The sequence below is a fragment of the Anastrepha ludens genome, chromosome 3, assembly GCF_028408465.1.
Source record: "Anastrepha ludens isolate Willacy chromosome 3, idAnaLude1.1, whole genome shotgun sequence".
NCBI lineage: Eukaryota > Metazoa > Arthropoda > Insecta > Diptera > Tephritidae > Anastrepha > Anastrepha ludens.
In genome coordinates this window covers 83,582,979-83,655,067 of record NC_071499.1, presented here as the reverse complement: position 1 = coordinate 83,655,067, position 72,089 = coordinate 83,582,979, and the positions used below count along the sequence as shown (strand labels likewise).

The following is a 72,089-nucleotide window of genomic DNA, read 5'->3' as shown; positions in this document are numbered from 1 at the left end:
TACCAAATTCTGAATGATTATTTTGCGATTGAAATACTACCCATAGAACTATAAGTATGCTTGTGTGTGTGTGTGCGTATATGCATATTTATAAGTGGCTACATTGTTGATGTACTTATGTAGATATGCCTACACCTTGAGCCCGACCAATAGATGACACGTCAAAAATTCTAGTAATTACAAGTTTTATTGTAAACACATTACCAAATACAATACAAAATATCGTTCGTTGACCGTCCTTCGCTGCCATCGTGTAACAACCTTCATACCGACAAATGTCTGTGTAAATTTCATAGTTCCTGTAATACTTGTACCTTACTTAGATAGAGCATGGCCCCTCGCCTAAGGGCATTAAATAATTGTTTTCAAATTAGACATGTCGTTATTTTGTGTGTGTGTGCTCATGCCGTTAGATCACTACCGAGATCGTTGCTCTGTAAAAGTGTTGGTTTGAGTTTAAAGAAAACTTTTGTGGAAATCTACATACATGCATACATATATATGTAGTCATGTACATAAATTAATATTTATTTATTTTCATACTTTGTCATAGCCTTCATTGCTCAATTGTGGCAGCTTTGACATGAAGTGTCGGAAATTGTTTACTTACAGATCACTGATTTAATTAGTTAGCTCAGTTGATTATGTCCAATAGTATTAGAGATTAGTATTTCATTTGTAGACATATGAGTACATGATTATGCATAAATATATTGCGCGTAATAAATCGAATTGGTTTAAAACTAGCGCGGAACTAGCGGAGGCTGTAGTGCTAATAATCTCGATTTGCGTCGACATGAGCCACGATGAAGGTTTGAAAGTTGCATTTGTAGTTACCTTTTCAGCTGACGAAGCCTAATTTGTAACAGTGTAATGACAGCTGTCATCTTCAGTCAGCAAAAAAGTAAGTAGTAACCCTGTGAAGGGTGCTTGATCACGGCGTGTACAAAAGCAACAAGGTCGTCGGCGATAGAGGTGTAAATTTTCGAGATTTTACTGAATACTGAATTTTCGGGACTGCTCTGAAATTATGAGGGTTTTAATTTTTTAAAGTTTATTCTTCAGAAGTGCATATTCTCAGTATATTATAGTATTTTGAATCAAAAGGCAATCAATTAATCTTATCAAAGAACAATTAGGGGGCCGCCAGAGCCGAAAGAGTTGGTGCGTGACTACCATTTGGAATACAGAGAGAACGTAGGTTCGAATCTCGGTGAAAGACCAAAATGACGAAAATGTTTTCTCTAATAGCGGTCGCCCCTCGGCAGGCAATGACAAACCTCCGAGTGTATTTCTGCCATGAAAAGGCTCCTCATAAAAAAAATATCTGCCGTTCGGAGTCGGCTTGAAACTGTAGGTCCCTCCATTTGTGGAGCAACATCAAGACGTACGCCATACATAGGAGGCGGAGCTGGTCAAACACCCAAAAAGGGTACAAGTACAAATATCCTGCTTTTGTACAGCAGCAATTGCTTATATGAAATGGTTTAAAATAACTGGTTGACATCTATATTATTATTAAATATCTTCTCTAATTCTAAGGATGGTTCATGAGATTAGCCCAAGTATCCTCTGGGTAGCTTTCGAACACTCGTTCGGGAGCGTGCCAACGTGGGAAGGCAAATCATCCCGGATATCTGGTTGTGCGCTGGGTTTAGGACTCGCCACGTAAAAATCCACCCAATGAAAATCCAAACAAAGCCTCAGATGAGAACTTCCTGCACTAATGATGACCCCTGCAAACGAACGAAATGTCCGGTCCCTTAATGGGTATTCCTAATAAGTGGTCGTTTACTCAAACAAGATTAACTTTGTTATAAAAACTAATTTCATTTATGTTGTACTGCTCCAGGGCCAAGCTCTGCTTTATGCTAATCCATAAAGATTTCAGTGTATTTGAGACCTAGTTCGATGGCACAAATCTTTGGGTCTTCTGTGGTATTACGACAGCAAGCCTCCTAAGTAACTTAACGATCGGTGCGCAAGAATCAGAAGACATATCTAGCACCTCGACGAAAAGTCATTCCATTGTCCCAAAGATTTCAGCGTGCAGAGAGATTTTCAAGTCTTAATGCTAAAGGAATATTTCTCGAGGATTGCTATTCATATTTCTGGCTAGGAGCACTTCTAGTGTTCTGACATTTTCGTTGGAATGTTTGACTTATTTTACCATAAACCCACACAGAACGTTTTGATGTGTGAGCCATATTAGTGTTGCGCTCGTAATTGGTCTGATCACTGCAGTACATATCCTTACGGCTACCACAAAACTTTGGAGTTCAAGTCAACCCATTTTTCCACTAGTTCGGATAAACAAAAGTAGATCTTTAAGAAGTGATCCTCACTTTTTACTGCAGGATCCGTACATTTTTTATCTGTTTACTGCATTTGCAAGTGTTGCTTGGTAAACATGACGACGAGCAGTTTTCGAACAAACAACAAGCGAATTTTGCGTAGCGAAGTTCAGAAAAATTCACATAGGTTGATAGTCATTTGCGAAGCTCTTATATCGAAGGTAATGAGTTGAATTCTGATTCGACGTAGAATAAAATCTGACAGGTGATCTGATCATGTGACTACTCGTACATACATATTTATAAATGCATGTCTAAATCTTCCTCCTTTCTATGGTGCGGGTGCAAATACTAGTTATAAGATCAATAATAAAGAGTATCAACTTACATTTGTAATTAATTAGTCTGGAAATTTATTTGTCTCTTTTGTAGACAGAAACTAATCGCTTTGTGGGTATTTTTAGATGAGTAAGCACAATTGCAGTGATTCCTTGCTTGTCGCTTGAGACAATAAAGCCGTCGCACGCTTCTTGATTTCGAGCTGTTCATATGTAAATAAAAATTTCAGAAATTAATTGGTCATTGTGTACTTCTAAAATACATACACTAGCGAGTATAACTGGAAAAAGGGTGATTTCGATACATTTTTTTTTTGAGTTAACATTTTTTGTAACTATGCTTGAACTGAAACCATAGAAATTAAACTTTCGAACTTTTTGCAAAGTTTAGAAAATTTCAACAAACTTTCATCTTATTATAAATATTTTAATATAAAATTTCAGGCAACGAAAAATCGAACCGATTTTTAATATGTTTTTTTTTTGTAAAAAAAGTAAGTTACAATTTTTTGAAAACTGAAGTTGATTTTTGTAATTGTTTTACAAAGGGAATTGCGAATTTTGTACCTCAAAAAATTCAGTTGTATTTGAAATTTCCCGCTTTGTTCCTCTACGAAGTTGGAAATCTCTTAAGAACCCCCCCTGGCTTAACTCGAGGGTTTGCCATCTGAAAAATTTAAAAAATAAAGCATACAAGAAATTAAAAAGAACCAATAGCATAATCGATCGAGACAACTTACTCCGATTGAAAGGGAAATTCAATTGTCTTCATAACTACTTGTTTAAACATTATATATTTAGAATTCAAATCCCTCTAGCTTTTGGCGTTATATCAACAATAAACGGAAGACCAACGGTTTCCCCACTTGTTTAAATTATGATGGCATTGTTTCGGATAATGAACAAGACTCGTGCGACCTCTTTGCAAAATTTTTCCAAAAAGTTTATAAAAAATTTGACAAATTAGACACTTTTAACTTTAATGTATCCTCTTCTGTATCTTATGATGACTTTACTGTTTCAACCGATCTCAATTCTCTTCAATAAATGTCGAAACAATTCGATTTTCTTAGATGCTTGGAAAATATGCTCAATCACGCCAATTTATAAGTCAGGAAGCCGAAATGACGATTGCAACTATCGCCCAATAGTTAAACAAAGCACCATTTCGAAATTATTTGATTCTATTCTCAAAGTTAAAATGTTAAGTCGTATTAGTGATCTTATCTGCGAGTACCAGCATGACCTTGTCCCCTTAAAATCCACTTGTACTAATTTGGCACTAGTCACAAACAATATTATTAACGCTTTTGTAAATCGCGCACAACTAGGTGTAGTTTACACGGATTTCTCAAAGGCATTCGATAAAGTCGACCATTCTATCCTCATTAAGAAGCTGAGTGCATGCGGTATTAAGGGAACACGTTTAAAATTCTTTTTAAGCTACCTTACGGGAAGGAAATTATTTGTTAAAATAGCATCGTCTAAATTTACATTATTAATTAGTACTTGGTCTGGAATACCCCAAGGGACTCACTGTGGGCCAATTCTATTCTTAATATTCATAAACGACTTACCTAAAATATTTCAATACTAGCAAATCCGGCCCCCTTCGCTGGGCACACTAAAATAGAATAGATATGGTTTAGAACAGAAAATATATGATTTTCATATTATTTATTTCTTTATTCTTTATTCAAGCGCTTTGGCATAAAAAATATTTTTTTGTTTTTCTATTTGTTTTTGAGTAAATATAAAATATAAATTGAAAATCAGGAAAAAAGAAGATTGTTTTTAAATTTCAAATCAACGCATATGAATAAACAATCGTCTTCTTTCCTGATCATCCATGAATTTTTCGTTTCAATTTAAATGTTTTATTAAGCATTGGAGCTTTTTTAACCATTATCCATTTATATTTTTCAAAAAAAAAAAAAACGAAAAAAAATCTTTTTCCCACGAACACATAATTTCATTCGGATTTCACATTAAATTCTCAAATTTCGTAAGAAATTATTCACTGTTACAAAATCCACTCCAAAAAAATTCACAAACAATTTTTACATGTTGCACTTACGTTTTTTCCTTATGGCATCCAAATCAGAAAGAAATATTGACACATTGTAACTCACACTGTCAATTTGACAGTTCAGTTCCGCCCCAAGCGTTAAAAACGTAAGCGACATTATGGCTGGTTCAAAAGAACGCTGTACCAGTGCTCCGAATTACAACCAAACTTTACGAAACCCATTTTCAATACTTACTTAACAATGTGCGTAAGTTTGATTTAATTCGGTGCAAAGACACAGCGGGTCCACGTTTTGGCATATATTTCGAGACCCTAGTCATCAATAGGTATGAAAATTACCCCGTATTAAAGCACTTATCAACAGCTTTCATTTGATACCCATATTGTACATACACAACCAAAGGTTACCCGGGTCCACGTTTTGACCTATATCTCGAGACCCCAGTCACGGAGCGGCATGAAAAATACTCTGTACTAAAGCATTCACCAACAGCTTCAATTTGATATCCATATTGTACAAACACATTCTAGGGCCCACGTTTTGGTCTCTATCTCGAGACCCTAGTCACGGAGCGGATGGAAATACTCTGAACTAAAGCATTCACCAACAGCTTCCATTTGATACCCATATTGTACATACACATCCGAAGGTTACCCGGGCCCACGTTTTGACCTATATCTCGAGACCCTATCTACCAATAGGTATCCAAACTATACGGAAACCATCTTCAATACCTCCTTAACAATGTGTGTAAGTTTGGTTTAATTCGGTGCAAAGACACGGCGGGTCCACGTTTTGGCATATATTTCCAGACCCTAGTCATCAATAGGTATGAAAATTATCCCGTATTAAAGCACTTATCAACAGCTTTCATTTGATACCCATATTGTACATACACAACCAAAGGTTACCCGGGTCCACGTTTTGACCTATATCTCGAGCCCTATTTCCAAAATAAAATATAATCCATGTTACTCGTGGATGATGTAGCTTTCGAATGGTGAAAGAATTTTTAAAATCGGTCCAGTAGTTTTTGAGCCTATTCATTACAAACAAACAAAGTCTTCCTCTTTATAATATTAGTATAGATGTAAAATGCTTAATGTGTGCAGATGGTGTTAAGTTATTTTTACAATTGAGCTGTATTGAAGATTGTTCCAATCTTCAAAAGGATCTCAAACATTTTCAAAATTGGTGTACCATGAACCACCTATACTTGAATACCGACAAATGCTGCGTGGTATCATACAGGAAGAAACCTAATCAATTCATCTATAACTACTTTTTGAACAATATTACACTTAGTAGCAAAGAGGAAATCAAAGACTTGGGCATAATCTTCAATTCAGGACTTACGTTCTCGAAACATATTGATTATATTATCTCTAAAACTTTTTCTATGATTGGATTTTTACGTCGTAATACGGAAGACTTTTCAGATCCCTTTACTTTGAAAGCACTCTACGTCTCCTTAATTCGAAGCCGACTAGATTAGTGTTCTCAAATATGGAACCCATTCTACCATTGTCATATAAATAAGATTGAAGGAGTCCAAAAAGTTTTAATCAAATATGCGTTGTGTAAGCTGCGCTGGCCTAAAGGCCTCCCTAGTTATATAGGCCTCCCTAGTTGATTGGACTGCAAAGCCTTGAGGACAGACGAATCTACTTTTCGATTCTCTTCGAGTATAATCTTTTAAATTTCAATATAAATTGCTGTGAGTTACAAAGTTTAATTACATATCAAACAAAGCACCATGATTTAAGGCAGGTTAGCTTATTTGTAGACCAACGGTATAGAACTAACTATGCCCTCAATGAACCAATGGTGAGATGCATTCGATTCTGCAACAATTATCCTAGCCTCGACTTTAGACTAAGTTTATATAATTTTAGGCAACAATTGTTTATAATCTTTAACTAATAATTAAAAATTGTCTAATATAGTCTGTAAGAATTATTTGTAGACTGAATAAACGAAATAATTGAAAAAAATAATAATAATAATTGAATAAAGTGCAAAAAGGCCGGGTGCAAAAAAAATGTAAGTCAACTCGATTCCTAGTATCTTAAAACTTGTACGTATGATAGTTTACTAAAATTCAAAGCGCCATGTTTCTGCCTATCCCAAAATTTCTATAATAAAAATTCTGATTCAGAATTTTAAAATTTGTATAAAATTTTTTAGAATTTTTCAAAATATTTTATTTATGTAATTTGAAATTATATAGTTTTAGTTAAAACATGCACATTATTAAAAAAAAAAAAAAAAAAATTTACTTATAAATTTTGTAAATATTAAAAAGGAAAAATCTCCCTGTATCTACTTATGCTCGTTAGTATACATACTAAATTTTTAAACTTTATAGAAATAATGTTGTTTTAATAATCGTTGAATACTTATTTTAATATAAGCATCTAGTTTCGGCACAGCGCAATTTACTGCAGCGAAGTATTGCATCATCTCCAAAAATAAAATAGGGTGGGCAAAAATCATGTTGTCAGTGTGTCATTGGTTGGTTTCTTTGCAAAAATGTTAAGAAGAAATTATTTAATATTTTTTAATAGTTTGAACTTTTCTTAGACCGATTAATTGTGGTAGCTTCAACTGACCCTCAGTGTCAAATTCTGTCAATAGTAGGATCACTATTGTCGTGAGAAACCCCCTTGCACTCTTCCAAATATTGAAGGCCACATTGTTTTTTATAGGTATAATATAATCGAATAATCTAAAGAATAGTAGCTGCACTGAAGCGCTTATTAAGTTTTCTGCTGATATCAGGCTTTACATTGACAACAATCTCGTAACCTTTTTAATGCTTCCGGAGCATTCGAAAGCGTTCGACACTGTTGATCACGGAGTACTTGGCTTGAAACTTAAAAAATTATTGAAATTTTCAGCCCCAGAATAGAGTTTAATAAAATCATACCTCAGTGATCGCACACAAGCTGTTTGTGGCAGTCATAGCTTATCCCGCTATTTGCATATAACTAAGGGGTTCCCCAAGGTTCGATTCTTTGCCCACTTTTGTTTGTGTTATACGTCTGCGATAATTGGTTGCTCTTAAATCCAAAAAAATCGCAGTGCATCGTTATTTACAAAAAGACATTTAAACTTGACGACTGCAATGAAGTGAAACCGAACAATTCAATTATAAAATTTATGGGCACTGCAGAGAGCCGAGGAATAACTTTTAATAGAAATCTGACTTGGAACAACCACATCTATAGTACAGGGTGGGCCATGTAAAATTTGCTTTTTGAATCGGCTATAAAAAAACACTAATCCATATTTTTCCAAACTTTACAGTAGGCAATTCGATCAATCCAATTTTTAAGCACATTTTCGATTGTTTGGGCTCCAATTTCATGAAAGGCAACTTCGATTTCTGGTTTTAAAGCATCAATCGTCTCTGGATGGTTCGCATAGCATTTGTCCTTAACGGCTCCCCACAAAAAATAGTCCAACGGGCTTAAATCACAGCTCCGAGGCGGCCAATTGATATCGGAATTTCGGCTGATTATTCGGTTTTCAAAAACGGTAGCCAAAAGTTCGAGTGTAATTTTGGCAGTGTGACAAGTTGCACCGTCCTGATGAAATCTAATGTCGTCCATGTCATCCTCTTCAATTTTTGGAAACAACTCGTTGAGCATGTCACGGCTCCTCGCTCATTTTCGACAAAAAAATGGCCCGATGATGCCGCCAGACCAAAAAGCGCACCAAACACTGACTCGTTGTGGATGCATTTCCTTTTCTACAGTAACGTGTGGATTTTCTGAGCCCCAAATCCGACAATTTTGCTTATTGACGTAGCCACCGATGTGAAAATCAGAAAAGACGAAGAAGACTCACCACTTTAGAAATAGGTTTTCAATATTTCCCAATTTTGTTCAAGCGTATAGCGTCCCATTTCGTAAATGTCAAACCTTTAAGTAAATTATGAACACATTTGACATGTCATTTGTGTTACCATTCTCAAAAAAATAGGTGGTTCAAAAAGCAAACGCCATATGGCCCACCCTGTACAATAGGCAAAGTCTATGGTATGCCACGATCATTATGGACAACTCAGTACTTTACCCAAGTGAAAATTCGACTGTTTTTAGCAAAAACGTTCTTAATACCAACGTTACTTTATGGTTGTGAACTGTATGCCGATTGTGACAGTCTATGTTGTAGCAAGCTTAACCTCCTTTACAATAATATTGCGAAATACGTTCATTGTTCAAAACGCCACGAGCACATATCCGTTTTTTCTAAGCTTTACTTTTCAATACGATTTAAAGACTTGCTAAAGTTAAAATGGTAAACACTTCCTTACAAATTCATGTCTTCTCAGGAGCCCAAATACCTTATGGACCGATTTCAATTTACAAAATCAACTTGATTTCTTATTTTACTTAGTATTACTGTTGCCTAGTAACAGAATATCAGTTCTTTGTAATCGCTGTCCATTTTTGGAACCCCTTACCACAAAAAATCAAAATATTGAGAATCACAACAGAATGAGAAGTGAGCTGTTACATTGCTTTGTTGCCAGTAGATGCTAATATGTACGTATATTTTTCTTTTCCCCTTTTCTCTTCTCTGCTATTTCTATAGCTTCACAAATTCCTACTGAGTCCCTCTGCTACCTAACCTATGTTATTATTAAGAATATTACTCTTAAGTTATTTTTAATGTACATTTGTTTCGTCGCCAAATTCACGTTTTAAACGAAAAAGGAGATTTTTAGTTATGACAAATACATTATACTTAAATATATAGCGGCCGCCCTAGTCATTCGGAAGTTCACAGGCCTGCATCTCCGTTAAAGGGTGTAAGCGCCAATTATATTTGCCTATATAAATAAATTCTGCGTAAAAAGTACCGGAATTTATCATTTGAAAGATGCGTATAACATACCTATATCGTCGCTTTTCATTTTCCCATTTTTCTGCAAGTTTGTGCCACTTTTACAAGTTACCATACGTAACTTGACCGCGATATATCACTCAGGGTTTTGACAGCAGCTGTTGTTGGTTATCATACTTTTGAATGCCCTACGATTTTTACAATGGAAAAGTTAGTTGCACACAGTTTGTCTTAAATTTTGCGTTTCCAACTGAATTTTTTCGTGCCAATTCAATGAAAATGTTGAGGAAGACCGACGGTAAATCGTGCATGTCCGAAAAACAGGCATATAAATGACATAAAGCTTTCGAAGAGGGACCGAGAAGTGGTAGTTGATTTGCCTCGCTCTGGTGTGCCTTTAACGCCCACGAACTACGTACATATCGATAAAATCAAAAAGGAATTGATTCAAAAGCTTAACAAGTCTATTAATTCCATTTATAATATTATGACTGTTATTTTGGACATGAAACGCGTCGCCGCACTAAATTTTGTCCAAACACTTCGTCGGAAGCAAGTAACTGAAGACTGGCAATTCATACCTTTTCTCATCACCCCACTATGATAAAACGAGTCTAACTGTCCATAACAGACAGCTGTACGAGTAGAATGATACGAATATGCAATCAAGCCAACAGTTTTCGAAGCCCTCTCTTTCTCTTAATTGGCGCGATAACCGCTTACGCGATTTTGGCCGAGCTTAACAAAGCGCGCCAGTCGTTTCTTTCTCGAGCTAACCGGCGCCAATTGGACACAGCAAGTGAAGCCAAGTCCTTCTCCACCTGATCTTTCCAACGCAGAGGAGGCCTTCCTCTTCCTCTGCTACCACCAGCTGGTACCGCATCGAATACTTTCAAAGCCGGAGCGTTTGTATCCATTCGGACGACATGACCCAGCCAACGAAGCCGCTGGATCTTTATTCGCTGCGCTATGTCTATGTCGTCGTAAAGCTCATACAGCTCATCGTTCCATCGCCTGCGATATTCGCCGTTGCCAACGTGCAAAGGTCCAAAAATCTTACGCAGAATCTTTCTCTCGAACACCGGAGCCGGAAAAAGGAAATTCCTAGAACGAACTAAAGTACATATCTCTATTAGCCCACGAGCAACGTATGAAGGATTTGGTCAAGTGTTGGCATAATTGCGTTGAAGGCGGCAAAATAAATGTTGATGGTTATATTAATATTTTGCGTTTTATTAACAATTCCGGGTACTTTTTACACGGAATGTATGCAGGAATCGAAATTTTAGCTATGTGATATGTCGAAAAAGGTGGCATCTATTCAATTTATCCTCAGCTAAAATCATCAAAAAAAAAATAAATAAATCAGTGACCGAAATTTCGAGAGATCGGGAACCCGACTGCTGGGGTCTGTTTTGCTGGGTAGACAAAAAAACAATCTATTCCCAGGTATTTCCCCTTTAAGCTCACGGTGTTGCCTTTTAACAGAGTCGCCTTTACACATTACGTATGATGATCTGTAATTCGATATATTCATCAAAAATTTTCATATTGTTTAGCATAAACTTACCTGTAACTTTCCGACCGATTATTTATAACGATTTTTGACATGGATATTGAGTGCAGTGATCAACTTTTTTCGATCTTTGGCCTTAAATCACCACACATATCCATTATGAAATGCTGGGACGAGATTTCAACGAAGCAGTCGATCCTTGCAGAATTCATTTCGTAAAGGATGTCCAAAGCGTTTGTCGTGGCAGGAACTATCGACGCTGTGCGTGAATTGATAATGTAAGATCGTCATGTGAAATATCGTGAAATAGAGCATCTTTGGGCATTAGTGGAACCACGAACCAGCATACATTCAATATTCCATACAATGTGGTCATCAAGAAGATTTATTCTCCTTAGATATAGCTTAATTTGTTTGCCGAAATGTTCAAAAAATTCAACCCCAGTGGTTTAAAGCACATATTTGACATTGTAAATGGTGACAGATCTATGCATATGTGCCGGAAACAAAACCAATCGACAGTGTGGGGGTACGAAGGCGACAAAAGTTATTCGCGGAAGAAACATCGAAAAGCAGATGGTCGCCTGTTTTTTCTAGACATTAGGAAAATAGGATCATGTCACAACTGTAACAACTTAAAACAGTCAATTCTGAGTGGCATACAGCCATTTGTTTTCGGAGAATTATGTAAAACCAACCGGCGAAGATGAATAAGTTCCTATGCAAAGGAGTTTCTGAGTACTGAAAGTATCGGTCCAGATTTGGCACCGTATTTGTCACCTAATGATTTCTTTGTTCCTGGACATTCATGCGAGGTCAACGTATTTTAGCCCCTGAAGAAGCTGTAGAAACCTTTAAACAGCTCGTTTGCTGATATCCGCTTCTGAGTGGTAAAAGAGTATTGAAAATTGGTTCAAGCGAATGTAGAAGTGTATTGACTTCGATGGATATTTTGGGAAACAATAGAGCCAATTTCCATATTATTTTTCTATGTTTTCATTATTGGTCGCAAAACGTTGGGTATGGGGATAAGTTTCCGTTCTCTCTTAGCCAAAGTTGCGAATTATTTCAACAATTAAATAGTACATGACATTGTGTGAAGTATGCGCCATTGGAAGCTACAACTTTATTCCATTTTTCAGGCAGCATACGGATTCCTCTGACGAAAAATTCGAGTTTTTTTGACTTGATCCATTCAGTGAGCCAGTTTGCGATGCTGTCATAAGAAGTAAACCGCTCTCCAATAAGGGCTGACTGCATTGATCGGAACAGATGGTAATCCGAAGGTGCAATGTCTGGGGAATACGGCGCGTGGGGCAAAATTTCCCAATTCAGCCCCTTTAAATATTTCTGGACCGATTTGGTGTTGTCATGCAGCAAAATCAATTTGTCATGTCTACCGTAAAACTCTGGCCGCTTTTCTTTGAGAGCTCGATTCAAACGCATTACCTGCAGTCGGTAGATAGTTTAGGAAGTTCATAATAGAGGACATTCTTCTGATCCCACCAGACGCACAACATAACCTTTGAAGCATGCTTTTTTTTTTTTTCGCTGGCGACGGACTGGCAGGCTCCAACATTTTCGACGCTTAGGGTTTTCATAATCCAATGGATTATCTTCATCCAATAATTGTTGTAGTTGAGCATCTTCGAGTTTTCTCGGTGCCCCTTCGCGATCTTTATCACTCACCTCGAAATTGCCACTTTGGAATCGTCGAAACCACTCTTTCCAAGTTGTGTTCGATGGAGCGTGATTACCGTCAATATTGATCAATATATGACACGTTTCAGCTGCTTTTTTCTTTAAAAGGTAATAATGAAGCATGACTTCCCGCAAATAATGTTTTTGAGGGACTAATGTAGACATTTTTGAAGTCAGATAAAAAAGGACCTTAACGCTTCAAACGAAGGTCAACTACTGCGATCGATACCTCACATATACACATATACATCTTCAAATTACCAGAATACAAACACAAAAATAGTATCCTTTTTTACGAAGGTGGAAACTTATTCCAATATGTGAATATACAATAGTATTTCGGTCGCCGTATCCGAGTGGGTTGGTGCGTGACTACCATTCGGAATTCAGAGAGAACGTAGATTCAAATCTCGGTGGAAGATCAAAATAAAGAAACATTTTTTTCTAATAGCGGTTGCCGCTCGGCATGCAATCTCAAACCTCAGAGTGTATTTGTGCCATGAAAAAGCTCCTCATAAAAAATATCTGCCGTTTGGAGTCGGCTTGAAACTGTAGGTCCCTCCATCTGTAGAACAACATCAAAACGCACGCCACAAATAGGAGGAGGAGCTCGGAAAAACACCCAAAAAGGGTGTATGCGCCAATAATATATATAAATAAATAGTATTTCATTATAAAAATATGAGAATTTGAGAAAGTTGAAAAACGGGCAGACAATTTTTTAAAGGCTCATAACTAGTCAAAAATGAACCGATTTTAATAATTTTGGGTTCAAAATGATTGTCATTACTTACACGAGCGACTTCATGTAGAAACAATTGCAAAAAAGTAGTTGAAAATTTTTTATTTTGCAAAAAACAAAAAGTGCGAAACAGGTTTTTTACTCAAAAATTCATTACTCAAAAACAACTCATTTTAGATACTGGGCACTCAGCTCAATTAAAGTTTGAGATGTCCTTTTGATTTGGAAAAAGTTAAAAAAAAATACGCTTTTTGAAATATTGAATTTCGAAAAAATTTCAATTTGCAAAATAAAAAATGTTTAACTACTTGTTTGCAATTGTGTCTACATGAAGTCATTCGTATAAGTAATGACAATCATTTTGAACCCAGAATTATTAAAATCGGTTCATTTTTGACTAACATATTTGAGTTACATCGAAATCGAAGAACATGACCCGAATAGCCCGGTTGAATTGAAATGTAGTAGTAGAAATTAGATTTATTAATAAGCGAATGCGTATAAACTAATTTTTCTCTTTGCTAAAATATTTTTTTAAAAATCGTATGTTATTTCTCAACTTTTATTTTTGGTATTGATGTAAAATATTTTACTCGCCAATCCACTCACAAAATGTAAGTTTTCTTTACCAAGTGCGATTTCGCAATTTTTCTTATATTTGATGAATCATATAAAAACGCCTCCTCTACGCACATAGCCTTTTTATCAACTTCTGGTAGGATAAATTGAAACACTCCAATTACAGCAATCAAATAGTTTGTGATACAAGCAAATGAGTCGGGTATAATAAATTGCTTACTACTAGTTGCCAAGTTCAGGGCCAATAATGCCAGTGCTTGATTACACACATACAATTATAGCCTACAAATGAAATACAGGGTGTTGTTTATATACCATCTGTCACATTAATTATCGATTTGTTGGACTTTGACAGGTAAAATGAATTCGTGATGTACCAAAAATTTAGTTGATTTAGTTTAGGCCAGTACAAAATGGGTTGTTTTCTTTTGAACGACATCGGATCTTATCACATAGAAGCTACGATTTGACTCCATAGACTATTTTCGGTGCGGCGCCGTTAAACATAAAAGTGACGTTACTCATACAAAATTATTCAAGAGTTAGCACATCAAATCGAAGTTGCCGTTGGTGGAATAATTGTCGAAACTCGCGAAAAAGTACTGAAAAATTAGGTTCACCGAATGAACTACTGGAAGTCATTTGAATGAAATTCTGTTTGGCAAAGGTTAACTATTTAACATAAAGACAAAAAAATCATCAAAACATATTTGTGCGTTTTGTATTTATAGCCAAAGCAAATTCCAAACACTAAGCTGACCACCCTGTACAACAGAAAGTAAGTCGGTGGAGTCAGTAAGCAGCATGTGCGCAACTTCCTTTGCGACGTGTCGAAAGAAGGGCTGAAAGGGATGTTGGCGATATCACCTGACTGCTGCATACATACATACTTACATATGCACTTCGCTTATTAATTCTTTTTTCAACGGCATACTCATACTTATCGCGCTGATTTCGCGTCTTCGAATGCTGTAGACTTTTCTAGCTTTAGCGTTTCACTCAGTACGAGCATATAACGAGATCTAAATTAATTCCAGAACAATATATTCACTAGTGTGGCAGGCTGTGGCAGCATGCATGCCATAAAAAGGTTTTGTTGTACCAGGGAGACGGAATGCTAGAAGCGAGTGCACGCAGATGCAATGACCCTAGAGGAGTATTGTCCAGTACTCCTGCATTCAACAGCGGAGTCCGAGCACACAGGATTTCTTATGAAAAGTTCAAACGAGTTCACATCCACTGGGCATACACACATATATTTAACAATATACACATACATACATGCACACATATGAATGATACATACTTGTGTATGTGGATTCGGACGCTGGTCCGCAGTTAAGAATAAAAAAAAGAAATAAATAAATTAAAAGATCAAACAAGTTGACAGCAATAACAGCAAATTCAGGACCCACAATTGTTGGATTGCGTTTAATTTGATAGCTAATCGAGAGGTAGGGGGTTCGAAATTTAGAGTACAGTGAAGCAAAACTGTACGAAAGTATTAAAAAAATGTAAAACCAAACCACAGAGGATGTGAAAATGCTTACACAGTTCATTCGGATAAATGAAGTGACGCCAAGTTCTTCTCCATCTCTTCTTTCAAACCCAGAAAGAAACCTTCCTTTACTTGGTAATGCATCTTCATAGCCGGAGCGTTTGTATCATTCGGACGATATGTCCTGCCCATCAGAGCCACTGGATCTTTATCAACTACACTATGTTTATGTCGTCGTAAAGCTCATGCAGTTCATTGTTCCATCTTCCACATAATCTTTCTCTCAAACACTTCAAGGGACGCCACATCGGAAGTTGTCATCGCTTAAGTTTCTGTGCCATACAACAGGACGGGTATGATGATAGCCTTATAAAGTGTTAACTTTGTTCTTGGAGAGATAACTTTACTGATGAGAGAGAGAACTTACTGATACGTACGGTTCTTACTTACGGTGCTAAAATCTGTACACTGAAAGCTAATGATATAAACCAGCTATTGGGATTTGAAATATCCATAATGAGAAAAATCCTAAAGTCCTATTCGGCTTGAAAATGGCACGTATCGCATCGGATTAGATGGATTGGCCACATCATAAGAATGCCTAACGAAAGAATCCAAAAAAGGGTGTTTACTTTGCGTCTAATTGGAGGAAGAAAGAGAGGCCGACCAAGAAAAAGATGGCTTGATGACGTGGAAGCAGACTTAAAAGCGATGAACGTTCGTAATTGGAGAAATGAGGCAAGGGAGAGACTGAATTGGAGGAGGATTATTGATGAAACTATGGTCCACCACAGACTGCGAAGCTAAGGGGGGGAGAGAGAGAGAACTTTACTACCCAATTGACGAATTAGTGGTAAGTCTAAAGCACTTCTTCGCAAGAGAGCTAATCCGTTGAATTCTTTTACAACTTCAAAGTCATAACTGTCTACAGTGTCGTACGAACAGATACGTGGGAGCACCTACAGCTTGTTAGATAACTGGAGGCACGGTACTTCGTATTCTTCTCGCGCACCACCCAACTGACTCGTTTTGCTTCTTTATCCAGCTTATAAAACTCAGAAATAATAGTGCGGTTGCTAAGCCTATGAAAGAAAATGTTGCGTCTGCGCCAAAAGTCAAAACAATGATGATTTTTGAAGTTGAAGATGAAGTTTCATTTTATGGTGGGCCATCACCAAATTACCGAAGCCCAAATTATTAATCAGCCTTATAATCTTCATACACTAGCTGAGCTCTACGAAGGAATGAATGCAAGGACAAATTATAAGTTCTCCACCAAAGTCTTTGTTTTTATCCAATTGTTATCCATTGTTAGACTACTGTCTGCGTTTAGACTACTGTCTATTTCCTCGACGGAAATGTGTTTAAAAAGCATACGATTTTAGTCCGTGTTAGGCAGCCTAATGAATTTGACAGCAGAATACTTTGAGTACTGATCCAAATAATCAAAGATTCGTATGGAGCGCTGTTGGGATATATCTCTGAAAGTAATAATAAGTAAGTAAAGCAGCAATCGACTGTATAAGAGTTCCTAGATGAGCTTAGTCCAACAAAAGTTTTTCGCAAAAAAAGCATCTTAAAGCATATGGTCGCTTGTTTTTTCGGGAAATTTGGAGAATGTGATCATGCCGCAACTGCACCACTAGAGATATTTAAAACATTCAATTCTGAGTCAATTCTCCATTTGTTAGCGGAGAATAAAGGAAAACCAACCACCCAAGACAAATTATCCATCATCCTAGAACTGGGGTTTGAACGGCAACATTTTCTTTGTCTAGGTTAGGTAGGTGTATGAGTATAGGAATTTGATGGTCTTCCCAGATCGGTCTTCGAAGTTGCGTTTTTAAAAAAGCTTTTAGATACAAGTTAGCGCCCGGGAATGAAACTATTGTAATTCTATAGTTTTAGTGTTAGAACGGACTGTGCACCGTAGCCGAATGGGTTGGTGCGTGACTACATACCATTCGGAATTCAGAGAGAGCGTAGGTTCGTATCTCGGGGAAAGACCAAAATGAAGAAAAAGTTTTTTCTAATAGCGGTCGCCCTTCGGCAGGGGCAATGGCAATCCTTCAAGTGCATTTCTACCATGAAAAAGCTCCTTATAAAAATATCTGCGGCTCGGAGTCGGCTGTAGGTCCCTTCACTTGTGGAACAACATCAAGATGCACGCCACAAATAGGAGGAGGAGTTCGGCCAAAGACCTAAAAAGAGGGTACGAGCCATATATATATTATATATATATATATATATTTATTTTTTTTAAGTTAGTTAACATTAATAAATTATGAAGAACGAACTGAAGAACTGAGCAAGTTTCAAAATTTATAATTGCCAAATGCTTCCCACTGTTGCAAAAAGTTTTAGTTTATATGCAGCAACACGCAACAAAATCACACAAAAAATAGTATAGAAAAAAAATTGATTTAGAATACCTGCTGAGTTCAGTTTTTATGTGTCTATAGTCGTTCTTGAGACTGGCCAACGACGCTAGTGAACTGTTTAGCGAGACATCCTCTGCAGGCACAAACGTCCTGCCTGTCTACCCAAATAAGTATAGCCGTACATTCCTTCTAACCACACACGCTCATGCCTCGCAAAGTCAATGACTTTCTGCTCAACTAACCTATGTTGCATCGCTACACACACACACACACACCGCCAATCGTCCGTTGTCCAGTTGCTATATACAAGTTACTGGTAGCTGTCTAAATAGTCGAGCGGCTGTGCCGTGCGACTTATCACATTAAAGCGGTCGTTGGGATTTTAGCTTTAACTGCGGTTGCACGGGATCATTGAACGTTCTTGAAATATGTCAAGTTCAATAGCCCCACACTGATGCGCGCGTGTGCGCAAAAGAGTGCAGAGTTTAGCAGCAACAGCAGCAGTTGTGACTAAATATTTATGTCGGTTATATGGCTGGCGCGTCACCGCCCTTGCGTGGCCGATTATTGCTGTTGCCAAGTAGCCAACACAAAGGACATGGACCTGCAGCTAATAGGACGGGTTATTGCATCTGTTAGCTGTCAATGTACTTTACTTCAACTTCTACCCGATAAAGTTCAATGCATCTTGCTTACGTTTTTTCTCGGAACTTCACTTAATGGTGGATTATTTTTATCAGCATAAAATCAATTTTATTTTTATCACGACGTTAATATTAAATTAATACTTTATTAATAAGTTTCCAGCCTCTTGAAGCCACTGCATTTTTGTACGATGACAAATTGTTGTATGCATTTGTATGTGTATATGTACCTATGTATGTATGAGCCTACTCTTATAATTTGCGGTCAACAAACTTAAGCATTTCCATACAATTGCGCGTGCATACGAAGTCATACACAAACTCAACAGGATATGTGCGCATGCGTACAGAATACCTGAAGTATGTAGATAGTAGAAATTGACTTACAGCTGGGGAAAATAGTTTATAAATATTTAGAGTGAGAGCACTTTATGGCATCTACTAAATATGATTTATGTTAAGATCACGTGCGTTTCTAATCCACTAGGTTGGCTATTGTTGTTTTTTGATTACTCCAGTTGGGTTCCGTCGAGGATAGAAAAAGAATGAGCGCTCAAAAACTGAACGCTCTGTTGAGAATATTCCTGCTGTAGCGTAAAGTGCTGCTGAACAACCTTTAACATCGATAGCTCGACGTCGTCAACAATCGGACAATCATGAATCGTCTCTTTGACGAATTTAACCTGTAGAGGTCCTCATGGTGGACGCGGAGATTAAGTGATTGATTAAGAGATTGTTTTAAATTAAAATAGTGAAAACGGAAAGAATCTAAATTTTTACATGTTTTACTTTAAAACAAGATGAAGACTGTCTTTTGAAAAACCATTTTACAGCAACTTTAAAAATAAAAATATGGTTTTTTTTCGAATTTTCTAATGGAGCTTATCTAAAGCAAGAAGATTTATAATTCTTTCAATCGGCGAATTGACGTACTTGATACTTGTGAATTAGACAGCTGCAGCATACAAGCATAGCAGTGCGTAAAGATCAAAATAACGATTTCTATCACTCAAAAGCATTTTATTTATTGAGTAAAAAACTTCTTCAAAAACAAATTTGGATGATTAATTTTGCGCCACCTTGTATGTAAAAATTATTGTTTGTTTATCTATTTGTCTCTATGGTATGCAATTCTAATCTTATATAAATTTTGGTGTCATGTTGTAGGTATGCCAGGAATGGTTCATAAGTAGTGTATTTGGGAGTTTGAGATATTTGTGAAGATCATTTTGTGATCTCACTTCGTACGAGAGCACAATGAATGGATCAAGTCAACAGAACTCGAATTTTTCGTCAGAGGAATCCGTATGCTGCCTGAAAGATGGAGTAAAGTTGCAACTTCCAATGGCACATACTTCACTAATATCATGTATTATTTAAATGTTGAAATAATTCGCAACTTTGGTTAAGAGGGAACGGAAACTTATTTCCATACCCAATATTTATGTTTTTTAATTTCTACATTTCTACAAAAAATAAAGACGCGCTGGAGTCAATATTTATCAAATTTAAATTAAGAAATATTGGTTTTTTTAGGAAATGAGCCAGTGTTTCGGTGTTTGGCCGAGCTAGTCCTCGTGTTTGGTGCTCAACACCAGCAGCGCCATCAGAATTGGGAAGGACCTCTCCGAACCGTTTGATACCAAACGAGGTTTCAGACAGTTTGACTCGCTGTCATGAGGCTTCTTTAACCTGATGTTGGAGAGCATCGTGCGAGCCGCAGAACTTAATCGCTCAGGCACAATATTTTATAAGAGCGTACAATTGTTAACAACCGCGCTGATAGTTTTGCATTCTTCAAACTGGATAAAGAGGCAAAGCGAATGGGTTTGGTGGTGAACGAGGATGAAACGAAGTACCTCCTGTCTTCAAACAAATAGTCGGCGCACTCACGTATTGTCACCCACGTCACTGTTGACAGTTATAATTTCGAGATTGTAAAAAACTTCGTTTATTTAAGAACCAGCATTACCACCGATAACAATGTTAGCCTTGAAGGCCAACGTAAAATCTCTCTCCCCAACAAGTGCTACTTTGGACTAAGTAGGCAACTGAGCAGTAAAGTCCTCTCCCGACGAACAAAAGTAACACTCTACAATGCTCTCATCATTTCCGTCTTAACGTATGGCGCAGAAGCTTGGACGATGACAACATCCGATGAAGCGACGCTTGGAGTGTTTGAGAGAAAGATTCTGTGTAGGACTTTTTGGACCTTTGCGCGTTGGCAACGGCGAATATCGCAGGCGATGGAACAATGAGCTGTATGAGCTTTACGACGACATAGACATAGCGCAGCGAATAAAGATCCAGCGGCTACGTTGGCTGGGTCATGTCGTCTGAATGGAAGGCCTCCTTTGAGTTAGAAAGATCAGGTGGAGAAGTACTTGACTTCACTTGGTGTCCAACTGGCGAGAAAGTGACGACTGCCGCGCCAATTAAGAGAAGAAGTCCTCCTGTTTGGGGTCTGCGACTTGTTGCTACGTGCAACTGGTGGGACTAACAATACCGTCTTCGAACGGCAAATGGTTTTTTATAAGGGGCTTTTTTATGGCAGAAATGCATTCGAAGGTTTGCCACTACTAGAAAAACTTTCAATCAATTGGTGTTTCGTGTCGGCCATACAAATTTTTTATTTTCGTATTAAGGTAAATGGAACTATGTACATTACTTATTGTGCATAAAATAGTCACATTTATTCAATGTATTTAAAACTATTTCTCTAAAGCATTTCTTTCCTTTATGAAAGATTTGCATGATAGAACATTTTTCTTTGATCGTAAGTTATTTCTCTCCTACTCTCGAGTGGGGAAAAAAGCGTATGCCAATTTTTTGCTAGTATATTAACTATACTCGTATAATATTTGGGTAGTTGTAGAATGTTTCCTTAATAAAACTGTTGTTTATAAAATTGCGCAGTTTACTAATTAGCCTTTCTCAAATTGGTCATACTTGAACAAAAGCAAGCAGTTTTTTGATATTTCAGGCTCGTTATAGGTAGAAGGATCAGGCCGAAGGTAGGTAGTGGGCTCAAATCATGCACTGGAACTACTCAAGCGATATTACGGTTATGTTATACATAAAGTAACCTTGTCAACAATACCTTAATTTCTATATTATACTCCACATAAAATTTAGTCCGAGACAGAAAATGTGCTCAAATCGGTATTTACCTATATGAAATGCTGACAGTCAAGTAAGTGAAAATACAAATAGGTGGTAAGCGAAAAGCCAACAAAGAAATACGTACACAAATAAAAATAATAACAAATATTCTTATATATTAGGTATATGTATGTATGTGTGTTCTATACATAAAATATTCGACTATTATACAAAATCACTTAATTCGAAAAAAAATGTTTGGCGTAAAACTTGAAATCTGAAGACATTTTCATGACTTGCAATGATGTACCGAAATTTAAATCTTCAAATTTTTCATAAAGAATATTTTGTAACGTATGAGAGTTGAAATTGAATTCAGTAGACAATTTTTTCTCTTTCCTGAAAAATTACAAATTTACATTTATGTACTTTTTTGAAATACGTAAAATAATGTAATGCATATGCAAATGAAGCCAAAAAATTTAAAACTATGAAAAACGTGCCGAGTGAAAACTGATCTGTGCGTTTATTTTGAGGGAATGCTGATGCAACAAATTTGTCCACAAATGGTTTGACTTTTTGAAAATTTATTCCGGCATGTATTATTGGTGGTTTAGATCTGTGCATGTGTGTACATAGATATAAATACAGTGGTATACCGAAAGAAGGGCAGAGACATTTTTGTAGGATTTTGATGGATATTTTTTTTCTTTTGGATTTATTAAATTTTTTTAACTAAATTTGTATTATATTTTCGATTGCTTTAATAAAAGTTAATTCCATATAACTAAACTCTGTAAATATAAACAGCAAAAATACGAGTAGTATGAGCTACTAGATGCAGAGCTCCTTCGTATTAAGGGGAGTGTACAAAAGGAAACTAAAAAAATCAATTTCCTAAAAAGTGCAAATTCTTATTGTGAGCATTTGCAGAACTATTGAAAAAAATGTTATTTGGGTGAAAAAGATCCAGAACAAGTCGAAAAGCGCGACAACGTAAGCTTCTGACATATATTTTGCTCCGATCGAACTAAAATGTCTACATCTTTTTTTGCACATATGTCCTTATAACTTGAACTACGGTCCCAATTAAAAACAATTTGCGGTCAAAAAAAGTTCAAAATTCCATATTCGCGGCCACCTCCCATTCGGTATATCCGCGTCGAAACCCCGGACACGAAACATCAAATTATAGAAAAAGTTTATTATAATAAATAGCGATGGTCTGCGGTGGGTCATGGCAAACCTTTAAATGTATTTTTGCCATGAAAAAGCTCCTCATAAGAAACCATTTGCCGTTCGGAGGTGTCATAAAATTTGTGGAACAACATCTAGACGGACATCACAAATAAGAGCAGGAGCGCAGCCAAACACCCAAAAAGAGTGTAAGCGTCAAGTCAACCATTTTTTAATATGGATAACTTCAGGCAGCTATACTAACTGTACGGAAAAATTGGTTTTTGCCTTTTGTTTATTAGAAGTTGTGTAAAAATTCAATGTAAAGAAATAATCAATAAAATAAATTCTGAAAAAAATTCGTTCAAAAAAAAGTGAAAACTTTATTACTAATCAGAGCAAAAATAGAAATTTTTCCTAAATACTTAATACAATTTTGTAATGTAAGCAGGTTAAAATTGAATTATTTTTTCGTAAATATCTGAAAACTATGTTTACTAACAATTCGCGCCTTTTTGATTGTACAATATGAAAGTCCAAGCTCGTTGTATTTATTACCAAAGTTCCTTGTCACAAAAGTTGTAATTTCAAAATTCAAACTGCCAGAATTTTACTAACCTATTCAGATTCGTTGATAGTGTGAATCCCCCGCAATCCTAATATAATCTCCTCTTTTAATTCCATTCATATAAAACTATGCTTGAGTTACAAAAAGGCTCTGCGCAAAGGAAGATCGTTTTGTAGAGTGGATCAAATTGCGAGATCGTTGGACAACTTCTGAAAGCGTGAAGAAGGAAATCATAGATAGAAAACTCGGGCACCAAAAATTCTTTAGGTATTCAGAATGCTGCTCCAAACAAGTGAATAAACAGTTACCAAATTCACACAAAAGTTCTACACAAAATGATTGAAATGATCTGTAGCTACTTTTTTAAATACTCTATGTATAAATATATTACAATATATGCTGATGTCTTCAAAGTGTTCATGATTGATTGAAGTAACTTAGATTCTATTAAGTTCCAGTTGGTTGTTAATAATGTTGCTATCTGGGGTAATAAAAATAAATCACAATGACAAAAATATAAAAAAGTGTTTTCATGTATTTTCAATAAATCTCGTTCCCTTTTCTCTACTCCGTATTACAATGGGTAAAATTTCCGATCTGGGTGTGGTTTTAACTCACCCTAAATTCCAATTTCAAAGGCATTTCAACTGTATTGTCGATTCAGCTCGAGTTTTAATGATTCTTACACCATGCAATTATTATTTACTTTACTGTCTCTCTCTAAATTAAAATCCGCGTTTTCGTTTGGGGACCATAGTTTGACTGTTATATAAATATACTTAAACGATTAAAAAAACGTTAGTTCGTATTGCCTAACGCTCTTCATATTTCACAATTATTCCTTATAGTGTTTGATGTCTGCTTGTTGTTAATGTTATTTGTGGTTCTGTTGATTGTGCCGAAGTTCTTGAACAGTTTGGCTTTAATGTTCCTTACGAAACTTTACGGTTTTACTATCCAATTAATCTCATAACTAAAAATCAATCAAACTACTATTAGTTTTCCCCTATTACGAGGGCGCTTACTAAGTTAAAAAATATCTACAGAATACTTGACCCAGACTTTGCTATGCTAGGATTTCTTTTCTATTCGAGAATTGCGCCCTACCATTCATAATAACTCTTTATTGTTCTAACGTTTAAGAATTACTTTTAAGTAAATATATTTATCTAGTCTATAAGGTTCTTGTAATCATAGACTTAAATAAAATTAAATGTAATGAAATTAATCGTTTGAATACTACGAATACTCATATATAAGAGGTAGGAAATCAAAGATTTTAGCTGATTTCGATTGAATCCTAAGTTTCTTGATGTCGTCCTCTAGTTCGTCGGTCCATCTTGTTCTCGGCCTTCCTCGTGCTCTAGTGTTGAACGCTCTGGCTTCTACGATTTTCTTCTGCGCCCTCGTACCGTCCATTTTTGTAATGTGACCCAGCCCTCTTAACCGCTGCGCTTTTATGAAACGTTTAACATTTTCGCCCTTTATCAGTTGATCTAGCTCGTCGTTTCATCTTATCCGCCACTCGCCGTGATCTTTGATTGCTCCGAAAATTCTTCTGATAGGTCATGTTACTGAGTCATTTATGTCAAATCTCCATAAAGGGAAAGCTACACGATTAGCTTTAAATGACTGCATGGCTATGGCGACATCTAGTCGACTTGCCGTGAATTGCTTTGCTGTGATTTTCCTTAGTACGAGGTTTGAACGCACAGTAAAATAATACTAAAAGTGGTTTTATTGAGTTGTGAGGCGGATCGATATTTTTAGTATTCAAAAACTCCTTTGTGTGTGCCGATACGCGAGTGCTCGTATTGTCTATGTGAAGAATGACTCTTCTTCGGCGGTTGGTTTTCCTTAATTCTCCAGATAATTCTGGCAAATAAATGGTTGTGTACTCGTAACACTCAGTATTGACTTTATTAAGTTTCTGTAGTGATACAGTTGCCACATCACCAGATTTTCTGAAAAAACACGCGACCATTATTTTCGAGATGCTCTTTCCGTCACATACTGTCGATTGCTGTATAGTTTCCATCTCATATGCATAGATCCGAGATTTTCTCTCTGTTACGCTGTCATAGACGTGCTTGGAACCATCACGACTGAATTCCTTCAACATTTCACTACACCAATCGACATTAGTCCTTTTTTTTTTGTGGCGTTTCCAAGACAGTCGGTCCTACGTTGCCGAAACGACCCGGATTTATATCCGGCCATGGACTGTCACTCCAGCAGCATTCACCGTATGTAAGTATGGGGAATGTTTATGTTGCTACAACAATAGTCCTTTTTTGGACAATTGTCAAATTATGCAGAGTCCAATGAGAAGAAATCTTCTTGACAACCAAATTTTCGTACTACATATATTGAATGCATGCTGGTCCCACTAATGCTGAAATGCTAAAAAATACGGAACAGAATTTTTTGATAAAAATATTAAGTGTAATATAAACGGCAACCCTCGTAATTACTAAGCCTGCTTATTGCCAGAAAACAATCGACTGAAAAAGTAGTAAAGTTCTTAATTGTTTAGACATTTGGACTTCAATGTCCGCAACTGTATATAAATATATATACATTCAATTGATACCAGTACCCAATGCGTATGTGCCTTTTTGCATGTCTGATAAATTCTTAGTTACATCCATACATACATACATACATACAAAAATATGTAAATATACTTAAAGGCAATTCATTCAATTATTTTCTTTTGTACTTTTGATACCTGCATACATTTATTTTTTTATTTTTTTTTGGACCAAGTTCCTTAAGAAATTTACATTACTCTTGCGGATATGGGCTTGAAATTTAGTACGAACTCGGATTCGATTTCAGTTATTCCTTAACATTGGCACTGAACGTACGAAACGAAATTGTTCTACTTTCCAACAAATATATTTAATACCGAGGTTTAGTTCTAACAAAATTTTACTTAAACGCGATTCTAGTTAACATTTATGTGAAAAGCACCGAAATATAAAAAAAAAAAAATTATATTGCTTTTATTTGTGATATTTGAAGTGAAAAGATCTTATTTAGTCAAATATGCTTACATATGTGAGTACCTATTGTAAATATTTTTTATAAAAACCATATATAATTTTTTGTTAAATTTTTGTAATCAACGACAGCCCGTTAACGGCGGAATTATTACTAAGCTGGTACATGAACGATGCGAAGTTGGAAGCATGCATGCTTTCTGTTAGGAACTCGCACTCAATCTGAAATTTAGGTTTCGGGATGAGTGTAGTGCATTTACAGCCTTAAAATATGAATAAACATTCTGATAGCTAGTTGTGAAGGTCTCAGGTGCAATGTGAACAAAATTAGTTGGGAAATGCCTGAGTTATCTTTCAATTCCTTCTAAATAGTAACTCTTTACAGTGACATTATGGGGAACTGCTAGAAGAATTACCTAGGAAAGACTTTCTCAAGGTAGTATCTCCGAATAAAAACTACTCGTGTCAGTTTAGCAAGTGCTTGACGAGAATTAGTATGCGTAAAGTAATACGTTTCTTCTAGCAATGATGCGAATTCAGCGATCGAGTAGGCTTCGTAAGGTAAATAAAGGATAGGAGTCCAAGCGATGGTACTCAGTAATACTTTAGATCCTTATGATGCCATATCTGCTTTGAAGGCGTTGAGTTGAAAATCATCTCATTTCCTCTCAGCTTCCCTTCTTTCGAGTAGTTAAGATTCAAGCACAACGGCTCTTCTCGTATCAACACTGCTGATGATGTATGTAAGCCACTTGCAGAACTTTTTTGTGAGCTAATGAGGGTTTTCTTATAAATTTTAATGTTAAACTTTTTCTTTCTGTGTCTGCTTCCCTATCGCTACAGAAATTTAATGAAAAACTAAAGCAGAAAGTTTATGAGAGAACTGAGATTAGCTTCTATATTTATTTATATATTTGAATGCAATGCCTCAGTGAGAATGTATTATATTATTGTGAAGAAAACTCCGCCTGTTCCGCTGCACGGAGAAATTACCTCAAGAATGCCTTGCCTCGCCATGTTCCGCAGCATAGCGAACTATGCAGATGTGACTGGAAGAAAGTAAGTTATTTTCCGACTGACTAACTCTTTGAATGACCATCAGAATAAAATGGGCAAGTAAGTAAATGAAATCTAATATTAATAAAAATATAATAGAAAAAATTTAAACTTTTGTTAGAAACAGAAAAGCGATGCCAGAATAATTCATGAGTAGACAATATTTGAAGAACAAAGTTTTAGTGCATATATTCTGAACTTTCTTCACATTAGTCCAAAATTTTTAAACTTTGGATATAGCAATCTTTATAATTATTACTTGGCAAAAGGATTGTAAGCCAAGCTCAGATATGAAAATTATTTTAGATGCTTTAGCATAGAGTTTCGTGAAACTTTTCCCCCTAGCTTCGTTCAACTCAGTTCCAAAAAGATTTTTGATACTCGCGATGAAATAATAAAGAATAATGTGTCGCATTGATAATGAACCAATCATGCAGAAACATGAAGGCTCTCATTAATAAATCTCTTGAAAACCGTTACAACGTTGCATTCTTGCAATTCTGATACCTTAAAAACACCCAAGTATTTCCTGAAAAGGACCGATAGGTGCGTGGTAGCAAAATTCTTTCTCAATCAGAGAAGGAGACGAAATATGGGAAATACGGGACGAAATATAGTCACCTTAAGTATCGTCAACGAGCCACTATTTACATCTTGTTAAACATACATACATACACCACTGGATGTACAGCTAAGATTAATAAAAGAGTCTGGCAAGTTTGCTGAGGAGACCTCGTTCATCCCTATCCTTTAAGTCCTATCTCTTGGCTTTAAGTGCAATGGACAATACTGCCTGAGTGCTCGGACAAAAATTGCGGCCGTACAAAATTCCAGCCAATTCCACTCCGGTATCCTCGTGAAAAAGTGTTACTCTCGATTCTGAACTTTTTTACGGCTTCCAAAAATGAGATTCCAAATAATCCCAGGTACTGCTTATGTATTCAAATGAATTCAGAGATAAATAAACTGATTAAATTTATTTCTGAAAGCGAAATCTTTTTTCCAAGCCTGATTGATTCGTAAGAGATTTTACATGTAAATTTCAGGCAAATTTGAAAGAATAAATAAATTTTTAATTTACGCCTAAAGCAAGTCTGTCAGAGTGTATGGGTGTTCATTAGGGCGCACCCAAAAAAGTTCGCCTGGATCTGGCGTAATTTCGAAAAATATATTGTGTGTTTTTGTTTTCAGACCGTACATGGAAGCCACTTTTTCACATTTTTCACTTGAATCTTAGAGCTTAACTTTTTGCTTTGCTGGAACTTAAAACCAGTCTAATTTAGGAATAGAACTAAGTTAGTTTAGACTTTCTTCTCTCAAAGAATATTTTCCAAAAACTTCATATATTAAAAGTGTTCCGATATTTCATTTCCTTCAAGGAAGACAGCGCAAATGATGCTTGTGATGCACATTTAGTTGTTTAACGCTCAAACAATATCCAGGAATCCCACAAATTATCTACAATATTACTTGTTCAATGAAAACGGTACTAACTAGGCGCCCTTTTAAAAATAGGGACACCATCTTTAGTTCACCTGCCACCCCAATTAGCGATGCCGATTTGACAGCATACACCGGTGTCACTCGATGCATCGCTATCAGTAATTTGTCTAACAAAAAACCAAAACTCCAAGCCACATCGAACAGACAAAAAAAAAAAAACAAGTTTGTTTGCTTTTGAACTGTTACCTCTAACTATACAGGCTGCACAGGCGGTTACGCGCCCACTAAACCTTCTTCGAGTTGTATGTACTTACCCCTCCTCTTATTTCTTGAGCGATTATGATGAATATTAACGATTTAATATAAATTACAATAGCTTAATAGTATGTCGGAAGTGAAGGGTCTTTCAGAAGATGTTGTGTTTAACTAAAACATGTACAACTTTCGATTCCTTTAGGTTTCACCATTTTTACTCAAACTACGGCCCTTAATGAAAATATATATAAAATGTCCACAGTCCTTCTTTCACCCAAAAAAGAAATCTCGAATTTTGTGACACGTTGTTCTTAAAGATCGATCATCTTCTTAATGCGTTTCAATCATTTTAACGCGTTGTTCTATTGTGCAAAATTTTATATCTGCCCACTTGACAAGTGTCAAAGATGACTTTAAAAAAGGTGCCGTCTAGGAAATATTCATTACTGATATCTAGGCGTCACGTTTGAAAGACCATCTAGAAGGTTAAAGGGATGAATCCTATAGAGAAATATTAATATTTCTTATGCACAAATGTAATATGATGTTCTTTGCTAGTTTTCTTTTTTTATTTCCTACTGTTACATAACCTCAATTACCTCGAAAACTAAACGTAATTGGTATGCTTTAAGTTCAGATTCGCATTAAGTATGTTAAAATCGTCGGGAAAGAGTAGTATGGATCTTAGTTCAAAATTTGTACTGGTATGTTAGTTCAAAAGATAAACTATATAAAGAATAGATGCTGAAATAAAAAAAATATAAATAAATTAATAGGTTTTTATATTTATGACTTTGAAAGAGCAATTTTTAGAGAGATATGTGTATACAGGGTTTGATTGAAAAGTAATGAGGCTTATTTTTTTTGGGCAGTTTTATTAAACCGTTTGGCTTATACAACTAATATTCTTCAAAATAGGACCCTTGAGCGTCAATACACCGCTGGTAGCGGTGCTTCCACTGCAGGAAAGATTTTTTAAACTCATCCACCGGAATCACGTTCAATTCGGCTGTCACAGTTTTTTGGATCGCCTCTATGGAGTCGAAACGCCTCCCCTTCAGCTTTCTTTTCAGGCGCGGGAACAAGAAGAAGTCCGGAGGGGACAGGTCTGGGCTCTAGGGAGGGTGGGGAAGCACCGGAACCCCCCTTTTGGCCAATGCAGAGGTGCAGAGGAAGGCGGTGTGGTGATGAAGGGCCCAAATGTGGTACTTTTCAGCCGAAGGAGCACTTCTTTGTAAAATGCCGCGTTTACAGTGCTTTCTTGAGGTACAAACTGTTTAGCTTTACGCAAAATTTGATCGAGTTACGTTGCTCCAACGATCGTTGCATTTTCGCCACTGCAAAATCCTAACACACTTTTAAAACAGCTTTCACGCGCAGAGCGTGCACTGCTGTTGCCAGCGAACTGGGACCGGTTTCTAGTGGAAGGGGAAGGTCCAGCGATTATTTTCCCCCACCAGCTGATTCGGTTGATCGCTTGGCAGACGCTCCGTGCGGGAAGGCTCATTACTTTTCAGTCAAACCCTGTAGTCATTCGTCGCTTGAAATTTCTAAATTTACTATATGAATATGTGTTTTTTTAGTTAGTCTAACACAACACCCACAGGATATATTTCAGTATTAAATACTAATGATATTACGATATAATGCATAAAAAATTAAGAATTGATACAATTTGAACTCAACATCTGAAGAGTATTAAATTAAAATTAAATTATATTATTCTCTAAAATTTAAGATGTGAAGGAAAAGAAAGAATAATACAAGCTTATAAAATAATATATAGCGAAAGGATAATACAAGAATTTAGCGTAGTAGAGTAGTGTGGAATCAAAATTCAAGCCAAATTAACTTACCTTAAGAATCTATCCCAGAAAATATTCCATTTTACATAAAATGCCACATGCACTGCATTATAAGTTATAGCGCAGGGACTCATAATAATTGCTTGGCGATATGTTTCTCATTTAATTTTAGTATGGAATCTCCTTTTCTCAAAAGAATGAAACTCATAATTGAAGACTGAAAATTGATCCCAAATCACCAATTCGGTTTCAGGAAAACACACGGTACCATCGAACAGGTACACAGACTCGTAAATCATGGTTACTCTGCAAAATAAGGCCCACTCTACCCATTAATTATTATACTTTTATCAAGTCCTAGCTCAAAGACCGACACTAACCAAAACGAAGAACAGTCTGAGCTCTATGAATGTTTAGCTATCCGACCCCAAGGTAATAAAGCGTTTTTCAATAGATGCGCTTCAACTTTTTTCCGATAGGGAGGGCGAACGACGCAATATTTTTTATTTTTCGCTTGTCATTTGTAAACTTCATTAGTATACATTTCATCATGGAACGCTACACACTTGAGCAACGATTGCAAATCGTGCAATTTTTTTATGAAAATAATCGTTCTGTTGCTGCTACTTTAAGAGCATTACGACCATTTTACGGTCTTCAGTGATGAAGTTCACTTTTGGCTCAATGGCTTTGTCAACAAGTAAAATATGCGTTACTGGGAGAAAGCAATCCACACGTGATTCATGAGGCACCGTTGCATCCCGAAAATATCACTGTTTGGTGCGGTTTACATGCCGGCGGCGTAATTGGCCCATATTTTTTCGTTGACGAGAACGATCGCCACGTTACTGTGAATGGAAATCGATACCGCGACATGATAAACGATTATTTTTGGCCACAATTGAATGGTATGTACTTAGACGACATGTGGTTTCAACAGGACGGGGCCACAAGCCACACAGCACACGCTACAATTGATTTGTTGAAGAGTAAGTTCGATGAGCGCATTATTTCCAGAAATGGACCGGTCGAATGGCCGCCGCGCTCGTGTGATTTGACGCCTCTAGACTATTTTCTTTGGGGTTGTGTGAAGTCATTGGTCTACAGTAACAAGCCGGCGACGATTTGTGAGCTCAGAGCCAATATTGAACCCGAAATTGCTGGAATTTCGGCCGATTTATGCAAAAGAGTGGTCGAAAATTGGGTTCAACGATTGGAGTTCGTAAAACGTGCACGCGGTGGTCATGCAAAAGAAATCGAATTTCATACTTAAATGTATATGTTTAAACTCGATAATAAAAAAAAAATTTGTTAAAAAAGTCAAACCGTTTGTGTTTTATTAAAAAAAAAAGTTGAAGCGCTCTTACTGAAAAACGCTTTATAATGATTGGGCCCATTACTTACTTTGCTTTGCACAAAAGATCTACCACTCACAGGAGAAATTATCGTCGGAGCTTTTGCAGGTGACACCGCCCTACTCGCTATAGATTCTCACCCCAAGGTGACTCCAGAAAGGTCTTGATAAATTAGCTCAATGGCTGAAAGACTGGAAAATAAAAGCTAACGAGATCACATCTGCTCAAGTTACCTTTACATTCAAACGAAACACTTGCCCGTCCGTAATGTTACAAAATATCTTTGCATACACCTTAACAGCAAACTTACATGAACAACGCACATTTTCACCAAACGCAAAGCACTTGGAATTAAACTTAGAAACTTATACTGGTTGATTAACTGAAATTCTCATGTTTCTCTCAAAAGTAAATGCTCACCCAGTTATTTTAAAACCAATATGGGCATACAACTCTGGGCACTGCAGGCAACTCTAACATCGAAATGCTCCAAAGATCCCAGTCAAAAACTAAGAATGATTACAAACGCACTATACTACATCACAAATGCCCAAATACATCGTGATCTCAAATTTTTCCCAACAGCTGAAGCTAAAAAAGCTTGGCACGTGTCCTAATAAAAGATTTCAATCACACATAAATCCTTTAATCACAGAAATTTAAAGAATTTCAGAAGAACTCAACAATGGACTTATTATGTCTATAAGTAAACTGTCAACAATATTCAGTTCATTGTTTGTTACGTTTCATACAACAATGCATTTTTGTCGCTCTTAAAAATGTCGAATTTCGTGGCTTCAAACTGCGATTAGTGGAGATCGTTGATTTTCTGTTATCAATTGAAGAAAAACGCTTCTCAAGCTCATCCAATCCTTATAGAAGCTTATGGTGGACATGCTCTAAGTAGAGCACAGTGCTTCCGGTGGTTTGAAAAAATCCGAAGTGGTGATTTTAGCGTGGAGAACGAGGACCGTGGCTGGCCACCGAAAAAGTTTGAGGACGCCGAATTGCAAGCATTGTTGGATGAAGATGATGGTCAAACGCAAGAAATGATGGCAGAGTAGTTTGAAAGACATGGGCATGATTTCAAAGGTCGGAAGATGAGTGCCGCATGAACTGACAATGTGACAATACACCGTCACATCGAACAAGAGCGACCCGGGAATTGGTGGAGACGTACGATTGGGAACCGCTCCTGCATGCGGCTTACTCACCAGATTTGGCGCCTTTCGATTATCATTTGTTTGCATCGATGGGCCACGCACTTTCCGAGCAGCGCTTCAATTCTCACGAAGAAGCCAAAAAATGGCTCGATGATTGGTTTGCGGCCAAAGACGGCCAATTTTTTTGGTGCGGCATCCACAAACGCCTGAGAGATGGGAAAAATGGCTTTTATTTTTAAGATTAAATTTGTAACCATTTTTTGTTAATAAACGTTTGAAATTGAAAAAAAGTCATTTCATAGGTATACACACATGTATACCTGTAGAAATGGCTGCACCACTGGGTGCTCCCATACATGCTTAATAAATTGTTTTAGTTTTAAGTACAGATATAACTGAATAAATGGATTAAAAAAAAATGTTGTATATGTTTTATGAATATGTAGTTCATTCATAAAAGTTTTTAACCCATTGATTTTTGATCAACTACAGCGCAATAAGAAGTTATTTTGCTCTCCTGCAACTTCTTCAAAAACAAATGACTATCGAGGTCGTGTAAGCTACATATCTACAGGACGCTAATAAGATCAGTAGCAACACATGGCTGCGAAGCATGGAAACTGACATCTAAGGTAAAGAACTACTTTCATCGCTTTGAGCATAAGATCCTAGGAAGGATAGTTGGACGAGTTAGGGAAGCTTTTTGACCTTACAAAATCAGATACAATGAAGAGATCGAACAGCTGGTATCAGATCAAGACATTGTGCGTCAATGTTCGGGACTGGCTATATGGCGAAAATGCATAAAACTGCTGGCAAAACAAAGTAGTTAAAATTCAATGGGTTATAAAACTGCATATCTGAAATTTTGCTAAAGATTTTGGTTAAAAAGTCTGAAATTTTGATGCATTTTTGTTGTATTTTTTCTAATTTGCGCAAAGTTCGAAACTTCGATTCATATAATTAAAAAAAAAAATGAACCATATTTTCATTAAAAAATTATTAACATGAAGTTAAAAATAAGTAAATTTTGAAAACTTTTCAATAAACCCCTTTTCTATAGTTATTTAACGCAGCGCATTTACTAGAGGTGGTGATTTTAAGATCACTTCAAAAGAGTCTAAAATTTGTATATGAGCTTTCAAATAGTCGCGAATTTCTGATATCCCTTGTTAAGCGCTTGCGTTAGCTGTTACTCCAGTTTGCGGCATTCAACTTGACGTGGATGGCTCCTACTAATAACTGCTATTTATGACAAGCTTTTGTGTGGCATAAATAATCTCGGAATTTGCTATTTCCTGCCCAAACGAACGCTACTAGAAAATACAAACATACATACTGCATAGTAGTCACTCACCAGTTCTCTTGGCTATGGTGGCGACTAATTCGTATATGTTATATATCATATTTCTAAGAATTTAAATGAGGCATAGCTTTAAAAAAATAGGTTGCGTCATAGCTTAAGAATTTATGCCTTTTGAGTGCAAATTTGTATGGACGAGTATGAATTTGCTAGAAGGAACATGGAATAGTACCTGTAATACAAATACATGCATATCCACACACTACATATATACTGTACGCGCATCCACATTTCCAAAGAACTTCACTTCCTTCGACGATGCACTGCTACCGATAATTTCAATGAATTTCTCACTGTTGCAACTAATTTATTTTATTTCTTAATTTTTTTGTTTTTTGTTGTTGTATTTCCAGTTTCCAGAGTTCTTGGGCTTCCTGTTGCTATTAGTCATCATAAGCGAAGTACGTCGCGCGTGGCGAGCGCGAAAGTACCCGCCCGGACCTTGGGGTTTACCCATACTTGGCTATTTACCTTTTCTCAATAAGCGTGAACCGTACAAGACTCTGACAGAATTAGCGAAAAGATATGGACCAATCTATTCGCTGCGGCTGGGTAATGTGAATGCAGTGGTGTTGGCGGATGCGAAGTCGGTGCGTGAATTTCTGAAATGTGAGGAATTCACCGCGCGCGCGCCACTCTATGTAACACACGGCATAATGGGCGGTTTTGGTAAGTCCAAATACAAGGTGGCGCCAAATGAAACATGCAATTTTGTGTTTGAATAACTTTTTTACTAATAATAATAAATAAAAAAAATTTGTTTGAATGATGGAAACCTCTATTTTGACCTTTACGCGTTCCATTGCTTGTCTATTTGTTTACTTCAGCTGCTAGTTGACAAGTGACAAATATGACTGCTATTGACGCCATTCGCTAAAATTATAAATCTTCCGATAGGGTGATTAATTTTGTACCACCCTGTATATAAGTGTGTTTGTAAGTATGAATGTATTGGCGTTTGCTGGTCGCGCAGACAAAACAAAAGACTTAAGCAACGAACTTGTGCTAATATAAGCTGCGTACTAAATGTGCTCTTTTTGCATTGTCTCACCAAATGCATAGTATATTTATGTATGTATGTATTTTAGTGCAACGGTAACTTTCGATTTCCTTCATATCCCTACTTTGATGCTGTTATTTTGTTTGCTTTTTCCTTTTTTTTTTGGCTCTGTAGGTCTGATCTGCTCTGAAGGAGCGCTGTGGCGCAATCAACGTAAGCACATCATTGACTGGCTGAAAGACTTGGGGATGACAAAAAAGCAATGCAATGCGCGTAAATCAATGGAGTGGAGAATAAAAATTGGCGTTGCGGAATGTCTGAAGGTAGCTAATACATACACAAATTCATGCACACAAAAATATATTTATATAGAAGTTGATAGTTGGTGAAGAAAAAACGATGTACATGACAAATTTAGTCTGACTGGGATGCTTTAGTGCTTCAAATTAATTCAAAAGTTTGCCAAAACGAGAGTAAGAAGCGTCTGGAAGTGGCAGGCAGTGTAGGAAAAGCAACAACATTGTGATATTGAAAGTGAATGTTTGCTAATTTGATTTCAACCTTCTTTTTTATTGCTCTTTGCAGTCCTTTAGCAGTGATTCCAAAAAGCCTTTGCCTTTCGATCCACATCCCGTGCTACAGCATACACTGGGCAACATCATCAACGATTTGGTGTTTGGCGTGAAGTATGCACGGGATGACGTCACCTGGAAATATTTGCAGCAGCTGCAGGAGAAGGGACTGAAGTTGATTGGTGTCTCAGGTGCAGTGAATTTCTTGCCTTGGTTGAGGTAGCGTAATTATTACCTTTTTTCTTTATTATATAAATTCAGTGTTTTTTAAACCCGCGCCCATTACTGCACTAAGGCTTACGAAATCAATACAGTTATGAATTCATGTACGTTGAAGTACCGGGATGCTTGGAATGACAAAAAGAAATCATTTAAAGTGTGTATTTTTCTGTCCGTCTGTGCGCTCGTGCATTTGAAAGCTCAAGTAAAAATTTAGAAGTCGCAGAAAAATGTGCAACCTAGTTCTTCTATATGTGAGATTGCAGTTGAAAATTAACAAAACTATTGTAGTAATATACATTAACGTGTGTGGTACCCTTTTTATATGATGGAATAATTAAAATTATTACCAAGGAAACAATTTTGATTGAATGTAGAGTAAAATAGATTACAGCAGAAGTCTTCGTACACATCTGTAAAACAAGTTAAATCTCCGCTTAAGCAATCCCTCAACAGAATTTCTTATGCCAAATTTTTTAAAGTATCCAGAAAGCTCAAGAAATAAGCTACTAGATAGTATGTTGTTTTGGATTTTTTTTTTGTAAATAGTGGAAAAAAGAACTCTGCTTTGACAAGAAATCAATTTATGCATCATTATTTCGGCAAGAAAACCTGACTACTACTTAAATTATACAAAACTTTTCGTAAGCGTCTTCTTGAGAGATTTGCACTAAGCTTTTATTCTTGCTGTCAAAAAATAAAAAAGCCATAATTATAATAATTTATTTTGAGAATATAACGAAACATACTAAGATTTCCTCTCAGAGGGTTTTTGTAATTATACAGGGTCCGCCATATAATTTTACGGAATTAAAAATGCTATAAAAAAGAAACTACTCAATATTTTTCCAAACTGTTTCTTTTTATTTTGAAGTACAATCCTTCCGGTTAATGATGGAATACAACTTCATTCATATGGCTCTTGGCTTGGACTTTGTACGGCGTCATACCAAGGTCTTTACGCGAAATTCGTCTCAATCATGTCTCCGAAATGTCCAATTGTTGAGAACGACGGTGAACTGATGTTCCTGGTGATTCACGAACACTCTCGGCCACAGCAGCAATATTTTCGGGTGTACGCATGGTTTTTGGTCGGTCACGCGTTGGTTTGTCAATTAGAAACCCAGTTTCTCTTACTTTTTTCGCAAAGTAACGCACATACCTACGCTTCATTCGGTGCTTTTCTTCTTCCCATTGCCGTACTTAATTTTCGTACACATTCTGCAACTTTACCATGATTTTCAAAGTAATGTGGCAATATTTCCCAGCGTTCTTTGAGCGTATACACAACCATTTTCGTTCAGCGGAAGAATAAAACTAATTTTCTGTCAAATCAGATGACAGCTAAGTGTTACCATTCTTCAAATAATACCTAGTTCAAATCCGTAACGATAGATGGCGGGCCCTATACTAGTATTCAAGTATAAAAAGTGGTTTGCTGTTATAATTCATATGAAAAATGGTGGCACCAAAGACATTTTTTAAATCGTCTGTTTTTTAATTCTTTTACATGTGGTCTAATTTCTCAGAAGAGGTTAGATCTACAACAATAATATTAAAAATTACACGAGTATAATAAACATTCATTTAAGGTGGAGCAAAATTTATGACAGGCAATTGTAGTATACAGACAGAGAAGAAATATATATATACCTGTATACTAGCTTTAACCTGCGGCCCCGCTCGCGTAGGAGTAGTTTTGAGGGATTTAGGATATGCATATATAAGAATTACAAACAATAATTTCATAGCAAATAAGTTTTTATTAATAACCATAATATTACAATACCCGGTATCCGTTGCTATGCCTCGTTGAATAAAATCAAAACAACCAATCAGAAAAATATCAAGCAAAATAATTTTTATTAATTTTCTATCTCAAACCGTTTTTGAACTTTGCATTTGGGTCATAGTTGAACAGCTTATGCGGATTATGACGTCTAGAGTGTGCTTTAAATAGTAGGAAATAGGAAAAACAAAGATTTTTTAAATTAAATTTAAGCAAATATTCGATTATTAGTGACGAATGAGAGTGGTGGCGCGGCCTGGGGGCTGTGGAAAGGTAGTTCCATCATAAAAACATGCCTATAACCTTCATTGGGTGAAAATATGAATGTATAAAAATTTTTACGTCATTTGGTGTTATCGTTTCGTAATGATGCGCGGACAACGTACAGACATTCACCTTTATAGTATAGAAGATAATTGGCGCGTACACCCCTTTTGGGTGTTTGGCCGAGACGTTCCTCCTATTTGTGGTGTGTGTCTTGATGTTGTTCCACAAATGGAGAAACCTACAGTTTCAAGCCGACTCCGAACTGCAGATATTTTTTTATAAGGAAGTTTTTCATGGCAAAAATACACTCGGATGTTTGCCATTGCCTGTCGAGGGGCGACCGCTATTAGAAAAATGTTTTCATTAATTTTGGTTTCACCGAGATTCGAACCAACGTTCTCTCTGCGAATTTCGAATGGTAGTCACGCACCAACCCATTCGGCTACGGCGACCGCAATAGAAATGCGTAAAGGTCAAAATAAAGATTGACATCACTCGAAATAATTATTTTTTATTCGGTGAAAAAGTTATTCAAAAACCAAACTAAATGATTAATTTTGCGCCACCTTGTCTTTTTGCATATTTCGGGAATATATTAATATTAATTAGAGCTGGACCGATTTGAAAGTACCTCTAAAAATCTTATTATTTTGACTCCGTTGATATATTTTTTTTAATTTGGATGCACTTCTTTTAAACTTAAATTCTTCTTGTAACATTTGATGTGATTGTTTGGAAATAGTTTAGTAAATAGAGATTTGTATAAATCGTTTTTACCAACTTTTGTCCACTATAACACTATATTTCTATTTCTTCAATTTCAGTTGGTTGAATTTAATTTTGAATATTTACTTTTTTACTAAATAAAAAACTTTATTTTGACCTTTACACTCTCCATTGATTGTTTATACACTGCATCTGTTTAGTTCATAGGTGTCAAATAAGATTGAGGCACAACACCATTTGCAAAAATTATAAATCTTCCGGCAGGGTGATTGCTACTTATATTGTAGTTCGTTAAACTATATTTGAATTGAACTGTGTGTCTAAATAAATTTCAACATTCACTCGTTTGTTGGAAGCTCATCTTAAGGGGACAGATATCTGTATAGGGCCATATTTTCTCTGATTTTCATTAAAATTATTTAAAATGAAGAAGTCAGTATATTTTTTTCAAACTTGGTATACAGTTTTTTTATGCATTAAAATGATATAAAATTTTGTTTTATTTTAATCATTTAAAATGGTGGATGTACACTCAATCCTTCCAGGATGGTCGCAGCGGGACTTCTCAATCGGCGGGCATTGTAGCATCGGCGTTAGTGACCTGAATACAAAAACCCAAATTGAGTTTGTTTATTAATGTCATAATGTCTATATGAATTAAACACAAATGGAAAAAAAATCGCGGAATAAAATGCTTCAAAAAAAAAACACGAGTTTTGGGGCGTGTTTTCGTACTATTTTTGCTTCGAAAAAATTTTTTTTTCGAAAAAATATTTTAAATTGTAAATTCACATAGAAAGTAATATAATAATAATAATAATATAAAAAAGATATGTGCAGAACTTCAGGGAGATCGATCAATAACTTTTCGAGCTATCGTGTACGCCAATTCGAAAAATATAGTTTTGAGAAAAACGCGTCTAAAGTTTGAATACAACCTCTCCCAGCGCTCGAACGCAAAGAATAGAGTCGTCACGGTGGACGACCAATAATATAGGAAATACTTAAATTTACGTTCTAAAAATTCTTTGACATATTCTTAAAGATTATATTAACATTTTACGAAAAAAAATTTTTTTTTCGAAATTTTACAGGTATCTGTCCCCTTAACTCAAAAAATCAATAATGAGAAAAAAGGTTTTACAATTTTTGTTACACATCATGAAATAAAGGGTCTTTCTGAGACGCGCATAGATGTTGTTTTTAAATGAAATATGTAAACATTTAGCTTCTTTGAGGTTTCACTATTTGTGTTCAAAATATGGCTCTTAACAACTATATGTGTAAAATTGCATAATTTAATTTTGTTATCACGTTCTTCCGTCAATCGACCGATATGCTTCATTTGTAACTACTTTTAATGCCAGTAGATAGGTAAAGCTTTATTTTAAACCAAAGTAAGACCAACAGATATTGGTCAGTTGTTTAAAAAAAATGTTGTATAAATTAATTTACTGTTGAAGATATTTTCTTTGCTCTTTTACTGAGAGTACTTAATATTTTAATTCTGCTAAAATCTGGCACTTAATTTTCCAGTTCATCAAAACTATATTGCTTATTTCGGAATATTTAAAATTAACTTAACATTGCGGTCAATTCTTCTAAAAGTTGGTCTATACGTAGGCCTAGGTAAAACAAAAAGTAAAATGAAGTATTCAATATTGAAAATTATGGTATAGAGTTATTTAAGTGGAATAAAAACGATTTTTTAATAGTTTCATTTTATTTTTTATTTGTTTTAGAAATACCTTAAGGGGGGAAGCTGGTCTAGAGCGCAAAAAATGGGCATAATTTATGAATTTATTTTGACTCAACAAAGGAATCAATCGAAAATCTGTGAAATAGGTTTAATAATATAGCTTTCATGGTACAAATACAAAATTTTTCGTCTGAATTAATTTCAAAATGGCCGCTGTCCAGCAGTTCTCCTAAGGCGCCTTTTTTTCTAGTGGGTCCATTGCCGAAGACGTAAACTCCTTAATTTTTGTCCTGGATCAAAAAATAAATTTTTTTTAGTTTCTATATAACAACAGAAAGAGACGTACGTAGGATTTTTTCGATATTTTGTTTTTTCGCGAAATGGTGCACGTTTGAACAAAAAGTTACAATTTTCACTATAAAGAACGACATAAAATTGTTGATTAAAAAAAAAACTATGTAATATAAATAAAAAATCCTACGTACGTCTCCGGAGAAAGGTATTTCGAATGTCTTGTCAAAATTTCGTAAGAATCGGTAAAGATTTGTTCGAGTTATGTCTTCGGCCAGTTTAAAAAAAGTGATTTCGAGAAAAATGCGTTTAAAGTTGTAAGTAGCGTTCGGGGCATACCTGCGAGGCACTGCCGTCGAATGAAAAATTTGGGCATTTAGACATTTTTGCTGGCATCCCTCATTTGGTATATTATTTCTAAGACCCTAAAGCACCTTATAAGACAAAAAAAAATTTTTCGATTTTTTCAAAATTCTAGACCAGCTTCCCCCCTTAAACTATGCTTAGTAGTCGCTATGAATTTCAAAAAAGTATTTATGTATATTCAAATATGTACAGTGAACCAATGAAAAATCAGTGCAAAATACTGCTCTAGTGAAGCGTTCCTTTATATTACGTCCAATTGCAAATCGATCGAAGCGTTGTATTTCTCTAAGCCCAATTTCCTCAATAAATTTTACCAATTCTTCTATTTTCTTGAGTTTTATTTGCTGCTCCGGCAAAATATGTTTACTCAGGTATGCATCACCATTTAACACGTTGCCAGCACATGAGCACGTGTTTGAGATTTCCTACAGAATCTGCAAGCTCCATTGAAGTATATTCCTAGTTTAGTAAGATGATAATTCAATCTATAATACAGTGTTGCAACTCCTGTGATTATTTTAAGATGATTTCTACTTAATTCTATACAGTTTTTAAATCGATTTAGGTTAAAGCTACCTATCATTGATTTTGATTGCGATGAATCCGATAGATTGTCCCAGTAAGACCTTCTTTGTCTTTCCTCTACTGGACCTATAAATGAGGAGGCCGGCATCTTCCTGGCTAATTTTTCTGTCACTTTGTTCGCAGTAATTCCTATCTACCACAAATTACATTGGGTACGTCCCTGGCTGTTGCTAGTTTTATATTTTCAGCTTATCAAGACAATTCAGTACCAGTTTTGTTGTAACTTAAAAAGAGTTGAGAGTCTTGAGGGCAGCCTGGATATCAGTAAGAATATCTCTGCTTATGTTATTATAATTGTGTTTAAGGTACATATACCGGTACCGCTTATCATATTATCATGTTATGGTTCATCATTAAGGTTTTAGATAAACTTTCGCAAATTTTTTCATTGGCTGGTTACATCATATCTCATGGCATTGAGATCTCAGGGGTTAGTCCAGCGAGAATATCAAATTTCTTGATCGCCTGAGTCAAAAGTTACTTTTATTGCTCTTAGGATAGCTCTAATCCCTTGGGTTCCCTGAGTTCGAGAACAACTTGCATTGAGCCATACATACAAGCTCCTGTTACGCATATGTTTGTTAACTTTATTAGTGTGTTTATTACTGATTGTGATTCTCCCAAGCTACTGCCCCATAGGAAATCATTGTTCTGACTATAGCCGTGTATCGATTTACACGTCATGAATACTCCAATGGCCTTTCTCGCCGTCTATATATGCGTGGCTTCCATAATACCCAAGCGTTTTACTTTCCTTTGTATTTTCACTAATTCTAACATTGGTTTATAAAAATGTTCCACGGTTTTTTCTGTGTACTGCTTATTATCATGCCTACAAATAAACCAATTTTGAGAAGAATTAACGACAATGCCTAATATATTTGATTCACTTTAAAGACACGATTCTTATTTGACTAAATCATGCGTTGGGCATATACATTTAGGTTGCTTCAAAATCTAGACATTTCTGCTATTATTGATTAATATACTCTTCTTTTCTCACTTCTAATATTTCGCAACAGATTCTTGCCTTGGAATTTACGCTCCATACGCTTTCTACTCGAGGGCAAAGCCCGTACGCATGAAATTTACAATAAACTCATTGAGAAACGTGAAAAGTCTTGGGAATATCGTAAGTCTGTCACCGAAGAGAGTTTTAATATATTAGACCATTACATTGATGAACGTATGCGACGCGAGTTGTCTGATAATGCTGCAGAGCGTCTCTCAACCGATGAGTATTATACACAAGCTCAACTGCTGCATCTGCTGGCCGATATGTTTGGCGCTGGGCTAGACACATCGCTGGCAACACTGCGCTGGTTTTTGATCTACATGTGCAAGTATCAAGTGTTGCAGGAGGAGTTAAGAGCGGTAAATTTACTTACATTTATCAAATTTCTTTTTGTGATTTACATATCTACATGGTTTCTTTTTTTTTGTGATAGGAACTCGAGGACATACACGATAGCGATTTCGATTTGGATCACCTGGAACAGTGTGACTTATTACGCGCATACATATCGGAAACTCAGCGCATACGCTCCGTTGTGCCATTAGGTATACCGCATGGCGCCATAAAGGACTTCAGTATTGATGGTCATTTGATACCGAAAAATTGCATGATTATACCTCTTCAGTGGTCGCTACATATGAGTCGACTGACATGGCCTGAACCAGAACTTTATTGGCCTGGCAGGTTTTTGGATGAAGATAATCACTATCGCACTCTACCAGATTTTATGCCATTCCAGTCAGGTAAGATGGAAAATTCATTTTTGTTTTTTTCTCCGACTTATTACTTCGGCGGCTACTTTATAACTTGACTCTTTTGAATTTCGACAACTTCGGTGTCTTGACTTTCGACATCTTTGGTTGACTACTTCGTTGGGATGATTAAACGACTGTTGACTATTTAACGACGTATAATGTTGCCACCTTTTTACATATAATTTTTCGTTTATTTGAGGAATATAACATCATTGAAATGGGGACCTTTGCTAACTCCGCAGCAGTCCATCCTGTTATCCAAATTTCTATGGTCAGACTCTAACTCAAAAACAGCTTGGCCAATATTAATCCTGAGGGTCTGAATCGCTTCGAGTACTATCGATGCTTTACTACAACTCACAAAAGAGTCAAGTAGGTATTAATTGGCTGACAGTTGTGAGAGCCAATTAATATCTAATAATGTTTTTTGCAAACATGGTATGTAACAGATCGATTTTTTGAGGCTGCAATCGAAAACCCTCCAGGCTCATATCGCTATTTCCAGCTCACAAAAGGTAGGTAGTGGAAAAAGTAGCATTTTTCAAAAAAGAAAAGAAAAGCAATATGACCGAATTTCCTCAATTTTCAAGATGCGGGACTACGGCTGAGAATATGAGCCTCTCCTGAGTCTTCTTTTCAATAAACACACAGTTTAAGCAAAATTGAATATATTTTGGCAAAAGTTCTACAATAAATCAACAAGTCGAAGCGTAAGACTATCTATGAATGTTTCTCATACTTTGTAGATACACTAAATATTACTCCAGTTATCGCTTGACCCTTGGTGTGGTAAAAATGTTCGTTCGTAATTCAGTCTGGTCACTTAATTATTATACGTCAGGGTTTTTACAGTTCATAGTAGATCAGTTCCTACTGGCTTCATAAAGCAACAGGACCACGTTTGTTGGGCCTTGGAGTAGATGTGCCCATAATTTTTCTCTTGCGTCGCTAAGACTGAAAACAGCAACTGCTGCTAGATGGCACCAGGAGGGAAGCTTCAAATTTCGTATATAGTGACTATGTATGCTGAGTGGAGATGACGCGGATATCACATCAGAATCTGCAGTGACAGTCAGACTGCCCTAAAAGCTCTAAAAAACCCACACCTAGTCGAAAATTATGCAGTAATCTAAACTGAACTTAAAATCCGTTGCAAAGAGAAACCAGCTTGAATTTATGTGGATGCTAGGACACCGTTGTGTGCTTAAGTTGCCTCACCAAAAAAGGTGCAGGTTTTCTATCGGTGCTTTAAACTTTTGGTGCTTTAAATAAATAAAATTATTTCCAAAAAATAAGTTGAAATGATACTAGAACAATTTAAGCTTAAAAGTTGCGCATACAAATTTTAACAACGGAATTAAAATAATGCGATTTTTAGAGATCGGTCCAGCTCATGGTAATCTTAAAATTTTTCTAAAAATATTGGCGTAAGGCTTAAAATGCAAAGAGGCGCAAAATTATATATGAAGTAATGCAAACTATTATTAAATTATTATAAAAAATAATACAATTTTGTTTTTGAATAACTTTTGGTGAATAACTTTAGGTGAATAGAAATATATGATTTCGAGTGATAGAAATCTTTTTTGGACCATTGTCTGTTTGTATACTGCTGCTGTCTAGTTCATAAGTGTCAAATATGATTGACGTATGACGCCACTTGCAAAAATTAAAAATTTTCCGCCAGGGTGATAAATTTGCGCCACCTTGTGTAATAAACCTTATGATTTCGATGTAACAATATTATAGGTAGCCACCGTAGCCGAATAGGTTGGTGCGTGACTACCATTCGGACGTCTCTGGACACAAAATTTCAAATGATGGAAAAAGTGTTTTCTAAAAGCGGTTGCCCCTCGGCAGGCAAAGACAAACCTTTGAGAGTATTTCTGCCCTGAAAGAGCTATTAATAAAAAACCATTTGCTGTTCGGAATTGGCTTACCAGCGGAAAACCGCTCCAACCTAACCTAACTTATTGATACTTTGTAATCCTAAGTCTTGCAACCCTATATACGTTTTAAAACATTTTATTAACTTTGAATATTAAAAATTAAATATTAAATAAAATTATCTTATAATGATAACAACAATTTCATTAAAACTGACCTTTCTTAGTTTTCCGCCTTTTTGTTTCTTTCTACATGTACAGCTTTTTTAATGATACTTCGTTGCTTTTTGTTGCGTATCGAGAACATCAACGATACTTTTAGGAACACGATACATCGTCAAAGATCTCAGGGTTGCATTTAGGAACATGATACTTTATGCGAACACAAAGCAGGGTGTAAGTTGACAGATAAGAGCCCTTACACCTACATTCCTCATTTGCGTACAAATTTCTCAGATTATATATATATTTCTCGATGGCAGTTTGAAAAGAAGGCCATTAATATTGATTTTAATATTCATCCATCTCTCGCAGTTTTTTTATGTTTCTGTGCTATACAGAAACGCCATCTTTTATGACGGTATGTGAACCCTGAATAGCTTTGTCATATACCAACCGATCGACTTCAACATTAGGCCGGGTCGATTTGTGGGCAGGCAAAAAATCGCCCATTGCTCTGTGAAAATCATATTCTAGGGATCGAAATAAGAAACTTTGCCGAAGGAACCATACCTCTAAAACGAATTCTGATGTCCCCCAATTTGGGTCGAACTTTTTAGTTTCTTTTCTCATGTAAAGGCCAAAAATGGTGATATTTTGAAATTATTGTATGTGGAACCCCCAGGAGAGTTCCAGGGGGTGTGCCACTGGCATGGGTAGATCGGCCGTCCAAAGTTAGTGGGGGTCGGTCATACATTTGGACTCGATTGGAGCACTCTTAATGGGTCAAATGGGATTTTTCGTTCGACCCAAATTGGGGGACATCAGAATTCGTTCTAGAGGTATGGTTCCTTCGGCAAAGTTTCTTATTTTGATCCCTAGAATACGATTTTCACAGAGCAATGAGCGATTTTTAAATCGACCCGCCCTATTCAACATACATGTTGTCGATACGTCAATTCAGTACAATTTCAACCGTGGATCGCTTTGCACCGAAACAACGCGAAATCGACGCTATAAAACCCGAAATGCTTGACAAGGTTGTAACAGACGCAGAAAAAAGATCACAGTTTGTGATTGCTAATAAAGGTGGCCACTTGATTGATATTGTATTCAAAAAATAGTTTTAATAAATTGTAAATAACCCAACCAAATAAAAATACCTCACTTTTACAAATCAGTTGTTTTTTCAAAGTTATTCAATGTTTTCATACCAACATACTCCATGCCTGAGCGGCTTCGTTAATGATCACCCAATTTACTAAAATCGCATACAATTAATATAGTTTATATATTTTATTCAATTTATTTTGTTTATTATTTGTTTTCTCTCCACCAGGAAAGCGCATGTGCCCCGGCGAGGAACTTGCACGCATGATTCTTTACCTATTTGCCGGCCATATAATACGCAACTTCCACGTCAAGCTGGCGCCGGAGTTCGAAGGTATGAGCTTGAGGGGTGAAAGTGGCATAACATTAGCTCCATTGCACTATGAGATCACGGCAAAGCCTATGCGTAATATGAAGGATATGCTGGCTAGTGACGACATGGGAATGTACAAAGATGTGCCGGTGAAAACGGATATTAAATCAAACACAATTTAAATTGGATTTACTAAAATTTCTTGTTTTCTTTAATGTACTTTGTATTCAAATACTTTTCATAATGTTTATATGTGCATGTTTTGTTTTTGTTTGTCTTTTTTTTTTTGCTTGCTTAATTTTTTTCTTTCACAAATTATGTAAATACATACATATAACTTTGATATTCTTGCTGCACAAAACATTATAAAACATGCTAATGAGTTAAATTTTGTAAAATGATATTTACATAACTATATATGTATGAATGTGAATAGAAGTATAACAAAAACAAGATATTTAATAAGTATACATACATTCAAGACATAATAATTAAAAATAAAATTAATATATTAAAAGTACGAAATATGTATGAATATATGTTTGTATGTATATTTCGTTGTATGTGGTAAGGTAGAGCAGATTGCTATGCTACTCGTTTGAATTCTAATTTATTTAAAATTTAAATAATTCTCGCTGTATATGTACTTAGGTTTATCGAAGTTAATGAGTGATTATTTGTATAAAAATAATATGCAATTTGGCACATAGAATCGATAATTAAATATAGTTTGCAAAAACCTAAAAACAAAAACTGCTGTGGCATACTATGGTTTTTGAAAGTTTTTTTCTGACTGGTTTTTGAAGTCAATTTTGGATTTTTAATAAATGGTTTGTGGCTTTCATTTTAATTAAATTTTTTTTTCAATTTATTATTTATGTGAAAATAAATAAATACATTTACTTTTTGCAGCCGACGATCAGCGTTCTTAATCTTAGTTGTCCAGAGAAATTAAGCAATTTTTTTTATGCTCATAGCTTTCTTAAATCGTAAGATTTAACTTAAGTTTTTTGAATACTGATATTATTTTCGATAATATCGAAATTTTCGTCCTTGTTCGTAATGCCGATGCAATCAATGAGGCTAATTTGTTGGTAGAGTAGAGTGAGCAGTGGCGGATTTAACGGCCAAAAAGTTATTAAATTATCGAATCGTCTCCAACTCCTATCAGATATTGTGAAGAAATAGACATGTGTTGAAAACACAAATACAAATGAGACTCACAAGCATCTTTACAAAAAAAAAAAAAAAAGAATCGTTACAACTTTTTCGCACTTATATGAACAATTTTCACCGAGCATTTAATATACAAGAAAATTAATAAATGTGAGTAAAATGATGAGCAAAACAAACAAAAAAGATGAGCAATTAATAAATGCAAAAGCGATGAAATATTTGATTTTTTGCTTCGAAAATATTTGGAAAAATTTATTTTTGAAAAGCTTTCAGAAACGCACTCCGAAATCTTAATTAGCTTCAGAACAAACTGTTTAAGCATTCTAAACGTCCACTGTATTTTTTTAATATCTTTGTTCACGCTTTTCACTCATTTACTTCGCATGTCAACCTATGCTTGTAATTCTTAACTATTTCTGTTTTTTATTACATATACATACATAATTGCATGGAGTATAAAACTAAACCACAGTTGTCTTAAATTAATTGGCTTCGATTAGAACTACTTTTTTTTTAACTTACATGTAAGTATGTGTGTATTTATGTATGAATGTATGCTTGGTATATGGTAATGAATAATTTATACAAAATATAAATGCATAAATTTATTGAACACAGCTTCTTGGGGGTACTAGAATAGAACTTGTTGACAAATATTTATTGGTTGATTTCTTGATTGGCGTCTTGGTTACATAAATAGACATATATGTACATAGGTATGCGCATATTTGCGGCAGCTCACAAACAGCTTAAGCAAATACTTGACAAAGAGCGAAGTTATTACTAAAAGTCCAATCAGTCTAAACTTAAATAGCGTAACACAACTTAACTCACGGTTATTCAAAAGGTCAACTTTTTGTTGACATTTGACAATTTCTTTCTTTCTTACAAGTTCTGCTTTGAACATTTGTTGTTGGCTTCGAATAAATTAATTTAAGTTACGTTAAGTTATGCCGGTTAAGTCCAGACTAACTGCCCCTTAAGCTGTTGCCAAAGTGGCTTTATTTATACTCGTATATTTTATGTACCTGTGCATATACGCCAAATTCTGTAAGTTTACTTGCTTATGTAGTTTTTATGTGGTAATAAAAATTATTTCAATTGGCAAATGTTACTTGATTATCTTGAAATTTTTGTACAAAAATACTAAACAGCCAAGACATTGTAACTGTTGTTGTGAAAACAATTTTTCTCTTTCAATATCTTTGTCCCGCCCTCATACTCTCTTAAAAAGCTAGAAAAATACCTTTACTTCATTCTTCATAATTCTGCTCTCTCTCCATCTGCATGCATTATTTATCAACTATAGTTCATTCTATAATTCTTTAAATCGTATAGCTTATTTGTTGTTGTCATTAAAAAAGTTTGTTGGTTTTATCGACTATCGTCAATTAGGAACAAAACCGTGCCCTGGAATCTCAATGTATGCGCGCGTACACTCGCGAATCATATCATCATTATTCAGCTCTTTCTCTCAGCTACGCGTTGCCACTGTAACGCATGCACCTCAATATTTCACGTGCGCGCTATTTCATTCATTCGCTATTCATTCTGCCACTGCTGCTTAATTTGAGCCTACATTGCGCATATGATGTGGCTCCACAGTGTGTGTGTTCAGGGTAAGTGGTCGCGGCGTCAGACATACCTTGAATGCCTCCGGTGTAATGGTGGCACCCACATTACCTTTCAAGCTGGGCAATGGTTGACCTTCGGGTAGCGTTATATGGAAACAGTGCATAAATGAGGAGAAGAAGAGGAAGAGCTCCATGCGCGCCAGCACATCGCCAAGACACATGCGACGACCCACACCGAAGGGTATGAAGTATTCGGGTTTGCGCACTTTACTCTCGGAGTCGAGAAAGCGACGTGGATTGAATTCTTCAGGCTTCTCCCAGAGGTTGGGATCCATATGCACGCTGTTGATAAGTGGGATGACATGTGAGCCGGCGGGGATTTTGTAACCATTCACTTCGACATCTCTGCAAAAGGAAAGCAAAAGGGGAAAATTCTTGATTAGTTAAGGAACAGCAATTTGCTTAGATTTTTTGTGTGGAATTGGAGGAATTATTCAAATCTAGCTGGCTGTGTTGCGATGTTGTGAGATAAAAATGCGGTTGACAAGTTGTGATGCTGCGAAAGTAGAGCATTTCTAAAATTCAGCGGCTGCCGTAGGCAAGTGTGCGTGAGCGTGACAAACCGGCAGTAAGTACCGGGTTCAATACGCACCTCTCAATAAGTTTTATTGTATAGCGTTCCGCACTTGGCATACAAAAAAGTAAACCTACGCAGGCATTACTTCAAACTAATTTGCAGTAGAGGTTGGTGTAGAAACTTAGTCAGGCTTTGTTGTTAAAATAGAATGTTCCCAGGAATTACTTGAGTAAATACTATTTTTAGAGACAACCAATTAATTGAGAGATACCATTATTGATAAGTTAAAAAAAAGTTGTTTGCTGAGCACAATCAACATATTTTCCATTCACATATATACATACGAGTATAATCTCTATGCGCGCTTTACTCAAATTTAGAAAATTTACTTAGCTCGATAGTCGTATGATTAAAATGCGATTCATGGAACTCTTAGGCGCAATTCAATTGCAACAAATGCCCGTCCGTGACAGCAAGTGAAGATCAGAAAACTCATACAAATGAACGCACACTAGCTCGTGTTTGGTATGTGTGTGTGTGTGTGCTGCGCAATAGCTGATTTTTTGATTGCCACACACTCGGTATTCGCTTATCAGGTGCGAGTTGTGCCCCTCTCGAATTGGCAGCGCTGTCGAGCAGCTACACGGCAAACTCTGACGCGTACACCCATACCCATTTAAATTAATTTTTTACTAAACATATTTTTTTCGTGTTTTTTATATGTAGCAACAAGTAACTGGCACGTTTCCAGCAGCTGGCTTGCCTACTGCGCCGATGTCAGCCGTGAACGCGGGCAAGTGCGCGAGCAACCCGTGTCGGATGGCAGTTGCAGCTTTTGTTCGCGCGCTGTTTGCACTGACGCTTCGCTGCGCTGCGGTCGCTGTTTCTGTTGCCGTGGCGCGCGTTACAAGTGCGTTTCGTTTTTAATCAGCAATACGCCGTGCGAAACTGGGCCAAACTACGCATCGCGCAGCAGTGAATGGCGCGCAGGCTTGTCCAAATGTGCGCACATGTGTGTGTGTGTCTGATTGCATTGCATTTGGCGCGTAGATTGCGGCGTAGATTACATATTGACGCACGCAAGTGTCAAGCACATTGTATGAAAGGATGCACCCGTCGATGGCAATTGTATGGGTGTGTGGGTGTGTGCGCGCGTTGAGCGCAAATACTTTGATGTGCACCGTATCAATTTGACGGTTGATTGCCGTGTGTGTAACAATGAAAAATGCATAGACAGCTACATAGAGCGTTGAACTCATGTATTAATGTGTTAATGCGGCGAGGCATTACAGATTTGTTCGGGGGCAAAATCAAAATAAAAAATAAATATATAAAATAAAACTAAAGGAAGCTAAGGTGTGCCTATAATTTAGTCGAGCCTTTGTTTCCACTTTCGATTTATATTTTTAATTCTAACTTAACACCCGCAACAATAAACATTCAAAAGGTTTTAAATGTATCTATTGATTTACTAATTAAAGTTGTTTTAAATTATTTTTCGATTTCAAAATTATTTAAAATATTATCAGTTTGAAGTTAAAAAGTAAAACAAAATAAAAAAAAAAAATATATGTATATATAAAATAAAATTTTATGTATAAGCCGTAATAATTTTTTGCTTGAAATATAATTATAAAAAATCATATTACAAAATCAAGCAACACAGCAGAGGCTATTGGCCTCTAAAAAATATTTCAAATCAAGGCATTATGGAATTACTTTTAATATTTAAAAAAAATCTTTAATAGGCAAACTAACTCATTCAACTAAGCTGCGTACAAAATCAAGGTACTGGCTTAGACGTACATGAAAATCCCAAAATTTTTACGAAATTCCCATACATAGCAAAGCAGTTGAAATATTTCTGATAACTATATGAATGAAATAGTATTCTGTTACGCCTTCTCCACTTTCCATGGATATACGAAAAGATACATACACACACATACGAGTGAGCGAGCATGTGCGCATCTGTTCGTATGCCATTGTGCAATTGTTTATGTATTGTTGTTGCCGTTTCGCGTTTTTATGAATGAATGCACTGGCATGAATGAAAAATGGACGCGTCAGAGCGTACAATTTTCCGCCTGCCAAATAACATAGCATGCCATGATAATAATAACAACAACAGCAACAAAAAACGTAGCACAACCGGTCATTACCGTAAATAAAATGACACAACAACAACGACACTGCAATAGTCACTCAATCGCTTAACAATTACAAATTTTACACACTTCTAATATATTAAAAACCACACACACATACATATGCACCTATATATATAAGTATGGATATTTATGTCTGTACTCTAACTAAACCGCATAAATGCTCGTATGGAATATATTTGTTATGTGCACCCGTTTAGGCAGCAATGTCAAACAACAACAATGCCAACAACTTGTCTATCGATCGCATTTATCTCTGACATATGTACGAGTTTTTTTTTTCTTAGTTTTTTGTAGCCATTATAGCAACTTGTTTTATCACTTAAGGGGATAGTTGGCGAACTTACCTTGTTGGCGAGTGAGTGGTCGCTAGTGGTACAATCGATGACCGGCGCATCGATTCCAAAATTGTCGATTCAGTCACTGGTAAAAATTGTAAATCCTCAATGGACGGCAGACGATGACGACCGACAACTTGATCGAGCTCCTCTTGTACGCGTCTCATCGCTTCAGGATTGCGCAGCATGAATACATTAATCCAGAGGAGAGTGGTTTTGATCGTTTCCATGCCCGCGGAGAAGAGATCTATTATGACTTGTACGATTTGTTCCTCTGTGGATGGTAGGTGTAGAAAAAACAAAACAAAACGAATGGATATTATTGGAAAATAAATCAAAAAGGTTGAGATCTAACAAATTATTAAAGACCAATGAATTGCTTTCGTCGTCTCTACTCAATTTATATAAATCAGTTTTAATAAATTTGCAGCTGCCATGCGCTACGAGTACTCACCATGATCTTTGCCATCGAAAAGCTCCTCATCACGACCCTCGTCTTTTGCCTTCTCGATTTCAGCCAAATAGAAATCAACTAAGTCGCGTATATTCGCAGGATCGTAAGTCTTTTTGTGTTCATCGATAACATCACGATAGAATTGTTGCATCTCCTCGCGATTCTTAGCGATTTTCGTTTTGGCAGTCAAAATCGAGGGGAAATACTGTACGGTGGGTATATAGTCGACAGTGTGTATTTCACCAAACAAACGCATTCCCTCTTCGATGAGGAAATTGAAACGACGGAATTTGGGGTCATCAATAGAGAAACGTACGGACATCATAATATTGCAGATGACATTGCTGACGGCTACACTAATAGCGGGCGCCATGTCCATGGGTTGACCTTCAGATACGCGTAAATTGTGAATGTATTCGTGTACTTCGTTCTGTAAAGGAATGCAAACCAAAGAAAAAAAGAAAAGTTAGCGAATTTGTGATAGCCATTATAGAAAGTACATACATCCATATGTGGAGTGAAATAAATGTGTGTAGATGGTGTTCTTTAAAGGGAAGGTTGACGGAATCTATTTAAAGGCGACGTGAAAAATGCGGAACATGTGTGGATTGTGTTTGGAATGTATTTGTAAGTGATGATATGTAGAATGTATAATGTTTGAAAGTGAAATGAAAAATTTAGAACATAAGTGGATAATATGTGGAATGTATTTGAAAGTTATAGCTTGTGGAACGCATTTTCACGTATATCTATTTTAGTCTCACACTAGATTACAAAACTAACAGTGGCATGTTGAACGCATATGAGCCTTTGTGGAACGCATATGCACCTGTGTGGAACGCGTGCTTTTTCAATTTTGCAAAAAATAGATATGATTTTATTCTAATAGAAGAAAAATTATTATAAAGCACTATTTATATGCGTCTCTTTTGTGGATTTTTTTGAAAGTCTAAGAAATTTAAGAAGTATCCTGGGAGTGACAGAAATTTGTGGATCTTGTGAGCTTTGATAGATAGTATGTAGTGTACATATGGAATGATTTCTATTATTTTTTATTGTATTGCTTGCAGATAATCGCTTATAAGGCTATACACACTCACCATTATACGCTTCTCCATTACATGTTTTCCATTGCCCATATAGGTCATGCCGAATTGACGAAGTTTTTCATGCAAAAAACGACGCTGATCCTTCCATAAATTGCCAGTACTATTAATAATGCCTGAAATGCGGAAAATGCAAAAATTAAATTGGTAAATAGGTAAGTTTGAAAAAAGGCTAAGTTTTGTTTATAACTATTTTAAACTGAATATAAAAATAAAAATACTTTCATAAAAACAAATATAAAAATTATTACTTAGTCACTCAAATCTCTCTTCACTTATTTCATTTGTAGTTTCATTAACAATTATCTGTGCCGTTATACAATAACAACCTTATTAAAAAGAAAAAAAAAAAACCAATCTCGTTTGCTACACAAAACCAACCGATTTTCCTGTGTGGCGGTGAAATTTCAATTAAATGCCAACAAAAACTCTTTATCGGAGAGAAAATGGAATTTTTACGCTTCTCACCGGAATTTTTTTAAATTTAATTGCATTATACAACAATAACAATTTGTTGCCAAACAAATTGCGGCAAAATAATGCCGCAAAGGATGCGAATAAAATGGAGAAGAGAAAATATTAAAAATTGTAAAGTACAAATGTGCATGCATATATACATACATATATATGTATGTATGTGTATATGCAACTAATTAATTTTTGAAAATTTTTTCCACCACCATTATGGCCAAATAATGCACGGATTGTGTCTTGTAAGTGTTTACGACTTGTAACAAAACAAACAACTACAAACTCTCAGCACATTTTTACGCATCTCTGCAGTAATTGAGGTAGTCTTAAGGCGAGTGAGAAGTGATTAAATTTAAGCAAAACCAAATAACAAAAATAAATAAGTAGATAAAATATAGCATGACCACGCGAAGACAGCGAAATGATGAAACGGAACCGTTTCACAACAAATTCACAACAACTTGAAATGATCGGCTCGGTTGTAACGCGTAAGGGCGCTGGCTGCTGTTGGCTGGCTGGCCTACTTAGTGCTGCAGAAACACACATACGCGCGCACGCAAACAGTTGAAAGTAAAGGAAAGGAAATTTACACATTCGCGCACGCGATAAGACAGATTTGCGAATCGGATAAAAGTGTTAAAAAACCAATAAAAGAAATTACAAAAAAAAAAATAATAATAAATAAATAAATCTGCAAATATTGCACAAGCAAAAAGATTTAAGAGAAATGAGGAATGACAATAAATAATGCACTTGGTTGGTCAAGAAGTAAGAGCACCTGCGCCGTAAAATGTGAAAAAAGTAATTTGTATTGAAATCAAAACATTTCAATGCCCACTTAAGGCAACGAAACAAAGCGGAAGAAAGGTGATATAAAAGTAAAATCATTTTAACAGCCAAAAAAAAAGAAAATATATGAATATAAATTGCGCGTAAAACGAAGCGTTAAGAAAACGTGATCGTGGCAATTGCAAAATAAAATTTGATAAATAAAAATCCCCCAACGAAAAATATCAAATTACAAAAAGTGCGCAAAACTGCAAAGCTTTCCAAAGCGCGCAAAATGTGTTTATAAAAATTTAAGTAAAAAAAAACGCAAAAAAGTTAAAAAAAATGTATTTACGTTATTTTATTTGCAGTTGTTTTTATTGTTTATTGTTTGCTAGATTTGCATATATTTTTCGACTCCCACAGTTTGCCTGGTACTTAGTTGTTTATCAATTGTTCATACTTTCGATTTCATAAACAATTTTCGCTCATATTTCAATAGGTATAAATTTCGGCGCTCTTTTTATTAATTAGTTGCGACAGAATGTTAACGATTTTTTGCTAAAGTTTGTTTACATTTTTCATTACTTTTATTTTTATTATTTTTTTTTTGTGTAAATTCATATTTGTAAATACATATATATACTTTTTTTTATTTGGGTGTCACGTTTAGGCATCGAACTTTTTTTGTTCATTTTGTATGTTTGTTGTTTTGGTTTTGGTTTCGTGCTTTTATCGCATTCTCAATTAACTTTTGATGACAATTAACTTCGATGTATGACGAAAAAAATTTTACTAATAAGTGAATTTTACCATTGATTGATATAGATTTAGTGAAAAAAATAAGCTTTGTTTTGGTATGATAGCAAAAACAAAAAAAACGTATTTTGATTGTCGTTGGATCGAATTACGTAAAAACGTTTTCGGAAATTAATTGCGCTTCAAAATAATTGAAAAAGTGTTGAAGAATATGATAAGTGATAAAGAATTGTATGCACTAAAAATTTTAACATGCAAATAAGCGCGGAAACACATTTAAATACTTAACTCAAATGATAGAAACTGAAAAAAATCGCTATATTAGATATGTTTTGAAAAAAATTATACTGCAAAAATGTATTGCAGTAACTAATTTTGTTTTTTGTGGTTACGCTTGAAGGATGCAAATTTATTTGTCTAATTTATAAGTCTCTCGTTTCAAGTTATTAAAATTTGGTTTTTTTTTTTAACTGAAAAAAAAAAAAATTCTTTTTTTTACTTCAGCCGAAAGCCTATGTAATTACTGCTGTTTTTACTATTGGGTATGGGAAACTTATTCTCTTAGCCAAAATTAGAAATTATTGAATATATGAGCTTTTTTAAAAAAAATTATAAATTAAATAAAAATTCTTTACAAGCAATATTAGAACTAACCAACTTAATATGCTAATAACACGCAAAAATAGGCTTCAATAAAATTTTTCCTCGACTTTCACTTAAATAACATTGAAAACTTTTGAAATTGGAACTTAAAAAATGTTGTAGCAATAAATGGATGTATAATAAAAGTTTAGAATTGAATGATTGAGTTTGCTTAGATGAATTGAATTTTATTTATATTCATTAAACTGAATTGAATTAATTTTGTTTTTTAACTTTTCACAATTTTTTTTACAATTTTTTTTCTTTCGAATTAAAAATCTATAACCTAATAATTACGTGTTTTCGAGAGAACTTTTGAATTTCACCACCAATATTTTCCCTAATTTGGAAAATTTGGAATGTGAAAGCTTTTCAAACCCAAAATTTAAAATTTCTTGTAATGAAAGAGTTTATGATAAAAATGTAAAATTGACTGATTGTGTTTGTTTTGAATGTCCTTAAGCAAAATGTTATATATCTTCGTTAAATTGAATTTTATTACCATCTCATTTTTAATTTTTTTCTCAAACTCAATTTATAAAAATTTTTTTCAGAAATTTCGAATTGAAAATCTTTAAGTTAGTAATGACAACAATATTTTCCCTAATTCTAAAAAGTTTCGAATGAACTTTTTTTAAAGTGTATATTAAGTAATATTATTTGAAAAATTTCAATTATCCAGCAAATGGCCATTTCGGTCCTTCGTATTTTGTAAATTTCCGTTAATTCTTCAAACTACAATATTATTAGAATTTTTGAATATCTAGAATGTTTCATAGTTTTTAATTAATTTCTATATGCGGTTTATTTTTTCTAATATTTTATATTGCCTCTGCAGCTTTGCTCCTATATTTTTTTTTAACTTTTCGTCACTTTCCGATTTGAATTCTTGAAAAGCTTGAATAAAATTCTTATTATAAATAAGGCTAAACAAAATTCTAATCTCTACTTCACATATTAAAGTTTTTCTTTTAAATTACTTTTCAACTATTTACAGTGCCATCGAGAAAGCTTTGTACACAATTAGTAGTTACTCACCAAATCCGTTAAGTGTTTGCATGAACGGCGTATCCGGTCTGCCGGTGAACTCCTCACGCCTAAAACATTCACGTATCATTTTATAATCACTCATCACTACGGTTAATTGATTGCCCAGTCGCGTTGAGAACAGCGAACCATATTGCTTGGCCAACTCCATGAAGCGTGTATGCTTCTCATTGCCCATGAAGAAGAGATAGCCAATAACGGGGAAACCCCACGGACCCGGCGGTAACTTGCGTAGCTCAAAATAGGCATCTAGCAGCCTTTGCAGAAAGCAAATCACCACAAGTACCGCAAGAAAGACGAACATCAGATGCTGCACATCATTGCTTGTGCATTGTCGCGTTATCAATTTTATAAAATATGATCCTGCAAACATTTTGGCAGTATTTGGAATTTTTTGGATGAGTTTTTTTTTAAGTTATTTGGTATAAAACCTTCAGTCTATTTTTCAGTTATTTATACACACTTAACAGTTGAAGTTTTTATGAAAAATTGTTTTATTTGCACATTTAAATTTTTAACATATTTTTTTTTTGTATGGTTTATTTAATTATTTGATGCATATTTTTTATTCACTTCATTTGTAATATATTGAAAGTGATGCGCGCTTAAATACTTTTTATTTTCTTTAATTTGAACAATTAATTTTTGAACTCTCACCAACGCCGAGTTTAGACGACTTCGCGTTGTGCGTTAATAGATTTCGACTAATGGCCCATACGTATGTCCTTGCTACTTTTATAACCGTCAGAGCTCACAGCCGACCACACGAACAAACGAACGAGCGATCAACGATGTGATGTTGAACGCTCTACGATCGTGTTAAGTGTTTGAGCCAGTCAAAATCAATCTTGCCGAAGCGCTAGCCAAACTAAAGCAAAGCAAAGCGAAACGAAGGTGCAAAGCGCACCACGCCGCAAATCGAAACGAACGCACAGCTAAAACCGAAGGCAATACAACATCAGTTGTGTTGTCACCCCCGCCACCACTGCTGTTATTACTGCAGCTGCTGCTGCTGCTCACTCCATTGACTGAGAGTGGCTGAGTGCAGCGAGCAAAGATCGAGCAACAAGCACTAGCGCACAATTAGCTAAGCTCACATCACAACCAGTTCAAACTACAAAAGAAAAAAAAACAAAAAAAAAGCGCTTATGTTGACTAAGCGGCAAACTTACAAGCCCTCGACCCTCGTTATCTGCTGTACATATGTGCGTACATGTGTATTTACTCAGTTGGTTGGTTTGAGCGCCAATCAAAGCTTTGGCTGTTGGTGCGATCATCGTGCGCGCGCTTACTTTATTCTCGTTGCAAACGCTTTGGCTGGTGGGAAGTTAGGTAGCGATTGAAGCCGGCTTTTTCTTAGCTCAGAATTTTTTCATCGAATTTGAGTGAGTTCGCTTCATACTTCGGTACAACACGTTCGAGTGTTTGCGTTGAGTTATTTTGAACTTACTGCCGTTTCATTGAGTGAAACCTTTCACACACTCACACTACAGATAGCATGACTCTCTGGCCATTTTTTACCACACTATTACTCAAGATCAGTTTCTCAGCCCATTGGCGGCTCTCTGTTTATATTTTGAAAAGCTTGTATGCTTGCGCTCTTTCTTATCTCTATTATCAATTTGTTTGATGGTTTGAACGCATGTGGGTGTTATCAGTTAGCCAGGTGTAACGGTGTTATTGAGTTGGTAGGTTTGCTTCAAGCGCTTTGTGCAGATGCAACATGTTTGTGAATTGTTTGATGACAAGTTCATTATGAGCTTAAAAAGAGTGCGTCAATAGTGTCCATAAAATAAACAAATTTGTATAATTTGACCATTCGCCGTGCGGAAATATATGCACGGCTTCTTGGAATGCAATCTTCCGATATATAAAAGTTCTTATCATAAGTATTTTTGTAGTAAATATTCAACGAGATGCAGTTATGCGGAAGTGTCACGCTGCTGGTACTTACTTATATATATGTATGTATCTGTGTATTTACTTGCGATATTTCAGACAGCTGCATCTACCTATCGCCTAGCGCTGCAGCAAAACACAAAGGCAAAATTAAAACTGTTTCATCAAAAAGTCTGCGTTGACTAAGCGCTAAAACAAATTGACGACAATTTGCATTTCAGGTCAATGGCATAGCCTTCATTAAAAAATATAACGAATAAAGAGCAGCGAAACATTTGCAAATAAAAATTCCAAAAAAATAAGTGTATAATTAAAATAATAACAAATCGTTGACTCTAAAATCTTGTCATAGGCAAAGCGGTGGGTTTAATAAATTTTTCAGCGCTTTAGCCAAATATACATACAAACATACATATGGAAATGTACGTTTTTTCAATTGATTAACTAAATTTGCCCTTTTCCCGCTTCTTATTAATTTTATGAATGCAGCTCAAAAGCTGTGATGTAAATCAAGGGAAAAACTTGTTTATGAATAAATAAACAAAACCGCTCACACGTTTGTACATATGTATGCAGGTACGTATGCCTCATTCATACTTATGGTCAAAGTTGCATAACTAAAGCCTTTAAAAGCGCTGACAGATACAAATTTATTAACAAAGCAAAGATAGGCGATATTTTTTTAAATGGACTTCGTAGTTTGTTTTGTGGAAGACTGCATTTACTATATATATGTACATATGAATTAAAGGGTGCGCCATTGGTTTGTTTCTTTTTCAAAAAATTTAAAAAAATAACGGTGGATATTTTTCCATGATTTTATTTTGAATGTATACCTATAACAGGTGGCGCTAAAGTAATCCTCCTATCAGAAAATGCTATAAATTTTGCGATTGGCCCCTAATGTAAGTTCTGTTTTGACATTTGTGTAGTAAGCACATGCGAAATACACGTTAATAAACAATGTTACGCTACACTGCTCCAGAACGCGGAATATTGCTGACTATTTATTTGACCAATAACACTGCCCTGCAAATTTCAATTTTTCTGATGCGAATAAGATGTGACCTAGTATTCCCGAAGGGAATTTTCGCGCTAAGCACGAATCCGAGTTCAAAAATTTTCCATCCCGTCAGGTTTTCAAAAAAAAGGGGGTTGAAACCCCTAAAAATAGCGTATTTGGCCATTTTTCAAAAATTGTGGAGCAGAACCCTGACGTGCTACGATCTTCGTTATTGTCAGTAATTGAAGGTTGAACTTTGCTCTTTGAAATAAGCCCAAGCCCAAATTGTTCGCATGCACCCTTAGAGTAGGGGGTGTACTTATGTCTACGGGGGTAGAGAATAGTACACCCCCTACTCTAAGGGTGCATGCGAACAATTTGGGTTTGGGCTTATTTCAAAGAGCAAAGTTCAACCTTCAATTACTGACAATAACGAAGATCCTAGCACGTCAGGGTTCTCCTACACAATTTTTGAAAAATGGCCAAATACGCTATTTTTAGGGTTTCAACCCCCTTTTTCTCGAAAACCTGACGTGATGGTAAATTTTTGAACTCGGATTCGTGCTTAGCGCGAAAATTCCCTTCGGGATCACTAGGTCCCATCTTATTCGCAAAACCGATGCAGGGCAGTGTAATCGGTCGGTGACTTGGCACAACGTGAATTTCATCGCAGATTTCCTCGCCGTCCAACGCCTACTGGTGAAACACTGCGACGTTTAGCCGCTCGCCTCGAAGAGACTGGCACAACACGAGGTGCTGCCAGGCGTGGCAGACCCCGGAGTAGCCGTTCTGCAGAGAATATTGCTGCTGTAACCGAGGATGTCATGGAAGCGCCGTCGACATCGACCAGACAACGTGCCACGCAAATGGGTATCAGTGGACGGTCTTTACAGTGAATTTTGGTACAAGATTTGAAGATCTTTCCGTACAAAGTCCAGACGGTGCATCAGCTGTTAGCTGCTGACCGCCAATCGTGTCTAACATACCCTCAAGCCATCCTTAATCACCACCAAGAGGAAGATGATTTTTCATCAAAAATAATCATGAGTGGTGAGGCCCATTTCCATCTTAGCGGGTACGTAAATAAGCAAAATTTACGCTTCTGGGGCACTGAAAATCCGCGTGTAGCCCACGAAAAGCCATTACACCCGCTCAAAGTCACTGTATGGTGTGCTGTTTTTGCTGGAGGAGTCATCGGACCTTTTTTCTTCGAAGACGTCGGGGCCCAAACGGTTACTGTGAATGGTGAGCGCTACAGAGCAATGATCAACGAGTTCTTTTTTGCAATGATCAACGAGTTATTGATGAATTGGGATTGGAAAACATGTGGTTCCAACAGGACGGTGCAACGGCACACACTGCACGTGCCACAACTGATATGCTGAAGGATGCATTTCCCGGGCGCCTAATCTCCCGTTTTGGCGATTTGCACTGGCCAGCAAGGTCGCATGATTTGACCGCTCCAGACTTCTTTTTGTGGGGCTTTTTGAAGCCGCGGGCTTATGTCAACAAGCCTCAGACTCTTGCAGCTCTTAAAGAAAATATCCCTCAAGAATGTGAGGACCTATCGCCGGAAGTTTTGGCCAAATTGATGGAAAATGCCATAAAAAGGGCTCAAATGGCAATCAACTGTGGCGGCAGCCATTTAAATAAAAGACCAAATAAAAATAATCCACAAGAAGAATCAAAGTTTTTCATTTCGTGTTTAAATTACAGCCAAAAGACATCGCAAGGTTACTTTTGCGCCACCTTTTATTAGAGGGTGCGGCATTGGTTTATTTCTTATTGAAAATGTTAAAAAAACATAACGTTCAGTATTTTGCAATGATTTTGCTTTATAAGTATATCAAAATTATATATTAGAAGTTTTCCTTCGGCAGGCATTTGTTGATGAACACTAAGATTTACACAACAAATAGGAGAAGCAAATCAGAAAAACATCCAGTAAAGGACGGAAGCGCCAATTATATATATAATTATTGTAATTAAAAAAAGTTAATCAACAACTTTGATTATGAATACCTTTTTTACTAACCAAAAAAAATTATTTTTAGTTATGAAAATCTTTGATTTTACCTTTAAGCGCTTCATTGCGTGTATGTTTGTATACTGCAGCTGTTTAGTTCACAATTGTCAAATACGATTGACGTACGATGCCATTTGCAAAAATTGTAAATTTGGCTACCTCCCGCAATATCCTTCCCATTAAAACTTTATTTGCAGTCATCGATAACGACCAACAGTAACAAGAAACTAAAGTGCGCCAAATTTGAGAAGTACTTTAAGGTTAAATACTTGAATCGTTACTGACTTGTCGGCGCAACACAGATTTCAAGCTGTGTCCGTAAAAAAAAATTGCAATTCATCATCATCATCGGTTCCTGTTTCTCCCACTGGAGCATAGGGCGGCAGTAAAATACCTCCATCTGGTTCTTTTTTTTGCAGCAAACTTGATTTCGTTCCAAGTTCTTCCTTACGTTTCAACTTCCTTCTGAACCGTTCTCCTCCAAGATATTTCTGGACGGCCAACCTAGCAAACACCTTGTGGACTCCAATCCAGTGCTTGAGGTCAGATTTCATTTGCGCCTTTGGTAAGCGTATGTCCAATCCACCTCCACTTTCACAGTTTTACCATGTTAGCTACCGGCTGAATTTTGCACCTCTCATATAGATAGTCTCTAATTATAATGTTCTTCAATCTCCTTCAATATCCTGCATATACATCTGTTCACACAGCTTTAAATTTTGTTTTCAATCCAGTTGTTTGTGAGTGACATTTCCGATCTATACAAGAGTACTGATAGAGTAGAAGAGTACATTTGACTTAAAAATCCGCAGTTTTGTGCCAAGTTTGCTCGACGACTAAATGGATCGGAACTATACATACGCGCCGTTCACTTTATTTATTCTGACGATAGCGCCTGATTTTCGTCTATCTTAAGCGGCAATGACACTACCCAAGTAAGTAAAAGTGTTCTCAATTTTATCACCATTTAAGAGAAACGGGTGGCTGCTCGTGGAGTGAGTTTGTATGGCTTTAGTTTTCTCGTGATTTATTTTTAGTTCTGCATGCAATGAGGTTGAGAATACATCGTCAATTTTGTTCTACTTGTCGCTTTGTTTGACGGGGAGAAGACAAGGACTTCGAGATGTTCACGAAAGTTCCAATAGATACTACTTCTTTTCCCCTCAATGCAACTTTTTAGAACGTCGTCAACAACAATTAAATTAACAAACAAGACAATAGGCAACCTTGCCGTACGCCAGCACTGGTGGGACAGATTGCCGCTATGCAAAATCCTGCATTTAAAGTTGTTGTAATGCAATTTGAAATTTCCAATTACCCACTCTAATTTGAAAGCTTAACAAGAGCGAAGTTTATGGTCATACCAATTTCGTCCTTGGTGTGTCGTAAAGACTAACACAACTTTTTTACTTATTGCTCGATTTCAAAGTATGATATTTCGTTGAGTACCATACATATTTCTCACATCCTTTTACTTTGGAATGCCACCTTTACCTACTAATTTCAAATTACTCATTTCTAACCCATCAAATACAACTTTTACTTCTAAAAACATTGAAATTTTAGTGAGAAATGAGTTTTTGTCTTTGTGACAAAAACTCTATTATAGTACTTACAATTATCTCTTCAATGTAACATATTTTGGAGTCGAATTATAAATAAAAGAGTTATGAAAAAAACTCGATTTGGGCTGTTTTTAGAACTCGCCAAGGACAACAATTTTTATGACACTCCCTCAAAGTATGCTTTCAAAGTAGGCGAGGAATTGCAAAGTTTTTCTATCATATGGGGACCAACCCGTTGTAATAAAGATTTCCTATGTCAAATCAACACTCCGTGAATACTGACTAGCATCACTAAAGGGGCTAATTACACGGTAATCAAAGTTGGTGTGCAAAGGGCCGACTGGATGACTTCTATGGCAAATACCGCAATTTTGCTGAAAACAATGCGCACCTACATCCGATTCTTCAAAGTGCTGCCGCAATAAAGTTGGTTAGTAAGTCTCTCCAGCGCCCTTCTTTTCGTAGAAAAATGTGCCCCTCCAAAGAATCACATTTTCGATATGTATGGGCTTTTTTATGACATTTTTATGGGAGCCACCTAAATGCAAATGCCCCCCATTAGAAAACATTGTTTTTAGCAAAATTGCCTAACTTTCCTGCTGCACTAAATCACATAGAGAGAAGTGGTATGGAAGTGAAAATCTGTGTGACTGGTGCGACTAATGCGTCTGTTTCGGCTTCATTTGCAACAGCAGCTCTCATTCTTGGTTTGGCGAGCCGTATGGACGAACATTCCCGTGCTTTTATTAGAATGTCAATTTATCGAGCTTTGCACCGAAGTTTTTTTTTTAAATTAACACACATTCGGCAATATAGCATCCATTTTCGAATTAAGTTTTTAAAGTTTCCTTAAAATGCTCATATCAATATATGACACCGAACGTCCACCACTCCTAAGCGTGCGCGAGGTTACTGTCATGATCAAAAACATATGATTTGCAAAAAAAAAAAATATACCCTTTGATGTTATCGCGCAATGCTTGCTTTCATTACCGCAAGGAACTTTTAAATATTGGACTATAACCCTATCCAGAATGCTTGGCGATTTGAGCTCATACCAATTGTTTGCAGTTACTTGAAAGTTTTGCGTCAGCTGAAAAATGGAATTAATATTACGTGGGCTGATTCATTTTGATTTTCGATGTGTACGCAAAAAGTCAGAAAAAAAGTTTTTCAACATATGAGTAAAGAGTTGTATCGCGAGCTTTATTTATTTATAAAACATTACTGTTGTACATAGACTGATCACGCAAACCTACTATTGATTTGCTTTGCACCATTCTACGTTAAATATTTCATAGCTATTTAGTATTTGGTAAGTAGAAGGCGGACGTTACAGCCGTTCGGAGTAAATAATAGCAGAAGATGGAACGTCATTCTGAAGGAATACGAAAACGGTTCCAGAGTGGACGACGTACCACTGCTGCGACATACCTTTGCTGCGACGACAGTTTTGATGATGCATTACGCATTTCCCACCTCCTCACCCGCAAAAAAAATATATATATAATAACACCATCTTTTCTGATAGCTATCAGCCGTAGAAGCCGATTGGCTTGGTGTTAGATTTGGTAGTGCCTGTGATAGAAATTCGCTAAGGCCACGGAATACTAAGACAATATAACATTTTTTTCTAATAGCGGTCGCCCCTCAGCAGGCAATGGTAAACCTCCGAATGTATTTCTGCCATGAAAAGGCTCCTCGTAAGAAATATATGCTGTTCGAAGTCGGCTTGAAGCTGTAGGTGCCGCCATTAGTGGAACAACAGCAAGACGCACGGCATGGTGTGCGAATAGGAGGAGGAGCTATATATAAATAATCTGAGGATTAAGGTCTGGGGAGTTAGGCGGCCATAAGCTCGCTATTATGTGGTTGAGGAAATTTTCAACCATCCAATCCTGCGCCGCGATCACTTTGTGTAAAGAATTATAGTTTGGCTGAAAGATGTATTGGCTGTCACCACATCTGATATCAATCCAGGGTTGCCCTACTGTCTCTAGAACCTCGATATATGCAGCAGAACTCACTCAAAATCCTTGAGTGAAGAAGTGTGGCGGCTTGGCACGCCCTTTGTAGCTCACACCACCTAAAACCATAACAGTGGCTGGAAACTTCGTGTGCATACCAACAGGAGCCAACCAGGAAGAATTGGAATATAAACATCTGATATTTTGGTAATTTATGCCTTTGGCCTTTTGGCCCTCGTCAAAATTCTTTTCATCAAAATCATAAAAAATCATAATCATCCCAGGCGTTTGGGGGTGTTAATTTTGGTTAGAAGGCATCTTGATCGGATAACTCGCTGTTCTCGCGTTTGCTCCGACATATACTGTCTTCTGCGCATAACGTAGGATTAACATACAAGTATACCGAAGATCTTCATGAAAAACTTGACGGATGAGACCCTCAAAAGCCTTAAGCTTCCTCGTAAGGGCACTCATTGATTTTGAAGCGTTTCCTCAATGTTCGGTTGGGGTGTACTTGTTGAATAATCTATGTAGATTGGACAATGCCAGAACGTTTCTCGTATTTTTTACGTTTTTCAACAAATTCTGCTTATATGAATGAATGAACGGCATCAAATATCCATATGCATCTTGTACTTGTACGTAAATAATAAACACCAAGCAGCGATCATCAAATGATCTTTGAATGACATTTCATTAGTGCAGCGTTTAAGATAGTTGCCACAATGGGCAGACTTTTGTAAATACAGTTGCTAGAGTTACCCGCTTAGTCTCAGGCTTCAGGCTCATTTCCTTTGATGAACAAATCTATTAGCATCATGTTACATACCACGCTCCCAGATGCCTTAGACATGCCCACATTCGTCCCTATATTTTTACTTCAAGCCAGGGAAGCACGCGAAAAACTCGGAGGAGAAAATTCGGCTTGAAAGTTTTTTTCCGTTCACTCAAGTCTAAGTAATTATATGTGTATATGTGTACGTATGAGTAAATATGTATTTATAGTTTCTTCAAACAAACACCAAGATTTTTCAATCGGCTTTCGAAAATAAATACACACACATCGATACACACATATCTTCTTCTTCTTGATTGGCGCGATAACCGCTTACGCGATTTTGGCCGAGCTTAACAAAGCGCCCCAAACATTTCTTTCTCCTGCTAACCGACGCCAGTTGGACCCACCAAGTGAAGCCAAGTCGTTCTCTTCCTGATCTTTCCAACGCAGAAGGCGTCCTCTTCCTTTGCTACCACCAACTGATACCGCCTCGAATACTTTCAGAGCAGCAGTGTTTGTACTCATTCGGACGAAATGATCCAGTCAATGGAGCTACTGGATCTTCATTCGCTGAGCTATGTTTATGTCATCGTAAAGCTCATACAGCTCATCGTTCCATTGCCTGCGGTACTCGCCGTCGCCAAAGTGCAAAGGTCCAAAAATCTTCCGCAGAATGTTCCTCTCGAACACTGCAAGGGACGTCTCATCGGATGTTGTCATCGTCCAAGCTTCTACGCTATACCTACATACATACCCATCTAATTATTGCTTGGGTTCGATTAACAAGAAGCTGACAAAAAATGCCAAGAAGCAGCTCATAAAAGCAGATTATAAAATTTTATAAATTGCCCGTGAAATGATTAATGCGTTCGTTTTTTAATCAAACCAAAAAAATAGCAAATAGACCAAAATAGAAAAAAAAACAGACAAAACAATCACATATATATACATATACACATATATACATTTTTTTATGCATATGATTATAGAAGCGGAGTACAAAAGTACCGACCGACCAAAATTTCTGTGTCACTCGGTTATCAAATTACAAAAATTGATTGTTATTAACTTTTTATTAGCAATTAAAAGAAATATATATAGCATTTAAAAATTCGTTAAGGTAATTACTATGCTTACTATCTACATGGGAGTGGTAGTCGGTCTCAAAACCAACACACTGAAACTGTTGCCGATTCATTGTATGCATATATAACTATATATATATATATATATATAACTATATATATATATATATATATATATGTAATATATAGGCGTTTACACCCGTTTTTGGTGTTTGACCGAACGCTTCCTCATATTTGTGGTGTGCGTCTTGGTGTTGTTTTACAAATGGAGGGACCTACAGTTTCAAGTCGACTCCGAACTGCAGATATTTTTTTATAAGGAACTTTTTCATGGCAGAAATACACGCAGAGGTTTGCCATTGCCTGCGAGAGCCGACTGCCATTAAAAAAATGTCTTTCGTTTCCTTAATTTTGGTATTTCACTGAGATTCGAACCTACGTTTTCCGTTTTTCCGAATGGTAGTCACGCACCAAGGCATTCGGCTACTGCGGCCGCCGTATATATTTTACGACAAAACAATTGACTTCGAAATTTTGTTCCAAACTATGCACTTTATTTGGCGAAATTGTATTAGTTTGTATAAAAGCTGAAAAGGGTCTATGAGTGACTTTTGAATATTTACAGTCATTTCATAAATAATTTTTAATGCTTTTCTATCTGATTATTGAGCTGATACACGTATCAATAAATATGTATGCGTATATCATTTATAGGCAATTTTAATTCTCATTAATAAATATACAATAGAAAACTAAACTTCTTCATGATTTTTAATGAATCTCAGCCGTATGACGTACATACAAATCTAAACATACGAGTATTACTCGGATTTAAATGCCTGATAACACAAAGCCTGCTCTATTTATAACTTATAAAAATCGTTGTTTTAATGAATACATATATATATATTTACGTGAATAATTATAAAAATGTGGTGCCTGAAAACTTAACAGGTTTAAGCTGAGCCGCCTTTTGTGTTTCTATTTTTTTTCCATCAATGAAAAACAGCAGCGAGTGTAAGAAGCCGTTTTGCTCTCGAATGTTAGCCGATATTAAGATTAACGTATACGTTTAAGTAAAGCGTTGTATCAGGAGTGTTTTTAGCTGCATGAGAACTATCGATATCGATAGCTTATTGCTTGACCGGTAAGAATGACAAACTGTGTTGACATTTCAGTTCAGTAAGGTTTGGCGAATTGCAAAGTTCATATAGTTTGCGAAGTTCATAGAACACCGGCGGCATCATCGGCCCTTATTTTCGTCGAATTGAGGAAGGAGCTATCGTTACGGCGAATGACTAGGGTTATTGAGCTATGCTGACTGAATTTTTGTTTAAACCAATTAACCATCTAAACATCGACGGGGGGAGGACACTGGATTCAGATACAATAACCTCTAAACTGGTGGAACAAAGTGGGAATAGCCCTACCACCTCGAGTGAAAACGTTAAGTTATCTTAGTCTGGGTCCCAGAACATCGGAACATTGAAGATAATGAAAAAGCAGATGAACTGGCAAGAGGGGAATCTGGCATAAATAACGATGTGTCAGAATCGGTATTCACACCATTAGGTGTAGTCAAGAATACAATTTCCCTAAAATACCTCCGAATTGCGGATTGTAGCAGAATGTAAAGGCCCACCTACAATTTTAAGCAATGGTTAACATTGATAAACATGAAACAACGGGACGCCTGGAGACTAACGGCAGTCATAACGGGCTTTTGGTCTGTCGGCGAACAAGCATCCAAAATGGGCCTCCTTCGCAGCACATATTGCCACAGTTGTAAGTAACCTGAGAAAAAGGAAACGATTTTCCATTTCCTCTGTGAATGCCCTTATGGAAGGAAAGAAGGTCAAGCGTGAGCAAACCACTGTTCGATAGTCTCTAACATCCGCCTGGCTTAGGTGTCAACAACCTTATAAGATTTCTGAACCGCACAGACCGAATATAGTCATGCCATGAATAACCTTTAAACAAGTTGGTAACGAGGATGTGGCAACAAAATGGTGCAGAAGCGCTAGTTGGATTGTGGACGAATCACCACTTAAAGCAACCAAACATCGATGACATTTTGTTGTAATAAGACTGTGCAACTTGCCATTCAGCGCTCCTAACAATAGATTTATTACAATATTCAAGCCACCATTGACGCCATACGGCCAGATTTATTAGAAAAAGTAGAATTGGACTGATCGAATGTACAACGTAACTCGTAGCCGCGGCAAATATGTGCCAAGTATCATATTAAAAAAATTAATGCCATGAAATTATCTACCACACTATAATAAAATAAAAATTCATTCCAATAATATTTCTCAGGCTCTTAAACACCCCCGATACTATGGGTCAAGAGTACGTTACAGAGTAACTTAAAATATACGTTAAGAAATACATTGACAAGTAGATAAGTATATTGAAGTATAGGTAAATAATCTCTATAGTACAGTGTAATAAAAGTTAAAAGTAAACGCTACAATAATATAATGTACGAAATACGAGCATAGGTTAAAGTGTACGTTAAGTTATGTGATATTCTATAAATTAAATAACTGGTTCGCGTATACGTTATGGTACCTATACGCTACAGAATGCGCTAAGTTAAGCGTATACAAGTTGGCACAAAAATGAGAACCCTATCGGAAGATTAATAATTTTTACAAATGTCGTCGTACCTCGATCATTACTGACAGTGAACTAACTATCTGAACCATTCAAACAGACAAGCAATGGAGCGCGTAAAGATCAAATAAAGATTAAAGTTATTCAGCAACAAAATTGGATGAATAACTTTGCGCTACCTTTTAGTAGACGCATGTATATTATATATATATATATGTATGGGAGTTTGCCTATATGTTTTATGAGGAGCGGCCGCTATTAGAAATCACTTTTTCTATCATTTGGTGTTTCGTGCTAGGGATTTGCAACCTGTGGACTTCCGAATGGTAATCAAAGTATTAAAATATGCAAACCTCACCTTATATGTTGCGTTTTGTGTCTTGCTGTATGTCAAATAATCGGATAAAATATTGTATACGGCAAGGTATACCTTACGTCATAGGT

General features: G+C 36.1%; 2 protein-coding genes across 2 annotated transcripts; one reads left to right on the top strand and one right to left on the bottom strand.

The window, feature by feature from the left end:
* The first annotated feature begins 26,252 nt into the window (after positions 1 to 26,252).
* LOC128858298 (cytochrome P450 306a1) lies at positions 26,253 to 48,024 on the top strand. Its single transcript, XM_054094451.1, has 7 exons — positions 26,253 to 26,486; positions 35,222 to 35,537; positions 36,043 to 36,191; positions 36,454 to 36,659; positions 43,405 to 43,756; positions 43,831 to 44,140; positions 47,537 to 48,024. Exons 1-7 carry the CDS (start codon positions 26,475 to 26,477, stop codon positions 47,800 to 47,802), a joined length of 1,611 nt encoding a protein of 536 aa, XP_053950426.1. The 5' UTR covers positions 26,253 to 26,474; the 3' UTR covers positions 47,803 to 48,024.
* Positions 48,025 to 49,722: 1,698 nt separating this feature from the next.
* On the bottom strand, positions 49,723 to 59,561 carry LOC128858297 (cytochrome P450 18a1). Its single transcript, XM_054094450.1, has 5 exons — positions 58,692 to 59,561; positions 55,008 to 55,129; positions 53,908 to 54,337; positions 53,463 to 53,727; positions 49,723 to 50,775 (listed from the first exon to the last, which is right to left on the bottom strand). Exons 1-5 carry the CDS (start codon positions 59,071 to 59,073, stop codon positions 50,361 to 50,363), a joined length of 1,614 nt encoding a protein of 537 aa, XP_053950425.1. The 5' UTR covers positions 59,074 to 59,561; the 3' UTR covers positions 49,723 to 50,360.
* Positions 59,562 to 72,089: the final 12,528 nt, after the last annotated feature.

What these genes read in the sequence shown, in the direction of transcription:
- LOC128858298 (XM_054094451.1), top strand. An exon ending in GCGTTGCGGAATGTCTGAAG is followed by an intron (nt 36,192 to 36,453) that starts GTAGCTAATACA and finishes TGCTCTTTGCAG; the next exon opens with TCCTTTAGCAGTGATTCCAA. An exon ending in TTTTATGCCATTCCAGTCAG is followed by an intron (nt 44,141 to 47,536) that starts GTAAGATGGAAA and finishes TCTCTCCACCAG; the next exon opens with GAAAGCGCATGTGCCCCGGC.
- LOC128858297 (XM_054094450.1), bottom strand. Translation starts at nt 59,073, where the DNA reads ATGTTTGCAGGATCATATTTTATAAAATTGATAACGCGACAATGCACA. An exon ending in GCAAACACTTAACGGATTTG is followed by an intron (nt 55,130 to 58,691) that starts GTGAGTAACTAC and finishes TCCGCATTTCAG; the next exon opens with GCATTATTAATAGTACTGGC. An exon ending in ACCACTCACTCGCCAACAAG is followed by an intron (nt 50,776 to 53,462) that starts GTAAGTTCGCCA and finishes TTCCTTTTGCAG; the next exon opens with AGATGTCGAAGTGAATGGTT.